At 43.2% G+C, this 62,462-nt stretch overlaps 1 protein-coding gene across 1 annotated transcript; it reads left to right on the top strand.

The window, feature by feature from the left end:
• Positions 1–1,883: 1,883 nt before the first annotated feature.
• Positions 1,884–34,330, top strand: camkva (CaM kinase-like vesicle-associated a). The gene is made up of 11 exons (XM_063216650.1): positions 1,884–1,928; positions 23,333–23,440; positions 25,647–25,778; positions 26,192–26,266; positions 27,773–27,911; positions 29,036–29,156; positions 29,513–29,588; positions 30,388–30,524; positions 31,352–31,430; positions 32,710–32,797; positions 33,986–34,330. The coding sequence occupies exons 2-11, from the start codon at positions 23,346–23,348 to the stop codon at positions 34,328–34,330; spliced, it is 1,287 nt and encodes a 428-aa protein (XP_063072720.1). The 5' UTR covers positions 1,884–1,928; positions 23,333–23,345.
• The last annotated feature ends 28,132 nt before the right edge of the window (positions 34,331–62,462 follow it).

The following is a 62,462-nucleotide window of genomic DNA, read 5'->3' as shown; positions in this document are numbered from 1 at the left end:
CCGGCAAGCGGTTTAACGCCCCTCTCTGCCGGTTTAGAAGGGCATACTTTAGTTTCAGGGGGCTTACTGCCGACAAATGCAGACACTTCACATCTCTCTCTCTCTCTCTCTCTCTCTCTCTCTCTCTGTCTCTCCCTTTCTGTTCTCCGCGCACACACACGCACACACACACACAAACACACACACACACACACACACATTCATTCTGCCAGCAATCCGCAGCAGGTCCACAGATACACAAATAGACTACTCTAAGCCCTTCATTACATTTCTTTAAGAGAAAGCACACACTGCCTGGGTTGATATAACATAGCTTAGAAAGACTCTATCAATTCTCACAAATCTGCTCAGACCAATCATATTAGCTTGTGCAGAGTCGCTAAACCGCCATCAGCCATGGTGCAAAGGTGGTGTGGTGCTAAGTTTACTGCTGTAATTGGTTGAAACCTTATCAGACTGGGTACAGAGGCAGCTTGAAAGACAAGTGTTTATGTTGGCCCTTGGATTTCTCTGTGGCCTATCTTTCACGTCCAGACCACACCATTCTATGTGCCCTGGCTTGGCAGGCTGCTTACATCTGCCCTCAAAAAATGGTTAAGAAATCAATAAATAGGAAGCCTATATTCCGGCCAAAAACCTTTTGATGTCTTTGATCATCATTCGTGAGCATCTAGCACTGCATGCTAAATGTTACGGGTGAAGGCAAAATGGCAACAGGGGACGTATAAATAAAAAATGATGGCGCATGGGTCGTCCCTGGGTAGCCACGAGAGGCATTGGCCAGCACAGTGCACTCACTCTCTGTCTCTGCCTCAGGCCAGCCTGACTTGGCTGCCATCAAGTCTGCAAAAACTCTGAGGATTCATGTGCATCATCCTGCTTTGCCTAGGACTTAAAGGTGCACTGTGTAGGATTGTGGACAGAGTAGGCATTGCAACTATGAGGCTCATTGAAGCTGAGCTGCCTATTACCAAATGTGATCTTTTCATGAATATTTACAAAGTAATAAACTAATATTTAGTAGTATGACCAGTACAGTACCTAAGCTAAGTATTGCAGCTAATAATGTCTATTTCTGGACATTCAAAATGGCGGACAATGGAGAAGATCCCCCTTTCCATGTAGGCCTATGAAAAGAGCTTTTTTTCTGATAGTGGTGGTAAGTATTCATGAAAAAGGTAACATTTGTGAATGGGCAGCATGAATTCTGGAAATAAACTACTAAAAATATTACACAGTGCACTTTTAAGATAAACAAACTTGGGCAACTGCAGCTGACTGCAGTCCATTTTGGAAACTGGTTAGGTGGTTATTACACGTTTGAATTCCGGAAATACTGTGGTTGCTGACACTTAAAAAAAATAAAAAAAATTAAACGCCAAACGGGAATCAGTTGATCCTTGGTGGTATCAGCTTTGGTCATTGAAATTAATGAATAGAATAGAAAGTGATGCAGCAGATCTTTCCTGATATTGTGATTTGGAATTGTTTATGAAGAGGGACTCCTATGGCATATCACTTCACAAAAGTCTCGTATGCCCTGGAGGACTGGAAATGATTCCCAAAAGAAAATCAGATTGGTAAAAAAAATAATGCCTGTACATAGTCCGCAATAGTATTACCCCGCTATATCTATAGAGTATAGATCCCACCTTTACCGCATGTTACGAGAGAGAGAGAGAGAGAGAGAGAGAGAGAGAGAGAGAGAGAGAGAGAGAGAGAGAGAGATCAGACCTCTTTTACGTTCCCCTGTTAGCGCGCTTTTTCCGTGAGGTAAAGAACGCGAGGAGAGTGGCTTACCGCGGACTATTCCTCAAACGGTGCTTTTGCCGTGGCAGTTTATTGGGACCGTTCACGAAGTTGCCTATCCCCACCTTTACGAGGGAAAATCCTGGATAACATCTCTTCGCTGTTGTATTTGTCAGTTGGTAAGTTCATTGCGTTGTTTTCGTGACATGTGGCAATGTAATATTGCGCGTAAAAACGTAGCTAAGATTCCCGGTGGTAATTTGATTGCAGGTGTCATGCAATGTGTGTTTTGTCCCGTTTACCTGTAGTGGTCTTTGATGAACCGAAGTTACCGGTGTTATATTGAAGCATAGTTCTTTTTAACCCAGCTTCTCCGCCGAGAGGTTATTACACAAAATATTGGGACAGAAAATAATATATTTCCTCACGTACCGTAGATATTTCATTCGGAAAGCCTGAGACTAAAGCAATCCTTTTACAGTAAAGCATACCGTATTTATCAGGATACCCATGCAGGTGGTGGGCCAAGTTATTCTCATCCCACCCTATGGCTTATGGTCAACATGACACTCGCGCTATACAGAGAAAAAGTTTATTTTGTGAAGAATTAAAGGATATTGATTTATCAGTCACCTCCCCTCCACAAATCCCCAGTTGATCTGCATTAAGCTATTGACCAAGAGCAATTGTTGAGCACGGGTACTCCAGCAGCAATCCAGTCTCATTCTGTGAAAGATAACATTTAATTGCCTGAAATTACTATTATAAACCATCTCCTTTGTCCATGCATGGTCTCTGCTTTGTGGTGGTGTTCCTTATGAGAGTTCCAAGAGGATAGTTCTTTTAACAGCAAACAGGGAACAGGTATGATTGCACTATTCATATTTTTGCTCACTATGTTATTGTTTTTTTTATTTATAAAAAAGAACATGTCATTTAGCTGTATGCATTGTTTTTATTTGAATTTTTGGTTAAACAAAGTGCTACAATCGGCTTGGTACAACAGCCACCATATGGCACCTTTGATGGTCACAAGCAAGTCAAACAAAGTTTACCTTGGTTTAGAACTTAATTTGGTGATTAAGAGTGGTTACATCAAAACATGCAGAAATAACAATATAGGCCTACTTTACAAACATTGTATAGCCATACAAAACCCCATGATTTTTACTCAAGACACCAAAGATACAGTTTCTAAAAACTCCTTTCTCGTCTCTGCGAAAGCACTGTGTGCCTGTGCTGGAGAAAAGTTAAGGACTAAATCATTTATTTAGCAGTTTTCTATTATCCATGTGGCATAAATTTGAGATTTGACTTCCTTCAAACGCTGTAGCTGAGATATTCATGCTCCTCCTCAGCTTAACCAAAAACGTCAATTCCTCTAAAGCAAATCCCTAGAGCATAAAAAAATCAAAAATTCTCTACTCAACACAACATGGTTCATACCGAAGTCAGGATCCTATATCCCCAGAGGTCCTCATTAATGGCACTGAATGCGCCATGCAATGCATGTTCCTCACCGTATAGCTTACCTATGTAGAGATAATCAAATGCTTGCTTGGGATATTTTGCTATAGATGCAGGGTGGGAGTTTTTTCAGGATTTATTTGCGATAATAATCCAGTGTGACACACCACAGTCAATTCCCTCAAGGCTCCTCTCTGACATGTCATGAGTAGTGTAGCATAGGGGTTGACTCCACTGAGGAAACTGATGGGGGCACAATAGTGAAGAATATCTCTAGCACACTGTGCTTCTAGACATATACGCTTGGTTCCTGTAATTTTAAGATGTATACCCCAAACTGGCACAGGGCTGCAGCATTTAATCCTTTTTTTCAGAATGCAAACTAGTTCACTGTGTTAAATGCGGGGGTAAGGATGGGGGGAAAAATGTGATACAAAAATAAAATGTGACAGCAGCACAGAACAAATGCAATGTGCACACGATACACGCGCACATGTGCACACGAAAGCACACGCACACACACACACGAGATGCACGATGAAGGGCCACTTTTGAAAGCAGCTGGCACCACTCCCCCGTCGACTGTCTAATCCAGCAACAGCAAATTTAAAGCGGAATATAAAATGAGGGCATTGATGAATATTTCACTTGTGCTTGATTCATACCGCCACAGTCAACAGTTTCATCTTGATACACTGATGCGCGGGGCTCAGCGAAAGGCACCACTGTGTGAACTGTGAGTCCCACTGAGCTGAGTTCTACTGTACGTGTGGACTGTGGACACAGGCTGCGCTCGCTGCGCAGATTTGGAGTGGGATTACACTCCGTGAGGGAAAGCCTAATGTGATGGCCTCCAGTGGTAGGATGTTCGCTGGTGTGTAGTGTCGTATGCGTGCCAAGAGGCCAATAAATCCAGCTGACGTCTTGTTGTTGTTTTTTTGGCTAGACAAGGATTACCATCTGCACGGCCTTGGGCAACACTTAGAGGCAACACTATACCGTCATAAAACAAACGGCAGTTTTAGGCTACTGTATGTGTAACCAAGGTGTTCACACACAGTTGGTCCCCTTGGGGTGAACTTGCCACCTCCTAGTCAACGCATCAGTTCGGAATGGGAGGCACAATAAGATACCACTGAGCTAAAGGGCCGGTCCGATAGCCCCACGCTACTGCACTGTACGAGGCTTCGGGAGGGAGGTTTACTAGCGTTCCACGCTACACTCTGCTAGTTAGCTTCCGTTACACTCACCCCCCTAAACCTCACTCCCATCCGGGTCACGGCACCAGTGTAACGGAGGTGTTTACGCAGAGTTCGTACCCCTCGGGGCCACGAACCTGCTACCAGTCAACGCATCAGTTCGGAATGGGAGGCACAGTGAGATACCGCTGAGCTAAAGGGCCGGTCCGATAGCTCAACGTACGAGGCTTTCGTGAGGTAGGTTTACTAACGTTCCACATCACACTCTGCTAGTTGACTTCCGTTACCGTTCCGTTATGACCCACCTAAACCCCACTCCCATCTGGGTCATGGCACCATTGTAACCGAGGTGTTCCCGGACAGTTTGTCCCCCCCGTGGCCGCAAACTTGCCACCTCCTAGTCAACGCATCAGTTCAGAATGGGAGGCACAGTACAACACCGCTGAGCTAAAGGGCCGGTCCGATAGCCCAGCATTACCGCACTGGCTTCGGGAGGGAGGTTTACAAACGTGCTACTAGCCTGGGGAAAAGCCGACTGTTGACTCCATCAAACAGTCTGCCAAAAGCTAAGAGGAATCCGTCTCCGTGGAGGGTGGGAGATGGTCTGACCCTACTCTGCCATTTAAATTCATTGAAGTTCTGAATTCAAATTCAAATTTTGCTTTATTAGCATGACTGCTAAAACATAGTGTTGCCAAAGCATACAAATTACAAGACCAAAGTGAGAATAGTGTTACCTTGACCAATCGGTAACAGACTCCGCGGCTGTGTTCTGCGTCACCACTCTCAACTGTTTGCTGATTGGCAGAACCGTGAGCAAACCGAGCAAGGAGGACTTTGCCAGACTATGTGCAGAGGCAAAATCTTTGGGTGGAAGTACATAGGATGGCATTGCCTGGCTAACATTCCACGCCACACTCTGCTAATTGGCTTCCGTTACATATGGCAAAAGGAGGAGGTCTGTTCATTTCAAGCCAACTACTGTATCGTACACATACTACAATGACACACAGACACCTTTGCAGTCCTTTTGGTGATGACCCCCTCTTAAACTTTTGTAGTTCATCATAAAGAGCATTCAAACTATGATGAAGGAACTCGTAACTGTTGCAAAGATTTAATTGGCGAAAAAAAGAAGCTGCATCAAAACATCACAGTGCGGGGACAGAGCTGAGCTGAGCTGTGCCTCCATAGAGTGCTACAGAGAAGACAGCAAGGACAACAAATGTTCATAAATAAGTCAGTGGGGTGAAATTATGTGACAGTTCTGTCCCCCTGTGTTGTGTCATATGCTGCATTTACAGTTGACCCCCCTCCCCCTACCTCCCTTTCTCCCTCTCCCTCTCGCATACTATCTGCATCGCAAAGAAGTCGCACTGTACTGTACCGATACGTGCATGTAGGACTCCGTAACCTAGGCAACAAACAACATCAGAGACAGATTGGTCAGATTATGTGTGTGTGTGTGTAGCCTATGTGTGAAAGAGATACATGGAGAGAGGGATAAAGAGAGAAAAGAGAGGGAGAAACGGAAGGGGGACGAAAATGAGATTGTGAGAGGGTATGAGATAAAAGAAGGGAGAGAAAAAAGATAGAGAATCACGAGATGAAGGGGGGTGGGGGTAGCCATCATAAAGTGACCAAATCCAGATAGAGGGGATGAGGAAAGTAGCAGATATTGATAACAATAAAGTGATATGGAGAGGGAGAGAGAGAGAGGGAGAGAGAGAGAGAGAGAGAGAGAGAGAGAGAGAGAGAGAGAGAGAGAAGTACTTACAACGAGAGAGAGAGAGGGAGGGAGAGAGGGAGAGATAGAGAGAGAGTGTGTGAGATAGCGAGGCTGTGGTAGAGGGGGAGAAGGCTCTCCAGTGTTCTGAGCGCACTTGTTCTAATTAGGTGTATTTGCGAGTGAGTGAGTGTAGCGAGCGAGCGAGTGCGTCCGCGGGTGAGGGGAGGACGAGGACACTCTCAGGTCCCTGGGGAATTGGCTACGGAATCTAACAGGTAGGAGCCATGCGCCGCGCACACTCACCTGTTCAAAGGCTTCTCCATGCACGATCCCATTCACAGAGCCACTGCATGGGCGAGAGAGAGAGAGAGAGAGAGAGAGAGAGAGAGAGAGAGAGAGAGAGAGAGAGAGAGAGAGAGAGAGAGAGAGAGAGAGAGAGATGGAGACAGTCAGAGAGGTGCATTTCCGTAATATAAAGGCAGTGGCATAACTGCAAAGAAAACAAAACTGAGTACACCTCAACTCAAAACATTCTGTTGTGCTCCAGGTTTTTTGTGTCTTTTTTCCCTGAATGCAGCCTATGTTTCTGCGATGCGCTGCTGTTTGTGAGTGTATGTGAGAGGGTTAATTTTGGAGTCTTTAGAGAAAATTGCTGGCTTGCTGTTAAGGCTTGAACTCAGCGCAGCGCAGCGCTGCAGACACAGTTAAGTACAGAGGCAGGGAAAACAATAGCGTGCCATTCATACTTATTTATTTACTCACTATAGTACAGGGCTGTCACAGGCTTTTTGTTTCATTCCTTTTGTGATGTTTCCCTCCAAAAAGCATTAACCATCAGCCACAACATCCAAAAACTTCCATATCCAGACTTTTTTTTTAAACTATTTTTATTATTATTTATACAATTTTCCAGATTCCCTTGAATTACACCATTAATACTGCCTTTCTACTTTCTACACTTTTTAATCCTTATTATGTATTGGATGTTGCAATCCAAACTAGAATAGAACACATTGTTTATGGTTATATGATAACATACAATGAACTACATATCTTTTGGTTTGCCTAAAAGACATACAGTATATCTGAGTTTTGCTAATAGCTTATATTTGTGCATCATTCACTTGCATTATACAATCCAGCAACTCACACTGAAACAGCCCAACTTTAACAGCGCACAGAGTAAATTTTGTACTGGCACAGTACTTCAGCAGGACCAAGAGAGTTGAATTCAACTCAAAGTGTCAAATTAATACTGCAAACTGAGTGAAAGTGAAAACTGAGGGAATGTGACAGAGATACACCACACCACAGAACGCAGTCAGGCTGTTACCGACAGCATCAGGCAGGCAGATATCCATTCAGGAGCATTTCCTGTCGGGATACAGAGCAGGCCTGTCACAACCAGGCGAGCAAACTAAGCAATTGCCAAGGGCCCCCAGCTGAAAGGGCCCTCCCTGGTAATGACTGGATATGTACTTATATTCCAATGATGACACCAATTGCAACTGTGAAGGAGGCATAACCTCCTTAAATTCAATGACTGAAAAATGCAATGATGCTGCTGTCACAATAGTTTGAAACAAACTCTTTGCCCTCTTTGTCTAGGGCCCCCAAATACCGTGGAACGGCCCTGGTGCTAAGCAAAGCGATGCCATCTGTTTTGCGTTGTTAGTGCTCCGTGGGCCGACCTCCGTGGTCTCTCCTCACACGCTGGTCTGTCACATGCTCCGCTGACTGACTACTAACTCAATCACTTTTGTGCACCTGCCACCCTAAACAGCCTCCTTTTACCACTGAGTGGAGGACAGAGAGGGCTAAAAGCTGTGATTTCCACTGGAGGAGAGGGAAATGTAGTGATGCCAACTGTTTTATTACCAATTCACTTTTCAAGTGAAAACGTATACAATTCTCTCAAGTCTATGTGCTTACTTCTTCGGTGGTAGTGATACTGTATTTGTAGAACCTGGATTGCAGGGATTTGTGGTTTAAATGAGACACAAGCTGTAAAGAAACAAAGAGTAGTCCCTATAGAATTTGATGTGCAGACACCCCTCAGAACTTGCTTATTAATGACAGAAAGTGTAACTGTCATCCAGCCGTCTGTCAGACATTGTTTGTGCGTACTCACCTTATTATCCACCGGTTACAGTAGGCTTTGCAGTGTTCTCCTCGGATTTCTGGTTGTGCAGTGGGTGTCATTGGCGACAAATGGTCAGAACAAGCAGACCGGAAATTCTGTGAGCGTTTGACAACATTGAAATGGGCTGGGCGGAATGAGGTGAATAGTACAGGGGTTCCCTTTCCAACCCTCTGTGAGTTTATGATATACGCTGAAGACGCTGAAGAAGGCTTAGGCCGAAACGTCTGTCTGTCTGCCATGCTAACCCAGTATTAAAACTGCAAGAAATTGACCCGGGAGTGCGGATTTTTTACCATACAGTTTATGATATACCACACTGCTCTGCAGTGGCGCTAGGCCTACTGTAGCCAGGCTACGCCCTCCTAATGACACAACACCTTCGGCGCTGTGACATTTGTCAGTAAAAGAGCTCGTTCAAGTACTTTCTGAGCTCCGCTGGGCTGGGTAACTCCACCCACCCAAGCAATCAACTTTGAGCAGTTCCAATGGCCCTGGGTAGATGCATGGTTTAAGCAGAGATATTCTATTGGGACTAAGAACATGTTTGGTTTAAACTTCGGTGCAGTCCTTTCTGGGATCGACCAGTTGCAAACCAAGGGAGGTGGGTTAACCATGCCGTTTGGAAAGGTTATTCGTTATCTTCTTGGTTAGACCAGAATCTCGGTACGAGATTTGAAAGTCGATGAAAATCAGGCTAGGCTTACTGTACGTATTGAACTGCTAAAGGGCAGTCTAGGAACATTAGTCTATAGTCTATAGAACACTATTGCTGTACAGTATGTCCTAATTCACCACAGTTTTGTTGGACATTGAGCAGTTTGGGCATTGGGATCCTTCTAGAATTGTGTATGGTTGTTGTCTGAGACTGAGAGTCTATAGAATTGATTCAGATTTTACATTTAGGTCTACTGCATCACTTTGCAGTTGTTACTGCCAAAGAACTTTGCACCTGTTCATTGTTTAGTTGTTGTCATGACAATGTACTGTATGTGGTTAGGCTAGGCTAGGTTCTTCATCAGTCTACGTCACCAGGATGCCATGCTTCGTTGTCTTCATTTCTTCTTTGCTTCTTGTGTCAAGAAAATCTTTCTGCTTATTCTTACAGGGGTTTCTAGTAAAATGTGTTGTGAGTGTAATGCAGTAACAGGTAAACCAGCAGGTCAAACTAATTTATTTTTTGTTGTTTTTTGTGTGGGTATAATGAGTTTTTCTCACTTTACTAACAACTGCCTCCTGAGGAAGGCAAAAGTTTGCACCACATTACTTCATATGTAGAAATCACAGAGGCCTTGAATTTGCAAATGATTGACGGTTTGAATTTCACATGCATGAATGCACGAGTGAAATCAATGAGCAGCCAGAACGTTCTGTAGAATGGATGAATGAATGTAAATGTAGCCGACTCATTTCTGAACAGCCTTGCCTGTCACCTACCAGAAGGTAGCCTACATTTTCAACACTTTAAGGGCTTAAACCCACTCTGTAAATTTTGCAGTGTTAATTCAACACATAGAGTCAAACATATTGACATCCAATTGTCTGCTTGACATGTTGAAAGTCGCAAAAGCTGATCACAGAATTGTGTTTTATTGATTCAGGTCAGAATTGGTAAAAGTCAGCCCATGTACATAGCCTATTTTGGAAACAAGTCGATTATTGTCCCTAGAAGAAATGACAGTTTCCGTTTTTTTTTTTCCAATTCTCTGTAATCAGTCCTTTATCGTTAACCTGGAGAGTAGGACACACCAATCTGGGCTTAGTGGTAGTTGGAGACGTAGTTTGTTCATCCTTTCAGGTTGTTCTTTCAACCTTTTCAGCCAAAGCATCATCGACATAAATTGTTACATTTTAAATAACAGGCCAGCATTTGTGACACTGAGAGGCCCAGAGGTGAATGAGAAGTCAGTCCCTTGCCATGAGCTGTTACCTGGCACCCCAGTGGGGGTTTGGCACAGCCAGGTACTACAATGACCCTCCCTGTTTGTCTGGGTTTTTCCACCTGTGGTGTGTGTGGGTCACCTGCAGGGAGCACCAAACACATCTAGCATTGGCCCAGGAGTTTAGTGAAAGTGAAAAGTGAAAGCCCATTGGGAAACTCCAACTCCCATTGTCATTGTGACACAGAACTCCACAGCACACAAGTGAACACTGCACACAACGAAATTGCATTTATGCCTCACCCGTGCAAGGGGGCAGCCCTCAGTGGCGCCCCATGGGGAGCAGTGCGGTGGGACGGTACCATGCTCAGGGTACCTCAGTCATGGAGGAGGATGGGGGAGAGCACTGGTTGATTACTCCCCCCACCAACCTGGCGGGTCGGGAGTCGAACCGGCAACCTCTGGGATGCAAGTCTGACGCCCTAACCGCTCACCCATGACTGCCCATTAAAGGTTGTTTAGGTTAGTTTAGGTTGCTATCTCTGATTATTACTCTTGTTTATAGTTCCAATGCAAAACACTGCAGTTGTCCTTCACATCAATGTCATTCATTAGACACTACAATACCTGACTTTAAAAAAAGGAAAGTGCACAATGGTGCTCATGGGAAATCACGTCAGTTTGGCAGCAACAGGCCTGTTTACATGTAGAACTGAAGTCAAATTTGCGGGCATAATGGAAAGCTTGAATATTCATGGACAGAGGACACAGCGGCCCTTTTATTCCTGCCATCTCACAACCGGATCTGTTCTCCAAACAAATGTTTGTTAGGACACACAAACATCCTATCTGCATATGTGAAGAGGAGCAGAATAGGACATCCAGGTAGTTAGCCTTCACTTGCACTCATTTCAAGGTGCTGTCGCTGTCAAGGTTGACGCTGATGGCATCAGACAAGGTCACTTGGGAAGATGGAGGCATTCCTCCCCTCAATCAGGGACACCGACAAGGGGTTACAAAGGGGTCAGTTGTCCCGGGTCCGGGGGATAAGGGGCCCAGAATTGAGTATTGGGTGGGTGGCCCTTTCAGATGAGTTTGTCCTGGGCCCAGCCAAAGCTGTCAGTGGCCCTGCCCTCAACATTAGCCAAAGACCCTCTGGAGAGTGATGTCAATGCGTAATGTGCAGCGGCCAGTGCTGCTCTGGCCCATATCCCTAACTAATTAAAAAGCTTGTTGTTCTCCACACTCTAGGTCATAGCCTACTGTACCTGGCACAGAAAGACGAGTTGGAAAATTTGATTTCCTGATTTACAACAGAAAGCAAGAATGCCCCTTTTGTTTCGGAAACTCACTCCACCCAAGAAACTGACCTTTCTGTTATGGCTGGGACGAATGTTGGGTGAATGGTGTGACTTTCAACATTAAAGGTGCACTGTGTAATATTTTTAGTAGTTTATTTCCAGAATTCGTGCTGCCCATTCAAAAATGTTACCTTTTCCACAAATACTTACCACCACCATCAAATAGTATTCATTATTTTACTTTGGTCCTACTGATAAATATTAGTTTATTATTTAATAAATATTGATGAAAAGATCAACTTTGATAGCACAGTTTCAATGAGCAGCATAGTTACAATACATACTCTGGCCACCATCCTATACAGTGCACCTTTAGTAGTTCCAAAGGCCCTGGGTAGAGGGCACCTAATATTGGTCCAACTGGTTGTGTACACCATGTAGTGCATGTATGCATTGATTTAAGAGCCGTTCTGGTGAGTTACTAAAACAAAAATTGTGAAAATAAATAAACTCTTGCTGGATTGCATCATTAGAAGGAAGGCTGCCCATCTCTGGTTGTCAATACCCAGCCACTTGGGTACAGATCTCTAAGAAAACAACATCTCCACACAGAAAGCCCCGGACTGCTTCCTTTTTCTTTTGAACATACCAGAGTGTTGTCCTGCAGCATTCATAAAAAATTAAGGCTCCTCTCTCGAGGTGGAAGAGCTTCAGCAAACTGAGTGACAGATGCACTGAGCTGCTCATCATCCATCAAAGGTGCAGCAACAGATTTTTTTAAGTCCTGTTGACAAATACGTCACCATTTTCTTGGCTTTTGCAGGCTAATTTACATAACCAGTCTGACAGACTTACGTAAGGCGAGCATGAAATTCAACATTTAAATCAACACCAGCAACCAAGATGAATGTGTATTTTGGTGCTGAACATGTAAGTCCACTAAGAAGTATTCATTATTCATTGCTGCCGGTATATGCGGATGTTTGCATTTGCATGATGAGGTACGGTCCATATACGCTATACACCATATGGCCGTATGGTCTTTGCCTGACAATCTGAAATTCAATGTTGGCTGTTTTCATCATGCAAAGTGGGTTTACTTTGGGAGTCTTCACAGTACATCTTTGCAGCGTTAACTCAACACGTTGAGAGGGAGTGACCATCACTAGGGTTGTGGTGGGTACTCTCATGTCACGCCAGCGTGCCTGGCTCTTGGGGGTCCAGGAAAAGTCCCTAGAAAAGTAGAGTATAAAAACGAAGTAGTATTAAAGTAGTGAAGTAGTGGTAAACCGTAGTATAAAACACTCAATAGAAAGTGTTACATTCTGCTCTTTAAGTGTTGAATCAAGACTCATTCAGTCAATTATTTTCTTTATATACTGTTTTACTTGATAGGACAGTTGGAGGTGGTGGCAGGAAGCGAGTGGGAGAGAGATGGGGATGTATTGGCAAACGACCCAGGCCGGAATCGAACTTGGGTCGCCGGCGTAGTAACACAGTGCCCAGCCATTAGAGCCACAGCTGAGCCTTAGAGGAGTCAATTCATGTTGATTTAGAGAAGATAGAGTTGAATCTGAAACTTTTTCAGCAGAGTGAAGTTGGTCCTGCTCTAATAAGTGTTGAGTAGAGTAGAGTAGAGTTATAGTAGAGTATAGTGTAGTGGAGTAGTAGAGTTACTCTTCCACTTCAACATGTACTGTGTTGTTGTGGTGGGCGCTTTCGGTTTGACTTCGGATTGTTTGGTCTGTTTGCTCTGCTCTCTGATGGCCTTGCTCTCGCAGGTTGCCTGAACTATTTAATGTCCAGCCAGATTGTTGAAACCCAAGCACAGCCTGTGGAGACAGAGAAGTGTGTGTGTGTGTGTGTGTGTGTGTGTGTGTGTGTGTGTGTGTGTGTGTGTGTGTGTGCGTGTGTGTGTGTGTGTGTGTGTGTGTGTGTGTGTGTGTGTGTGTGTGTTCAAGCGAGAGAGAGAGATTGTGTGCGTGCATGCGTGTGTGAGTGTGTGCAACAGTGTGTGTGTCTGTGTGTGTGGGCATGTTCATGTGTTTGCAAGAGATCAGTGCGACAGACTGCTCTTTGTCATGCATGTGAACATTCACACATTCAGATGAATTCAGGACGTGTGAAAAGCTTGAGTTCAGACTTGGCTGCAATTGCCATGGCAGAAATGTATTGCGAGGAGCGCGCATGTGTTATGTGTGTACTGAGTTACAGGAGCCCATGGGTGCATTGTGTATAGTTGTGTGTTCACGTTGGCTCTGTGTTGTTTCTGTGGAAGAACTGTTGAAATGTCAAAAACAGGAACCCTGCTGCTGGAACTCCATGTTTCATTGTAAAACACTCTACCCAGTACATGACCAGGGTACACAGTGGTACAAGTCCAGGAAAAGCTCAGGAGACAAAATCCAGTCTATGCTTGCTGCCCCATATAAGGAAATAGAAAAACATTAAATGCCCACTGTGTTGTTTTAATAGTTTGTCCATTTATGTTATACAGTGAGACCAGAGACAGATTTCATGCTTGCATGCCAATAAAGTCTATCCTCCTCCTCCTCCTCCTCCTCCTCCTCCTCCTTCTTCTTCTTCTTCTTCTTCTTCTTCTTCTTCTTCTTCTTCTTCTTCTTCTTCTTCTTCTTCTTCTTCTTCTTCTTCTTCTTCTTCTTCTTCTTCGAAATGCATGCTGCCCATTCACAAATTGGTTCTTTTTCGTGAATATGCACTAAGTGCTGGCTAGAGTATTTGAGGCGGAAGATTCAGAATGGCAGATTTACTGTATATGGAGTGCTTACACTTGCTCCACTTCCGCTAAATGTACACTTTTCATACATGAATAAGCCATGGTGAATACTTATAATTGGTGGTAAGGAATATTCCTGAAAAATATGAAATTTGTGAATGGACAGTGTGCATCCTGGAAATATACTATATTAAAAAAACCTACAGACTGGGTCTGTAAAGGATTCCTGATAGTGACCACCTGCACATTTCTGTCATAAGATAAGCAGGAATTACACTTATAAATCATACAAATGACATACTGTACAACTTCCTTTGTAGAATACACTGTTATGTGTGGTTTACTATAGTAGTTGCAAAATAAACGTGCATGGTTTATGTAACATGTGGTCACTTTCAGCTATAGTACAGGTAGAGTCTATAGCAGATATGTGTAAATAAAGTCGGAATAATACCAAAACATTGGAGTTTCAGAGCACTTCACCTCACCATGTTCTACAGCAAGATACAAGTACACTGCTACATGTCTTTTGCAATTTTTGCATCTTTTCAATGGCGTCTCCTCCACGTTTTCCTCCATGTCAATATGGCTGAATTCCTGGATGGCAGACATAGTGTATATGCTATCTACCACCACTGCATGTCATCATTCACAGTTTTTTGAGGATCTGCTTGCGTCATATAATCCTGTAGGTTTCTTGACCTTGTTCTTTATGTATACGGACATTGTTGCATATACTGCACATCTACAGTACCCCCCAGATACCCATCATCACCTTACTCAATTCCACTCCCCTGATTGGCTCCCCCTGACTGCCAATTGTAATCCACCCCTCGTATTGTTCCTCATAATCTCCTCTATGCTTTCCAAGGTGGACGGTAGCCAACAACCCTCTCAACTGGTTTTCATTTTTATTGCAAGGAAACGCCTCCAAAAAATGAATAGCGTTAAGAATATCCGGAATACAGTCGGGATGATGGTGGTGCACCCGTGCTGGAGATAGTGCAGTATAGGGGCCTGGCATGTTACCAGAGTTTTAATATGTACCGTATCCCTCCATGTGTGGTAGGACATGGTTAAAAATACCCTGAGCAAAGGCCTCCGTTTGTCTTTTATCCCATCAAAGCCATTCATCAGTCACTCTGTTGTTCGGCCCTCCACCACCAGCGTGTTGAATAATACATTCAACAATGCCTTTTGTTGTTGTCATACAAAATGACATCGTGTTGGGTTTCAATCCACAGTGTCATATTCACAGCGCCGTGACATGTTGTTCTTGAACTGTTATACAACTCTAGCCTACTGTTTGGGGGTCTGTCGTTGTGAATGTGAAAATGAGTTCAATTTCAACACATAGAGTAAAATCACACAGTCGAGAGAAAAAAAGTCAAATAAATCCTTTGTGGAAAACAAATCTGTGTGGTATATGAAAATGAGACTGTTATGAACCATTTGTTTATATGACTCCGTGATACTCTTTTACTCAATATCATTTGTCTGCTGTTGTATCCTGAGGGACTTAGGACTGGACAAATATGCTAAACAGATATTTATGTTGGAAATGATTGTCACTCTTGCAGTGTTGTAACCCCCCCCCCCCCTCTCTCTCTCAAAAGGATTAATACTCTCTCACACACACACACACACACACACACACACACACACACACACACACACACACACACACACACACACACACACACACACACACACACACACACACACACACACACACACACACACACACACAAAGACATTCTTGCGGTTATGTACGGTATCGTGTCGTGGATGTTATCTTGGTTTGGAGTATAGCTATCCTGTAGCGTGTAGAGTCTTACATACTCACCAAGGTGGCCGTCACTGCAACTCAGGCTCAACAATTGCATCGCAACAACACAATAGTAGCCAGAGCTAAAAATAGCCTCTCTCAAAAAAACACACTATGAATATTAACGCTTTGTGATGATGATGATTGAGCCTTAATTGGCCATACCGCAGAGCTAAACTGAAGCTGAATGTTTTTGTTATTCTGCACACCGAGGCCAGCCAGCGTGTGTGTGTGTGTGTGTGTGTGTGTGTGTGTGTGTGTGTGTGTGTGTGTGTGTGTGTGTGTGTGTGTGTGTGTGTGTGTGTGTGTGTGTGTGTGTGTGTGTGTGCACGCATGTCTGTGTGTGCAACAGTGTGTGTGTGTGTGTGTGAGTGTGTGCGTGTGCGTGTGTGTGTGCGGCGCGTGCGTCCGTGTGTGCAACAGTGTGTGTGTATGTGGTGGAGGGGTGGATAAGTAAGTTAATAAAACATAAGGGTCTCTGTAGCGCACACTTGAATGTGTCTGTAAAAAGCCCCCCACCCCTCACCCCCCCTGCATTTCCAGCGCAGCGTGGAGGAGATGAGCAGCGTAATGGGATTGGAGAACAAAGTGTCACTAGGGGCAACATCATCCAAAAAGCTGCAGTGAAATAACTTCATTTGCCTGAGTGTGTGAATGTGTGTGTTCTGTGTGTGTGTGTGTGTGTGTGTGTGTGTGTGTGTGTGTGTGTGTGTGTGTGTGTGTGTGTGTGTGTGTGTGTGTGTGTGTGTGTGTGTGTGTGTGTGTGTGTGTGTATTCTGTTCTGTGTGTGAGAGTGTATTTAAGAGTGCCTTTTTGTGTGTTTTCTGTGTGTGTTCTCTCTTTCTCTCTCTCTCTCTCTCTCTCTCTCTCTCTCTCTCTCTCTCTCTCTCTCTCTCTCTCTCTCTCTCTCTCTCTCTCTCTCTCTCTCTCTCTCTCTGTGTTTGTTCCAGGGTGTGTGTGTGTGTGTGTGTGTGTGTGGGGGGGTGGTGGCGTGTGTGTCTTTTTCTCATTCTTTGAATGTGCATGAGAGAGAAATAGAGTGAGGGGATCATTTTTGAATGCGGCGCAGTGTTGAAAATTCCATCAAAATACCATTTGTTTTCAGATTATGTTGTGCTCATCAAGGTATTCATCACTTCTGAAAGCCCATGTCGAAAGCTGACCAATTTTGTTTCGACTTTTCCCTGATGTTGATTTCAGACCTCCATTGGCTCTTATGAAAACAATGAGACTTCAAAACCATATGAACGGCCTTTGAGATTTAGAAAAAAAAACCACTGTGTATGACACACTACGCGTGCACAGAAAGGGATAAAACAAATCATGGTGCTAAGCAAATCTTACTGAACGAAAAATACCCTTTTTGAAAAAAAAAATCCCATAATGTAGTATGTTGACATGATCACCTAGAAATGCGTACATACCCCGATATAATTTATTCTCTTTAGCTTAAGGTACGCGGAAGCTCCACATGCCCCCCACATGCCCCCCACCCAGTCCTCGAGCACCGGATCCCCAAAATATATGTGCTCACCACAGTTCAGCAGTGACACAGTTCAGCATTGTGTAAGCCTGAGGGGTGTAGTACAGTATTTCTTTCTAATGAATACTACAGTATTCATGACTTGCAGAGAAAGATGATTGCATTGCTTTTGCTTTTCATTTTTCTCTACGGTGCTATGTTCAGAGGCAGTTGTGATGATGATACATGATCTGATTAGCAGGGTGATAAACCCCCCTCTCTATTTTTTTTTTATCATGCAGCAGCATTCTCCATCCTGTTGGAGAAAAATGTATCCAACATTTTTTTCCTCAAAAGTGATGAGCTTGCTAGCATGATGCTAATTTCCCCCCATTAGCACTAATGGCCCGAGAAGACCTGTGTGGTGCTGCTTTGGCCCTGGCTCCGAGGGCAGGGTAGGACATTACATCCCCCAGCTGTAAGTCATCATGGTCCAAAACACTTCCGACTGAAGGACAGTACGACCTTATTGACGACCGCATAAACAAACAAACTGACAGACAGGCAGCGGAGCAAACAAACCGAAAAGTAAATAATGCACCTGGTGTTCTGTACGAACTGAACCGCAATGCTTTGAGGCTGAGCGGAGGAGAGAGAGAGCGAGAGAGAGAGAGAGAGAGAGAGAGAGAGAGAGAGAGAGAGAGAGAGAGAGAGAGAGGTGGAGTGGAGAGAGCAACAGGGGAGAGAGGTGGGTGTGGACGGAAGGAGTAGACGGAGAGTAGAGGAAGAGTACAGAAGGAGGATGAAAGGAAGAGTAGAGAGAGAAGAGGAGATAAGGGGAGGGAGAGTATAGATAGAGTACAGTGTGTAGAGGGAGAGAGGACAAGTGGAGAGGAGAGGATGAGTGTAGAGCAAGAGGAGCGAGGAAGTGGAGAGGAGTATGCAGGTAGAGGAGGAGTACAGAGAGCAGACGAAAAGTAGACGAACAGGAACAGTAGAAAGAGAGAAGAGGAGGAGTAGACAGAGGAGTGGACAGAGGAGACAGGAAGAGAGAAGGGAGGAGAAAGGAGAAGAGTAGAGACTAGAGACAGATAGTAGAGGAATAGTAGTGAGAGATGAGAGGAAGAGAAGACAGAAGGGACAGGAAGAGAAAAGAGAGAAGAGTAGCGACAGAGAGAGACAGAGAGAGAGAGTAGTGTGCGGCATGACCACCAGACCCTCTCTGCAGTGCAAAAGCACGCCGCAAAAAAAGCAGGAATTGGATTTGAAATGTTTTGCTTTATGTTCATGAATAATGAATTGTGCCCATAGTTCAGGCCGATAGATGGGATATATAGAGGAGAAAGAGAGAGAGAGGACCACTGCTTAGGTCTTCCTCGGGTTCCTTCACCAATAATTACATCTGTGCTTCCCTCTGTTTGGCTACCCTGCTTTTTTCTCTGATGTGCAAATGTGTGCACCATTTCCCCCACAGTTGAGGTAAAGCTAGTATCAGAAATTCAGCACCTCTGTTCAGATTCACTGCAGCAGAAGCACCGGTTTAAAAAAAAAAAAAAAAAGACCTGACAATATTTTTTTCCTATGCAGTGAATGATGCACTTATTGTCAGATCTCACTCTGCTTGGCGGACATCCACGCATTAGCAGGCCTGTCACAAACAGACAGGCAAACTAGGCAATTGCCTCGGGCCCCCAGCTGAAAGGGGCACCCCTAATGACTGGTTATACGTATACTCGCGTTCAAACGACAGCAATGTCATCTTTGCAAGTGTGGCAGGACCTCCCTAAAATCAATGACTGAAAAGTGCAATTAATATCAGTCTCTCCCGAGGGGGGCCCTTGCCCAATAGTCTAAAACAGGGGTTCCCAACCTTTTCCAACTTGGGGCCCGGTTAAACATTTTCACACATTTTTGGGGCTCACCGCTGACCCAATAAACTATGCAACTCACTTACATAACCAACAGTAACAGACAAAATATTATCTTGATATTTTGAAAATGCTTTCAAGGCCCACTTGGAATACCTTCAGGGCCCACCAGTGGGCCCCGGCCCATAGTTTGAGAATCACTGGTCTAAAAATAAGAAAAGGGCCCCCAGCCCCTCTTTGCCTAAGTCCCTTAAATACCTGGAAATGGCCCTGTGCTTTTAGTGCAGGGAGGGGTGGAGGTGCGCTACTGCTGCAGTCTATTCCGATGGCCCATTTGTTCACATGGGAGACAAAAGAAAAGTTTTGACTGTAAAGTTCAGAGAGTTAGGCTATACTCGTGTGTTTGCTTTGTGAAATAAACACACATAAGTTATGGTGGCTTGTGTGTCTATACTGTATACTCAGTGTATTGTAGCATGGATGTCTCAAAGGCCAGCTGGGTGTATGGATCTTTCGCACAATAGTTTACACCAGCGGTGGATCTTGCTCTTGGCATTTTTACAAAAATACCTGTTTCCCCAACACTACAGGGAGGGCATCTATCTGACAGACACTCTTCTGGATACAAACACACACACACTCTCTCACACACACACACACACACACACACACACACACACACACACACACACACACACACACACACACACACACACACACACACACACACACACACACACACACACACACTCTCTCACACACAGAGATGTGCTACATTTAACTCCACGGTTAAGCTATATCCGCACCCACCCCCGGTAGCAGGGTGAGTCCGTCGCATGACGTCAAAAACTGGTAGGGAATAAAATAATAACGTCCTCGGACTAGAATTAATATCAGGGATTTTTTTCCACCCCAAACACACGATGGGATGACAACCTCCTGTTGTGGAAGATCCTCGCGGCTCCACAGATACATAATTCATGCTCGCTCGCCTGAACGCCCCCCCCCCCCCCCCCGCCTCCAGTGCAGAGCTCTAGGCCCTCGTCTGCTGTCCTATGGAGCAGTTCACACTTTCATCTGCCGGTGGACACCATCACCAAAGGTGTTCTCTCTCCTCTCTGTCTTTCCCTCCCTCCCTCTCATTTCATTTTTTCCTCCCATTCTTTTCTTCTCTCTCCTCCATGCCCTATCCCTCTCTCTCTCTCTGTCTCTGTCTCTCGTGTTGTAGATCCTCTCTCCTTTCTTCTCTCGCAAGGCGTCACATTTCTCTCTCCCTTTCTAATGCACAGAATATCACTGTCTCAACCCTTTTCTCTCTCTCTTTCTCTCTCTCTCTCTCTCTCTCTCTCTCTCTCTCTCTCTCTCTCTCTCTCTCTCTCTCTCTCTCTCTCTGCACCCATTGGCCATAATCAATAGTCAGCCCAGACGTGAGTACGATGGTGAGCAGAAGCGTGCGTGAGTCAGACTCAGCACAGCCGAATACATATCTGCTACTCTGCCTGGAATAAAGAGACTGTACAAATACTCCGAGTGAATAATGGAAATTGCTGATTGATTACAGCGCACAAGGTCTTTTACGGTCTTTTCAGGGAAGGACATCAGGCTAGGCCATTAGTTCAAACTACAGTACACGGCGCTAATTACACGTATTATTTCCACTGGGAAGGTTATAGCCTAACTGCGCTAGACGCACGTCAAAGATGAGGCAGGGTCTACTAGAAGTGCATCATAGGCACAGGGTTGGGGGGGGGGGGTGTTGGAGGGGGGTTGTTGTCATCTTCCAAATGGCTCCGCGTGCCTCATCCAACGATCCCAATTGAAAAGGATGACGCAGACATACAAAGTGCACTCCACAGTGATTTGCTGGCCAGACTTCTGGGTATCTGTTCATAAGCCATATGGATTGTTAAACTGGATGGCTCAAACAGTGATTACTGTGCGTTTGATTTGATTGACTTGATTAGATTTCTAGTCCAAAAGGGGTTATGGTTATGTCTGTCCAACTGTCTGTGAGTCTGTTTTGTGAGCAACAAAAATTGCAATATCATTGCGATATAAAAAAGCATATCATTCTGAGTTTACAGTGGTTCAGTGTTGTTCTTGCCCATAGCAGATCTGCTGGGTAAAAATGGGTTCATTGGCCCACTAAAAGAAAAATGATAATGAGAAATTTCAGTAATGAAATTCTAAAAAAAAAAATGAAAAGCAGTCCCTGAGTGGTTTCTATCTTATACATTTCTGTAATGACATTACAATCAATTATGGCTCCCTGGTGAACCATCTTATCTTCCTGCAGGTTTATGGATACCTTCATAGTATAGTAGCCTACGGCATACATCCACTTAAAGTGAATGGTTAGGGAGTCCACTATACTGTATTAAGGGTCTATGCCTTCTATGGACGCTCACACACATTTTTTTCCCTTTCATAACACCTGCGTACCAGCAAACAAAACACCTTTCACGAATCTTATCAAAATATTGCTGTCTTCTCTGCACGTTACGTAGGCTATTAGTACATTATGAACCGAGCGATTTGAACACTTGAACATCTTGATTGTGTGACATGCTTTTTTTCTCTGCATGGCAGCAAACCTGACCTGCCCTAGTGTTCTGCAGCCTTGTGGAGCAGTGTCAGGGCAAGGACACGGGGGGGTTCTCTGCCATTTGGCTTCCTTGTCTGAATAAGTCACATCCACTTCGCTCTCTCTCTCTGGAGCAGCAATAGATTTATTGTGTAGAAGGTGTAATGGATTGGGCCCTAAGTGCAGTGCAGCCTTGTACATTCCAGCAAGAGTCCTAGCATTGCGCGCAACACTCACCCCCCCCACCTCGCAAGGTCACGACTCCAATAAAATCCTTACCCTTGTAAAGACGCCACTCAAATTTACTGGACATTGTTGCTAGCTTCATCGTTGCTGACACATAAACTCATAAATTCAAAACTGAAAGCGCAAGGTGTGTGTGTGTGCGTGTGTCCGTGTGTGTGTGTGCGTGTGTGCGTGTGTGTGTGTGTGTGTGTGTGAGATGGACGGTGGGGGGCTGTAAAAGCGTCATGGCGGTGCTGGGTGTAAATGTGATTGAGAGTGTAAATTAGATGAGGGTGTAAATGTAAATTAGAAATGTAATGATTGTCCCGCTGTCAGTGCTGAATACTGCAATTCTGTGATTATCGTAAAGGCAGATGAAAATGTATGAAAATTCTGAAATGCAAAACAAATGGAACATGTATGGAAGATGTATGGTTAGCGCTTGGCAATGTTACACAGCATTTTATGTTTGGTTTTACAGTACATCTTTGGTGCTACAAGATCAGGTAACATTTCTGTAGCAGCAGTGTGTGGCGCGGCCAACTGCGTAAGACAAATCCCGACATATTCCAAGTTAGAAAGGTTAGTAGATGGATAGACAGATATCGTGAAGATAAGTGGTTTTAGTGTAAATGAGTAAATAACATGTCATTCGTCCCAATGAGAGCAGTCGTTTTGCAGTCGTAGCACTCATACAAGTACACAAGGACACTCAATAACATTACACACCCAAGTCTAAAAAATTGAAAAAAGAAAAGAAGATACTAAATAAAATACACTACATGTTGGGAGGGGGGGTATCTCTGTTTGCTAGACGAGTTTAGTAGCTGAACAGCAGAAGGCAGTATAAAGGAATGTTTGTACTCCTGCCTGAATTCCCAACTGAGGCTGTGTGTGTGCATGCATGTGTGTGTGTCTGACTGTGCTATGGTACTGTACAGTATGTGAATATATGAAGTCTCCACAGAGGCTGTGTGTATATAGTACTGCACTGGTTGTGAATATTAATCCCCACTGAGGCTGTGTATGTCTGTGTTGAATGAACACTGTATTTTTTTCACTATTTATTAGTAACGTAGTGTTGATTAAACATTTTTCAGACTATTCTCTAAGTGTTAAATTAACACTGTATTCCCCCATTTGTATTATGTTATGCGTTGCAGGGCAGGAGCAGCCATGCCGTTTGGCTGTTTGACCCCGGCAGAGAAGAAGGATTACAACAATCCCTCAGAGGTGACCGACAAATATGACCTGGGCCAGGTCGTCAAGTCGTGAGTATGCTGCACCACACCACAGCTTATGATGTACTGTACTGCACCCTGTTGTTCCCATTCAAAACTTATATAGCTTTGCTTTTTGATTAATATGCTGTATATGTTGTGCCGTGAGTCAGCTGTACTGTTGGTCAAAGTATAAGTTAAAGAGAACACTTTTCAACTCTGTTTTAAATCATGTAGAACGTTTGACAGACATTCTCTGGGATTTATTAATGGAGTTCATTTGGCCAATCCCGTCTTGTACATTCCATGCACCATTAATTTAAAGGGAAACTCGGGGTAACACAAAGACAGCCCGAGGCTTATTTTCCATTGTGCTCCTTGAATTTGGGCAGTAAACCAAATTGGAATGACTTGAGCATCAACAAGAGGAAAAAGATATTGTGTTGATTGTGTAGCTGTACTAACTATACTTAGGATGTGCATACATATTTGGGGATTTTTTCTTGTTGCAGTTATTTTTATGATATAAGACGTTCATAGAGATGGGACTTCAATCCCATGTCATTATGCATTAATTCATTTTTTCTGTACGTCATGAAGGTCAGGGGTTTAAGTTAACAACATGACATAAGTCTGGCCAGGGGGTAACTGGGCTGGCAAACATGGCAATGTTGACGTTACAGCGAATCCATGTTGAGTTACAATGTCTTGCTGCTGTGCTGTGCTGTTAATGCATCAAGACATGGCGCCTGCTGTGAATATGCCATAACCAGAATGGCAATGACCATGTCGTCATGTATTACTAAAGGCTCTGTGTAATGTAGTCATGTAGAAGTATGAGAGTGAAGTCTTTTGAATAGTTATTGCAGCATCCCTCTTGTGAAAGAGTACACTCACCGGCCGCTCCATTACTGTAGGAACACCTCTCTAATGCTGGGTTGGTTTGCCTTCAGAACTGCCTGAACTGCCTACAGCAAAACTTGGGTAGGCTGTGGCATTCCAACAAAGATAAATTGGCGCTAATTGGCCCAAATTTTGCTAAGAGAATGTCCTTATGGCATTATATCCCCAGCCTGAAATGTTAGTGTAAAGCAGTTGACGCCAAATTCGGACCATTCTACCTGAGTGTTGCAGTAGATATCAAGACTCATCAGACCAGGCAACATTTTTCCGATCTTCTAGTGCCGTTTATGGTGAGCCTGTGTAAATTGCTGCCTCATTTTCGTGTTCTTAGCTGACAGGAGTGGCACCAAATGTGGTTTTCTGTAGCTATAGCCCATTTGCCTCAAGATTTGATGTGTTGTGTAATCAGGGATTCTCTTATGCATACCTCGGTTGTATTGAGTGTTTTTTTTACTTAATGTTGCCTTTGTATAAACTCAAACCAGTATGGCTATTCTCCTCTGACCTCTGCCATCAGTAAGCCTTTGTAAACCCTAGAGATGGTTGTGCGTGAATATCTCAGTAGATCAGACATTTCTGACATTCTCAAATCAGGCCCTTCGACACCCACAGTCATGTCATGTTAAAAGCAATTTAAATAACCTTTCTTCCACATTATAATGCATGGTTTGAACTCTATCAGATCATCTCGGCCATGTCTACATGCAAAAATGCATCGAGTTTCCACCATGTGATTGGCTGATCAGAAATTTGCCTCAATGAACAGTTGTAACAGGTGTTCCTAATGTAGTGGCCGGTGAGTGTATATGTAATATGTACATTCTGAGCAGGCCTGCTGGTATTCTGGCATACAGGGCATTTCTCAGTGGGCAGACCGTCTATGGGCCGATGCTTTTTTCCAGACTGGCCCACAAATTTAGGTGCCGTTTCCACATAGCTGGATATTTTTATATGTGGATATTTTTTTCTCCTGGTTGCATTGGTTTTGCATTGGTTTTGGCCTTCCGTTTCCACATAGCAGATATTTAAAATCCAGGTATAAAAAGCAGGAGAAAATAATATTCTGCTAAGGGGGCTGAAACCCATTTGTTACAATGGAGGATTTATTTTTATCCACATGTTGCGTTTACACCTAACCAGGAGAAAAAAATACCCTGCTAAAAAAATATCCAGCTATGTGGAAACAGCACCTTAGAGTGGTTGCCACACAAAAAGCCCTTTTTTGATCCCAGGTCAGTCCTGATGATGCGTCCATGGTGGCCCAAAACAGACAAAGACGGGTTTGTGTTGTGATAACGCAGAGGGTAACAAGTACAACTTGTGCGTCTGTGTGTTTGTGGATCTTCTGTTGCAGGGAGGAGTTCTGTGAGATATTCAGGGCGAAGGACAAGAACACTTTGAAAATGTACACCTGTAAAAAGTTCCTGAAGAAAGACGGGAGGAAAGTGCGAAAAGCAGCCAAAAACGAGATTGTCATCTTGAAGATGTAGGTTTGGGGCGCCCCTCGCCTTACCGTATTTACATCCCTAGATCTGCTTAATGCACATGCCAAGTTTACTTTCAACACCATTAGTCTCTGTGTAGGATTGTTATCACTCAAATCTCTTAAAATGCTTTGAAAACAAGTAATCTCATTATGACGCATCTGTTTTGGTTTTGTTCCTTTTTCTCTCCCTCTTACGATTCTTCCTCCTATTAAACCCACAAACACGCACGCACACACACACACACACACACACGCACACGCACACGCACACGCTCACGCACACACACACGCGCACACACACACACACACACACACACACACACACACACACACACACACACACACACACACACACACACACACACACACACACACACACACACACACACACACACACACACACACACACGCAGGGTGAAGCATCCAAACATCCTGCAGCTGGTTGATGTCTATGAGACAAGAAAGGAGTACTTCCTCTTCATGGAGCTGTGAGTGCAATTGAAGCAATAGGCTTCTTTTCTTCTTCTTCTTCTTCTTCTTCTTCTTCTTCTTCTTCTTCTTCTTCTTCTTCTTCTTCCACTCTCTCTCTCTCTCTCTCTCTCTCTCTCTCTCTCTCTCTCTCTCTCTCTCTCTCTCTCTCTCTCTCTCTCTCTCTCTCTCTCTCTCTCTCTCTCAGAGTGTTTTTCTTTCCCCAGCTTCTGAAAAGCCACAATAGAAAGGAAGTGAGTCACAGCCTCTCTCCCCCCTCCATATATTCAGAATGTGAATAATGCTCTGCTGAAGATCAAATGTATATGTGTGCTTGTGTCACCAGGGAGGGAGGCACATAGCCAAGCTAATTTTCACAATGTTTCTAATGGCAGACAGTACTCTAGGTAGGGTAGGTAGGCTTTCTCTCTCTTTCAATCTCTCTCTCTCTCTCTCTCTCTCTCTCTCTCTCTCTCTCTCTCTCTCTCTCTCTCTCTCTCTCTCCCTCTCGCTGGCTGGCTGTCTCTGTGAAACATCAGCCACGTTTTATGATGCTCAGATGAAATGCTCTAATATTGCGGGGATGCTTGCCAAACATTCATTTAACCGACCAAGGCCAGAGAGCCATCAGTCTGAAGGTCTCGTATTCAGCAGCAGCAGCAGCAGCAGCAGTAGCAGTACAGTGCAGACCGGGCGCAATAAAAACCTCCACTAGCAGGGGAGACGGGAATGAGAGACGCTGCCATCGTTTGTCCTGTTAAAAGGCTCATTTATGCGCCGTGTTATGAAAGGGTGCAGATGTACTGTACCGGCAGCAGCGCTTTGCCATTGGCTTCCTGTTTTTTTTTCTTTTTAACCAAATGTCTCATAGGGGTGAAATGGAGCAGATCCACATTGATAAATTGTATGCTGTCTTTTGGGGTAGGCTACATCAAGGCAGCCGTGTCTGAAGCAATGTAGGCAAGACATCAGGGCATGCAGAAATATATCAGCTGTGCTGGTGGTAACGCATAAATTACTTTTTATGCATTAAGGAAGCATCATTTTGGACTCGGGATATTTTCATGTCTAGACCAGAGGACAAATCACTGCAGAGAAACCAGCAAAATTGTTCAGTGACAATCCTACACCACCACCTTCTGAAAGAGGACGAGTTAAAACTTCAGTCCAATCTAAGTACTGTGTTTCATTCCCATCTCTCAAACCTCTCTATGGTATGTTATGGTCTATGGCAGTGGTACCCCCTTGTACATTTCAATGTGATTCGCACACCCCCTAAGCAAATGTTTTGGCGTGCTGATGGCCACTCAAATATGGCTTCACTGCATGCTCCACAGTTTGGGAAACCCTGGTCTATGGTATTCTCCCCTCATTTCCGTGCCAATTTCTTACTACATCCCCACCATTTTAAAATCAACATTTTCCCTGTAGCCACAACAAAAACAAAAAACAATCTGTATTTTGCTCCTCAGATGTTGCCAGATTCAGTATGGCTTACCATGGCTCGTGTTGTTTCCACCATGCAGGGCGTCAGGGCGGGAGGTGTTTGACTGGATCCTGGACCAGGGCTACTACTCGGAGAAGGACACCAGCAAAGTGATGCGACAGGTCCTGGAGGCCGTGGCCTACCTGCACTCCCTAAACATCGTCCATCGGAACCTCAAGGTACGTATAAAGGCAGATTACTGCACGGGCCAACCGGGCCCAAGGCCCAGGGGCCCAGGGGCCCAAGAGACAAGGGCCCAAGCCTCCAAAGCTAAACAAAAAAAAACCACTTCATTATTGGTCTACATTTTTGTTCTCATTTTGTGTTAAAATTGCACTTTAAACTACTGTATGCCATGGAGGGGGGGGGGGGGGCTTTCTTGCTGTCTAGGCCAGGGGGGGCCCATGAAGTCATAATCCATCCCTGGGTACATACAACACACATCACGCTAACGTCCACTGATAAACGTCCGTCCACAACATCATTGGCTCCCATCAGTTTCTTTAAATTTTATTTTTCAAGGGTTGAACCATAAACACAAACCATGATCTGTTAGTCAGGAACCACGGTTTTCATGGTTACCCAAAAAAAACATGGATAAGCCATAGTAATACTATGGTTGGTACAGAGTACTTAGAGAATCCATGGTTTCTGCAGTAAAACACTGGTTACTACAGTAAAACCATGGTCGATTTTCAAAAGAGAAATGGCACACAACCTCTCTTAGTCCAGCACAAAGACTTGAATTTGATGTGTTTTTCATTCGATTGCACCTAAATGGATTAAAGTCAACATTTTTCAATAGAATGCAGGAAAGTGTTAAACAAACCAAACACGGGTAGATATAATAATATTGCTCACTAAACAAATGCATTAACTTCAGCAAATATACACTGTCGTGCAGTGTTTTTAGACTTTCCTGTGTGTGTCACAGTACTGTGTATACCATTTTGCCCTCTACTGGCATCTGGTGGGAAGTACAGAGCACTGCATGCAGAAAATGATGCCCCAGTGAAGCGGCAGCACTAAGTGATGATTCATCTACAGCCACAACAAGCATGATTTATTCCCTGGGGGTGCTCTTATTTACCATTTGCATTGTTTTCTTGTAGTGTTTACTCTTAACATCTACAATGCAGCAATAGTATACTCGATGTAGTGTCTCATGGTGGGCTGATTTTGGGTGTTATATCCTTTGCAGCCGAGGAGGGGATTTATCAGTTAACGCTTTTAATTCAGTGGCATTCATAATGTTACTCATCTGTTTCACTCATTCATGTTTTGTTTTCTTCCTCTCGCACAGTTGGAGAATTTAGTCTACTACAATCGTCTGAAGAATTCCAAAATAGTCATTAGCGACTTCCATCTTGCCAAGCTGGAGAATGGCCCCATCAAAGAACCCTGTGGCACTCCTGAATATCTTGGTGAGGGGGGGGAGAGAGAGAGAGAGAGAGAGAGAGAGAGAGTGTGTGTGTGTGTGTGTGTGTGTGTGTGTGTGTGTGTGTGTGTGTGTGTGTGTGTGTGTGTGTGGGAGAGAGAGAGAGAGAGAGAGAGAGAGACAGAGAGAGAGAGAGAGAGAGAGAGAGAGAGAGAGAGAGAGAGAGAGAGAGAGAGAGAGAGAGAGAGAGAAAGTGTATGAGAGAAAGAGCAAGTGGGAACATAGAAGGACAGACAGACAGATAGAACCTGTGTGGGTGCAGTAAAAATTGAAAATGGTAGGCAAAAGCACTGTGGTGGTCAGACTGTGATCCTTGTCATCTCCTCTCCCGTCTCCCATCAGCTCCTGAGGTGGTTGGAAGGCAGAGGTACGGCCGACCAGTGGACTGCTGGGCCATCGGCGTGGTCATGTACATACTGTGAGTAACACAAGGCTCTCTCACTGCTCACATTTGTGGCTGACTATTTGGATTTTTACCAGACTTGAATTGGGTGATTATTTCCATTTATTGTACAGTACAGTATACTTATTATACCATTGTGGAGGCCTATCGTTGTTGTCATGCAGTCCTTTTGCTACAACAATGTAAATGTATGAGCTTGTCCTATCTCATCTTATGTTATTTGGACTTTATCTGTGGTGCTAAAATTTCACTGCCATCGTCCTCCTCATTCTCATCATCTTCTTCTTCTTCATCACCATCTTCATCACCACCACCATGCCATCATCATCATCATCAGCAGCAGCAGCAGCATCATCATCAGCATCATCATCATCACCATCTTGATCACCACCACCATGCCATCATCATCATCATCATCAGCAGCAGCAGCAGCAGCAGCAGCAGCAGCAGCAGCATCATCATCAGCATCATCTTCATCACCATCTTCATCACCACCACCATGTCATCACCACCACCACTACCATCATCATCATCATCATCATCATCATCTGTACATTGCAGTAAATGATGTAAGTAATTATACGTAGGTCTTTGTGCAGATGTTTTGAATGATGAGTACCCGTAGCCATTGGTGGCCACGGAATTAAACTATAAAGTTTTTTTTTTTTAAAGCACAGTCTGTCCAATCTTAAGTAGTGTACTATAATATTGTATTATACATTAATGACTAATCATTATTCCTATGTTGTTATGTTGTAGCGTTTTGAGCAATTGTGTGTTGCTTTTATAGAATTTTCTATCTGTTCCATCTTAGGTTGTCAGGAAACCCTCCGTTTTACGAAGATGCTGATGAGGACGACTACGACAATCATGATAAGAACCTTTTCCGCAAGATCCTGGAAGGAATTTACGAGTTCGATGCTCCATACTGGGACGAGATCTCTGACTCAGGTACAGTAAGCCTCAGGGTTTTTTAAAGAGGAAGCACGCTCAACTTCATATAAGTTAAATTCAATAAAGTGTGCAACTAGATTAATGCATTTGGTGGAGAAAAGCCTCATTTTGGAATATCAATCTCGTAGTGATTTATTGGGTATGGGTAGGGGTGAGCGATATGTGCCACATCACCATTATTTAACATAAAATCTCGATTTCGATTTTTTTTTTATCACAATCTTCTATTGACAAAATAAAAACAACAATAAACAAAAACGGGCATTTTATATATTTGCAATTTTTAATTTGCAATTAATAAAATGTGAGATACTCTCATAAAGTGCCCAATTGGAATACAGTAATCTAAAGAATAAAGGTGAAGACAACAACACTAAGTAAGTAGACATCACTCTGATACTAATAATAAAGATCCTCACTGCAAGACGATCTATACGATTTTTTCCTACTTTGGCCGATTCTAGACGATCTTGTACTCAATTTCACGATTCATGATTTAATATCGTCATATCGTCCACCCCGAGGTATGTGTACGGGCCAATGGCCTGAGCCATCTTCATCGTCATGGAGAATGTAGGCAGGGGCCGTTTTAGGCATATGAAAGGTAGCAACACAGTACAGCCTTGGTGCATGGCACACACAGTACACCGTCTACTCAGCATGACCTCTGGATGAACCTCCACCTACACTTGAGCACATGCAGCACTGGCCTAGTGAGATGATTGATGAAGTGCGGTGTGTTTGATTAAAGATGGCCCCTGGATGAGTTTTGGTCCCAGTGCTAATGACTCACTGATTTATGGCAACGTTTTCTTGTTCAACAGCTAAAAACCTCGTGGCGTGCCTAATGGAGGTGGACGTGGACCAAAGACTGACTGCGCAGGAGGCTATTAACCACGAGTGGTACTGAAAACGCTTTTGGCTCTGCTGCAAACAAAATACTGCAGAGAAATATGGCTGCAAAGGTCTCCAGTAGACCTCTGTAACCACAGCTCACTGAACATACAGGTCCTTCTCAAATAATTAGCATATTGTGTTAAAGTTCATTTTTTCCCCATAATGTAATGATAAAAAAAAATACTTTCATATGTTTTACATTCATTGCATACCAACTGAAATATTTCAGGTCTTGTTTTGTTTTAATATTGACGATTTTGGCATACAACTCATGAAAACCCAAAATTTCCATCTCAATAAATTAGCATATCATGAAAAGGTTGTCTAAACAAGCCATTAACCTAATCATCTGAATTAACCAATTAACTCTAAACACTGGTAAAAGTTTCCTGAGGCTTTAAAAAGTCTCAGCCTTGTTAATTACTCAAAACCACAGTCATGGGATAGACTGCTGACCTGACTTTGTTTAACATTGAAGTCAATGGCAGTGGCATTGCATGAGGGTTATGAAAGCCCAGATATCATTGATGCTTAGCTGTCAGCTGTTTTTTATTCTTTGATCTGGTGACCCACACTTCCCTCTTCATTATACTCCATAGATTTCCATACCAAGTTTTTCTATTTTTAAGAAAAATCAATTCTAACTTGCCAGACAGAACATTCCATTGACTTTCAATGGGGTTTCATGTCTGGCAAATTAGAATTGGTTTTTCTTAAAAATAGAAAAACTTGGTAAGGAAATCTATGGCGTATAATGAAGAGGGAAGTGTGGGTCACCAGATCAAAGAACAAAAAAACAGCTGACAGCTAAGCATCAATGATATCTGGGCTTTCATAACCCTCATGCAATGCCACTGCCATTGACTTCAATGTTAAACAAAGTCAGGTCAGCAGTCTAACCCATGACTGTGGTTTTGAGTAATGAACAAGGCTGAGACTTTTTAAAGCCTCAGGAAACTTTTACCAGTGTTTAGAGTTAATTGGTTAATTCAGATTATTAGGTTAATGGCTTGTTTAGACAACCTTTTCATGATATGCTAATTTATTGAGATGGAAATTTTGGGTTTTCATGAGTTGTATGCCAAAATCGTCAATATTAAAACAAAACAAGACCTGAAATATTTCAGTTGGTATGCAATGAATGTAAAACATATGAAAGTAATTTTTTTTATCATTATATTATGGGGAAAAAATGAACTTTAACACAATATGCTAATTATTTGAGAAGGACCTGTATATAGGGGCCTGAATCTAATTGTTTTCACCTTTTTAACCCCCCCTCAAGGATATCCGGGAACGGGGCCTCAGATAAGAACATAAAAGATGGAGTTTGCGCTCAGATCGAAAAGAACTTTTACAAAGCAAAGTGGAAGGTAGGTTCATGACATTTTGAATGCCGTCACTTAATGCAACAATATTAAAATACATGGCCTCCACCTTTAAAGGACCATGGCCAGTGTGAAACTGAGAAATCTTCCTTTTCTAAGTTATTAGAGACAGTTTTCAGGCTTGAGAAGGACACAGGAGTGAATGGGCTGTCACTGAGATGTTTTTGTTTTTTCCTGACAAAGAAACATTCCCAGACAATGGCCGTAAAAAATATATGCCTTGCGCGTCTGGATTAATTAAAATTCTGCTGGGGACAAACAGGTCTCCCATTAATCCATGACTTCATTTCGGGATTATTCTCCATGCAAGACATGTGAATTCCATGGGCTACTGCACGTGCTAATCCATAATTGGCAGAACATGTTTGTCCCACTGGAGTGAAATCCATACCAGTGATTCAGGCAGGGATTAAGGAAAGCAGAGATGAAACAACAGCAAAAAAAACATCTAATCAAAATATTTAAATGATGTCACACCAGCTTTTAAGCTCAGAGCTGTCATTATGTTGGCGGAATAGTAGTGCTTGTGTGTGGTGATTGTGACTTGTCAAAATCGATTTCGCGGCGTGAACATTCTCATTTTGTTCCCATTCAGTGAAGCCTGAAGTGGTGGCTCCTCAGCATCCCATAGACACTAGACAGACAATAAATAAAACAAGCAATGAAATGACTCTAAAACGGTCTGACGTTCTGGTAAGCTGTGGGCTTCTTGTGTGTGTCTAGAAGTTCCACTGAGGGTACACTCTCGAAAGTACTCTCTCTCTGATCAGCAATCATGTACTCATACATGTTGACATTTTGTCAGCCGGCAGATGTTTGTAATTAAAAGTAGCGTGGGGAGGAAGGGATGACGTGCGTTTGAGCAGGACTTGCAGCACTGCACAGGGAATACACTGCCTCATGCTGTCTTTAGCAGATGTCAGAATTTGGCTGGGTGGATCAGAGAACACCAGCTATGCTACACACACACTTATGCACAAACTCACATGAACATACACCCACACGCGCCATGCGTGCACGTGTGCGCACACACGCACACACAAGCATGCACACACACACACACACACACACACGCACACACGCTCACTGTTATCTTATATGCCGTTTTGTGTATTTTACGCACCTCTCTCTCACTCTCTCACTCTCTCTCTCTCCCTCTCTCTCCATCCACAGAAAGCCGTCCGGGTGACCACCATGATGAAGAGGTTGCGTGCCCCCGACCAGAGTGACTCGGGAGCCTCCAGCCCAGCGACGGGCACCTCCGCTGGCCCCGTCACACCCAGCAACACCCCCCAGCCTCCCGCGGCCACCACCCCTGCGGCTACCACCCCTGCACCCCTCACCCCTGAGGCCCCCCCTCCTGCCACCACAGAGGACCCCGCCCCTGCCCCTGCCCCTGCCCCTGAAGCTGAACCTGCCCCTGCCATCACCCCGGAACAAACCACCGTCACCGTGGAGACCAGCAACGATCCCCCCTCAGCACCGAGCAGCACCGACAACACTCTAACTGAGCCCTGAGAATGATAGCTTGCAGAACAAAGAGAAATGAGAAAAGAAACAGGGTGACCCCACCGTGCACACACACATAACACATCAAACACATCATGCACACACAGGCACACACACACACACTGAACACTTATACACGTTCACACAGGCGCGCGTACACACACACACACACACACAAATGCATGCAGACCCTACTACACAACACACACACACACACACACACACACAGTGTGTTTGAGCCACATATTGAACACACATTCTTTTTCACCTCACTGATCCTGGTCTCGGTTGTTTGTGTTTTAGCAGAGAGTGTACAGCGCCTAGAGGAAGCCTGTACCCCCGTTGCACAATAAGCACCTTTTGTTATCTTGCTGTCCTCAACTAGAGAACATTCGGTGGTTTTGCTTCTTTTCTGTAAAAGTTTCAGCTTTGCTGTAACCAGATGCTCTTGAATATCATTTCATTTGGAAGTTCTGTTGTTTCAACTGAGAAAAAAAGTCCTTGTGAAAATGAATGCGTTCAAATAAATATCAAAAGGGAGAATGAAAATGGGAAATGAGTACCGGTATGCACGGTAAAATTTGCAGTGATAATTCAACACTTTTCAATTCAGTGTTAAAAAAAATCAACTCTTTTAGTGTTTACGTAACACTTAGAGAGTTTAATTTGACACTATAGCTGGGTCTCATATGGTGCACTTGTGCACTTCAGTGCTCATGTTTCAGTATGTATGGTGTATTAGTTATGCGCTGAGACATAGTGCCCTAAGTGCACAAGTGCGCCATTTGAGATCCCGAATTTGTTAGACTCTAACAGTTAGAGCATATTTGGCTTCAAATTGTTAATGTAACACTCAAAGAGTTGGAATTTAACTCTAAAATCGAGACCATGTGTGCTCACAATAGTGTTGAATTAACACTGCAACATTTACTGTGTAGTGTAGTTATGTTTTAAATTCGATGCACAATAATGATAGAACACTGGATGGAGTCTAGCTTCTCATAAGTTTGCTACAAGCTCATTGCAGAGCGCAACATCCACACAAAAGCAATGTAATTGGTTCTTATTACTGTCTTTGAAGATAGATGTTTATTTTTTATAAAGTCTTTACACGTAATAAGTGTTCGCATTTCGGTCCGTAATGTGTAGGGATTCTCCTGGTCAAATGTGGAGTTCCCAGTGTGGCCTATGTACTAAACGGTTCCATCTGTCAGGAAATCTCTTGAGCGCATTTATAAATAGTGCATGAATTACGGTAAATTCAAAGCAAAATATATCCCACATTTTCCCCTTAGGTTACCCATTAATCAAGGTGGTTATTAGTAAAAATTAAAAATCAAAGAGCGGCTAGTATCAGTTTTGCCGATTATAACAGTTAGTCCTATGACTTTTGTGAATGTATCACGCCTTTTAAACTAATTTCATTACAGTCTTGCATAGGCTCCCTATTTTCTAACTTAACAGTTTTAATACGCATTGATGTTCTTCTGTTTTGAGATGAACAATGAGATTGGATTCTTAGACTACCAAAAAAAATGTTATATCCTACCACATCTATCTCACTTCTTAGCACAGAAGAAAAAAAACATATATTTGCTTGCATATGCCTAACTACATACTACCAATCATGTAATAATGCCTAATTATCATTATCTGACTATTATAGATGTTTGTTTTTATCAAGGAACTAATTTGCAGTCAGACTTTTTTTGCAGTGAGTTCCAGTAGCCTTCTTTCTCTCCCTCTAAACCCTGTGTCTGTGCAGTGTAGTCGTGGGTACATACGCATAGAGTATATGTCCTGTGTCTCACCGCAAACGCTTGCCGAGTGATAAGTAGACGAAACCCCAGTGGCACAAGTGCACAGAGTGTTTCTACACCACACTGCTGTTCACTAGCTGGCTGAGTCACAAACTCCATCCCAATACAGAGTGAGGTGGGCATGTCTCAGAGAGCAGCACCCACCTAGCCTCTTTAGCCGGTAGGCACACTCTCTGCATGGGTGGCAAGAGCTGAGAAAGATAACTGTGCGTGTAGTGTATATTGTATAATAACAATGTATCATGGAATTTCTTTGAGTGTAGCATAAATCTAGCAAAGTAGTTGGACTTTTTTTCTTGTTCTCCTGCTGCCTTCTGATAATCCTAAAGTTAGCTGTTTTCGTTCATAACTGTAGGCTTGCCTGTACAAACGCCACTTGCATATTTTTTTGTCTGAGTTTGTGTAGTTCAACTGTAGTAGTTCTTCCTTATTCGCTTCTTGCCAACGAACGGACAACTGCACTTCAAAACACTAAATGCCCTGACTTAAGTGCTTAACACACAGCAAAGTGCTGACTTAAGTGCTTAACACACAGCAAAGCGCAAGAAGAATCGACAGATTTGTGGCTGCCCAGCCCATGGCCCAGCTCTGATATACATAATGCATGTGTCTTCTGTTTAAATGTTTTTGTTGCATTAAATATGTACCGAGGAAAATACTCAAGCTATATTGTATTTCTCTCACATTGTCTCTACCAGGTTGAATTGATTTGATGTACATTTTTGACGATGATGTATCTAATTTATCCGTCTTGAAAAGTATTTGTTTTTCTGTCAGTATATGATACTGTGTGCCAAACAACAATGCTCTTTTTATTAGTGTGTTTACAATCGACTCTTCTTTTTGTAATTCTTTCGATGTGCAGTATCAAAAAAGCAATACTGTAACATTTCTTGGAGTTTCCACCTCATAAGTTGACATTGTCTGTGATAACAGTAAAGGTTGTGCGGAATAATCAGCATAGTACTGAGTCTTTACATTAAGAAACAAAAAAATAACAGTGGCAAGCTTTCACACAATCAGACACCTGTAATATGTGATCAATGTAGCACACAAGTTTTCCAGTTTCATGCACTTGTGTGTGTAAGTAGGCCTACTGTGGGTGTGTCTGGCCGAAGTGGGTTACCAACAGTCCCCTAATTTTACTGTATCGTACATAAGTGTTAACAAATGAACAAAGCAATGATTCTTTTCACTGATCAAAAGCCTTCATCTCTGCCTTTAGTTTATGTACTTTGTGTAGCTCCAATACACATCTTTTGTTTGATGACTCCATCAGCTATTTCCTGATTGAAATACAAAAAATAATAAAGTATATGTACAGATTATTGCATTGTCGTTGTTTCATTGTCATTGCCATGGTTGTTGAGTCTACATCTAGGCCTATATGTTTGCAGGCTAAGGGATAAGCGTGTGAAATATGCACAGACGTCTTCTACATTTTGTGAAAAGCATCATGCATTAAAGCAGTGGCCATAGCATCTTAGTGCAGATATTCGCTTTTGAGGAAAACACATATGGCCTACCTCATAACAACATTATTGCATTACAGAGTGTGTTCAGTGACAGATTAAGACTTATTCATTACAACCCTGTAAGCTCGGCATGAAGGGGTCAAAAAGGCTACAAGACAGTTCAGAGTCAAAAAGGCGCACTAAATACTGTAAAATAAATAAATAACATGCATTTATCACTGAGTGAATAGTTACTGTATTGAAGTGTTGTAAGTGACCACAAGTTTGGGCCAATATTCTAGCTGATTTGTGACCATATATGCCCAGATCTAAGCAGTATCAACATATTAAGGTTTGTTTAAGGCTCTGTAATACCTCCCCTCAATGTGAGACCACTACTTTAGTTCCAGTAGCAAAGTGGCCGATATGTCGTCTGTCATTAAAAACCTGCACCATCACCTTTAATTGGTGGTAGTGTAATATGTAAAGTGATTTTAAAGTTTAAAAAAAAAACACCACTTTCTTGCTGGTAGTACACATTTAAACTATTATCCAATGTATTTGGTACCACAAAACCTAATATTATATGAAGTGATATTTTGTTCTTTCCCCAATAAAGCAGTACATCATGTTGGGGACTGGGGACCCAAGATTCTATAGTCTCTCTGCTGAATGTAAGTCCCAAATGAGATATCAACAAGTTACGTTGAAAAAATAAAGATAAATACACGGACTATCTTGAGCGCTTTAAGTACCTATTAATCATCAGTGGTGGTTAACCTGCACAACCACCTTTAAAGGAACAGTCCACCTCATTTCAAGAAAAAGTCCCAGTAAAATATGAAACTACATGGGATTTTTTTCGTCCATGTGTTTGCATTGCCTAGTTTAACAATATAGCCAAATTAAGCGTAGCAATGCAAGTCTATGGGAGCAAACAAACATCAAATGTACTTATTAACTACTTAAAAATGAATGTGAAATTCATCAGAGGGAAAAACGGCTATTAAATTCCCATCCCCTGATCACTTGTGGCTTGATGCCAATGCTCCCATTTACTTTGTAATTCCGCTAAGCTATGCTAATAATTGTGATACCAATAAATCTAAGTACTGAAAACACTGAATATGCACATTCATTAATAATGCTTAGAAATACTGCAAAAATGGAAAAATCAAACAATAGTGAACTATCCCTTGTTCCTCAATGGCAAACTTCCGTTTGACCAAAGAATCGTCTAGTAGAGTAAGATATGTTAAAACCCGCCCGGCCATCCAACGCAAAGGAGTGTGCTCAAAATTCTGTCTCCTAAGGGGGCGTTGTCCCTCCTTCTTCTCTTTCCGTGGTGTTTGCACAAGATGTGCGCTACCGCCATCTACAGCACTAAGGGGACTCCATTTATTCTCAACCTCAAGACTGCAAAGGTCTCCCAATCGAAGGTCTTCTAAAGGGGCGTTCACCCCACGTAAAGTGGATACCGGAAAAGAACCCACCTGATTTATCTCTCTCATACAATTCTCTGTTTGAACTATGTACCATCCACAGCAGCGTTCACCCATCTAAACTTTACAGCTATTTGTTTCAGGGATTACTTTTAAAAAATTGCTAATCTAATTTACACGCTGGAATATTTTGAAATGAGTTCTGATTTTGAGGTGTTCATTTGGCATCTGAACACGCAAAAAAGCTGAGAATTTCTGATTTTGTTTTTGTATGTTCAAGCCATCGGTAACAAAATCCTGTAGTAGGGGATCTTACCGTCCAAAAGGGGCTAATCGTTAATCGTAGGGAGTTTTCCATCATTGCAGAAGGGGTACACTAAATTTCGATGTCATTAAAGGCCATTTTTATGGGGTAAATCCGAGATGGCTGCCCGAAATGAGCCAATAGTAGTAAAATGCTGTACTGCCTGGACATAATGGTGTTATGGGGAGAAGAGCCCTTGAACTGGGCCACACATAACTCTCACAATGTTAGCATGCTAGCATTAGCAGGTTCAGACACTCAGTCTGCTCTTCTAACAATAATTTTAATCCCATTTACACACGACACGCACACACGAACATGTACATACAGAACACAAACGCACGCACGCAGACACACACACACACACACGCACACTTCCCACATTCAATAAAGCTACTCTACTCTACACACAGATGCAGACAGACAGATGTACACACGCACGCACGCACGCACGCACGCACACACACACACACACACGCACGCACGCACGCACGCACGCACGCACGCACACACACACACACACACACACACACACACACACACACACACACACACACACACACACACACAAGGAAGACATATTGTCTCATCTGGTCATTCTTAATCAGTGCCAGAATGCGACCATGAGGAAGCAGACACCAGAGTGTGTCTTCATATAGCAGATGCTCTAAAGAATGGTTCAAAGTTGATACAGGCTATGTGGTGATTGTTTTTGGGGTGTTTGGACAGCTTCTTGCTCAGTATCCAGACGTCAATATTTGGATTGCTTTTGGTATGGGTAAGAACTATAAGGAGTTCCATGAATAGCATTTCCAAGGCCCTTGGGAAAGACAGCTGACAAAAGCGTGAAATTTTGAATGATGCTTCCTTAGGACCCCCTCAATGATTTAAGCCTAGGAGCCCAACTGAAATATTCAATTTTCATATCAATCAAGTCAATAATACATGTACATATCAAGTGTCAGTGACAGCTTGGATGATTTACCTCTATACGGCCATTACAAAATAAAATGTATGCTGATTAATGTTCAGATATGTATATCTCAGTCCTAAGTGTACAATGGAGTATTTGTGGGTGTGGTCCTTTGTTTAAAACATGTCTGTCTGCCTTCCCTCTCTCACATACTAAAATAGTCTTTAAACAACAGCATGTGGAAATTTTGGCTTTGGAGGACTACTGTCAAAGTGGCCTAAAAGTCATCAAGATTATACCGTACTCTACTGTATTGCACTGTACTGAACTGTACTGTACTGTAACGTGATATACCGTACTGTACTCTACTGCACCGTACAGTATGCTACTGTACTGCACTGTACTTTATTTTACTATACTGCACCGTATTGTATGCTACTGTACTGTACTGTACTCTACTGTACTATACTGTACTTAACTAGACTGCACCGTACTGTATGCTACTGTACTGTACTGTACTATACTGTACTGTACTTTACTATACTGCATCGTACTGTATGCTACAGTACTGTACTGTACTGTACCGTGCTGTATGCTTCTGTACTGTACTGTACTATACTCTACTGTACTTTATTATACTGCACCGTTCTCTATGTTACTGTACTGTACTGCACTACACTGTACTGTACAGTACAGAACTGAAACATGTAAAGCATTCTAAGGACCTGTACAATATGATGCAAAAAGGTGTAGTGGGAATTAGTTATGTTACTGTTACCACTCAAAATCTTGAAGGTTAAAAAAAGTCTTGTGGCATTTTGTTTGGGGGAGTGGGGTATGGTAGACTCTCCTTCCTCCCAGACTATGGGGCACCTAAGTCTCCACCCCTTCCGGGCGGCTTATGGGGCTGGCAACGCAAAAACTTTTGACTGGGCTGTAATGGACTGATCAAAGCTATTTTCCGACCCACCTCGCATTTCCCCGTCGATCACACATATGCTGTGCCTCAGAATTAATAACAACCAATGGTGTGCTTGTTGACTTCACTTGGCAAGCGATTTTTGAGTTGTGTGTGTGCAAAAATATGTAATTATTTGGACTACACAACAGACGTCGCATGTCCGACGTGCAGCCACTTAAGCCACGGTGCAGCGGTAGGGTTGGCTGTGCCTCGGTTCACGTCAGATATGCGAGGCGCACGTGTAGTCTCCAACACAGTTTTGCACAAAAGCTAAAATAACGTTTCTTGCGTGCCGAAAATGAGTGGTCTTACGACGCAAATCCAAACCTTTCAAATTCACTGTCATCATATGTGAAATCCGGAGCACATGCCAAACGGGATGAGGATTTAGCTTGACTCGCTCCATTAACTCGCATTCAAATTTTTGAGAGCTCCAGCCCCATAGATCGGAAGTAGAAAGGCGTGACTTAGGTGCCCCATAGAGCTCGAAAGTCCCACCCCTTAGTTCCGCGTTTCACGGGACCTAAGCTGACCATCTAACAACATGGTAGAGAGTAAATATCTTCTGATCTCAGTCATGATATGCGCTGGGCTACAAATATGCTGTTTAAAAGGCTAGATAAAGATTATTCATGCAGAAGTATCAATGTTTTGTTCCGAGGCCGTCGGCATGAAAAATGTGAAGAAACACAGCTTTCTAAAAAGTTTGGGGGTTCGTACGAAAAATTAAGCAAAAATATCAGAAACAACATATATGGACCTCGTGGCACAACTCGAAGGGGATCGAAATATCATTTTAATACCGCCATTGGATTACATGCTACGATTCACGGCTAAAAACGCCGTTGAGGTCCCATGAAATCGGGGGAAGTGACGTCACTTTCGAGCTCTATTTGTGTGCCTCCCTTGCATATCAAGAAAATGAGTACAGGTCATGATTTACTTTCATAGTATATACCATATGAGAATTGTTTTATATAGATATTTATCCTATGGGTAAGGGTGACAAAGACCTATGGTACATGTTGTCCATCAGCTGACAGTTTTGATAGCAATTTAAGTACTCAATGATTACTGAGCTAACTAATACAACTTTTGACACAAGTACTAGGTGAGGACTTGTCTGCAAATAAAAAAAACTTTACCTCGGTCTTCTTACTCAACATGTACTTAGAAATAATTTCCATTTAATTTGAACTGAAGCCATACTGTAGCCTACATGTATATTGAGTAATCTGTAATGCCATTCTTAAGATGACTGAAATGCTCTCACAATATGCACAATGCCTTGTAAAAATGTAGAATTAGGTGATCTTATGGGGTTCTTCATATATATGGAACGGTCCTGTCCTTTCCCCTCTCTCATACAAATAAAATATATCTGTTATGGAAATTAGAGGATGGAGAACCTGCTACCTAGGACATCTTGCACTGACACTATCCCATTCAGATGCTGCTGAGTGAGCATTAGCAGCAGTCTATTCTCACCATAGTTTTAGTGTGGGCAATGCTCATTTTAATTCAGACCAAGAATCTTCTCAAATTGTTCACAATTTTACATTTGCTGTCAAGCATGTAAGCACAGACTCAGCCATACTTTCACACTATTTACATTTTTGTAGTTTCATCAATCTGGTCAAGCAGGATAACACTACCCTTTCATCTCTGCTGAGTTCGGGACTATATTAACATTGTCAGTTAAGTATAATGTCATGTAGGCCATAACAATGTAATGCATTACCAACATGACATTCTATATGAGATGGTAGACAATTTTTTTTCGAGGGGCACCCCTTCTAGGATGTCTTCAAATCACTCAAGGAACATGTGTACCGAATTATATGCTTCTATCCAGCGCGTAACGTTTTCTCGGCTTGGAGCCCCTACTACTGGTGAATTGTATTACATAGACAGACACAGCCAGACAGATATAAACTTTATTTACCCCCAAGGGGAAATTTATGTTCCAGGTTGCTCTGTATACATGTAGATACAATTTTTTTTTTTTAAAAGAGTGATCACTATGCAGAAGAATAAAATGAAATGCATGCAGATATTTCCAGATATTTTTGTTGATTTATTTAACATTTCACACATAAGTCAAGCCTGTAAGGTAAAAAAAAATAAATAATTGATTTGAACTGAATCAAAATGAATCGGATCCTGGAGCATTGCTAAGGATCAAAAATAATCAAATCATTGGCCTAAAAAGAAATCGAATCGATATCGAATCGCCATGAAGGGTGTGATTTATACCTGTAATATAAGCACATACACAAAAGCAAAGAAAAACACCACACATGCCATACACACTCACTCACTCACCCTTCCAAACCACTCACTCTCTCTCACACACACACACACACACACACACACACACACACACACACACACACACACACACACACACACACACACACACACCACTTGTGCTAACCCACACCAGAGGTAAGAACGGGTAAAAAAATCCAAGCCCGAACCGACATGGGCCCATGGGAATTGGGCCGGGCCCGGCCCGAGGCCGACTAATTATTGGATGTGTAGGCCCGAGCCCGAGGGAAGCCCGAAATTTCAAATTTTATTTATAAGGAGGGGTGATCTATGATAACAAATCAAAGCCCTTAAATTAAAGCCATTAAAGTATTTTGTTACGAAATCTAAGTTAAATAGACTGTATAAACATGCAGGCCATCTTTTATATTTCTGTGTATGCTGCACTGCAGTGCACAGAGGTTACATTAAGCGATAATCCATCATTGACGCTTTTTTTAAGAGTTGGCGGAAAATTTTAAGGGCGTCCGTCATTTTGACCGGCTGATCATTGGGCCATAAGCCACAGCAGCAGTACGACCTTAAAAATCTAGCGCGGCACTTTCACAGAGAGAGACAGCGAGACAAAGAAGAACAACGACGCGAGCAGCAGAACAGGAATGAAGGAGTTCTTGAATTGCCATTGCAAGAGTTTATTAGGCTACAGTATGTGTCGGGTTGATGAGGCGACCTCTGTTTTTTGCAGACCACGCGTCTCTCGTGGCCAAAACACGGCCGAAATGCCTCAGCGCACTGTGATGGGAGGGAGAGGCGAGGGAAAGCGCGTGCATTCTAGCAGCAGGCACTGCACTGCTGGATTATCAACTGACGTGGAATATTATTAACGCACAGCCTACATAGCCTATTTATTTATTTTAAAAAAATAGAGAAGCCGAACCCGACCCTACCCGAACGTAATGAGTGACATTTCGGGTTCGGGCTCGGGCCTGGGCCAAAAATCATAGGTCTAACCCACACCCTCTCTCAAACACACACACACACACCACACTCAGTAAGTCATCCACCCATACATCTACCAATCACACACACCATCACCCTTGAAAAACACTTTCTTGCACACTCCCTCACACTAGCCTACTTCCTTTCGAAAACACTCACACACACTCAGTACATCGTCCATTCGCTGATACATGTATTCATACATCCACACACATCGTCCATCCACTGATACATCCATCCACACACCCACATACACAAAAGCAAACACCACACATGCTATAACACACTCCCTCACCCTTCCAAACCACTCTCACCCACACACCACTTGCACCAGCCCACACCCTCTCTCAAACACACTCAATACGTCGTCCATACACCGATACACACACCCCCACACACACCCCCACACCCCCACACACACACACGCACGCACGCACGCACGCACGACTTGGGAGAGATAACCAAGGTGTTATTCACATTTCATCATACATCCACATTTTGGATTGTAGAAAACAAAAATAATGAAAAACACAATTGTTGAGATTATACCAATGATCAAATGTAATGAATTTTTTTTTTTTTTTTGTTTTTTTTTATTACCTTTATCTTACCAGGGAAATAAAATCACATTGAGAATAAAATTCTCTTTTACAAGTGAGCCCTGGCCAAGGCGGCAGCACACATAACAGTTACATTACAGACAGGACACATACAAAACAGAACAAATCAATATGGATAAAAAGATACAATTACACAATAAAAACCATAAAATAATAAACATAAAACAATGAGATGGGAAAGAAGATAAAACGCATGTCCAAGTATTTACTATTGTAGCTCACTCCCCATCATGAGTGTAGATTCTGAGTGCCCTCCCTCCTCCATTGACAATAACCACCATTTCAATGCATTCCAGTGGCATTGTCCCTTGCTGGTGCAGGAATGTCTTTTACCGACTTTGGTGGCCACTCACCCTCTGGAAGCTAAAAGAACTGCAGACAGGACTGTCACACGGAACTTTCATTCAGGTCATCAGGACTGGCCCCTTGGGTGATGTATGCTATGTTCACAGCACCTGGAATCCACCACCAACCTCTGATGGCAACGCTGCTCTAGATCTCACCAACTCTGTTTGCGTAAAAGGTTTGGCATCCATAACGTTCACGCTGTATGGCCCCCAAGATGGTCTGGCTGTTGACTAGGTAATGCCACTTCTTGACCTCGATCTTGCAGTGCTTTTCAAAGTAGTTCCACCACCTATCTCAGAGTTGACAGTGTTGACATCAGTTTGTGTATAAGGCTGCCAGCCTGAAAGCATGAAACAGAGTAGATCCTTCAAGAATTCTCCATGAAGCCCTGGATCTAATCGGATCAAAGTGGGAGGAGTGAGCCGAGAAGTAAGAGGACTGACACCATGATCCTGGCAAACCAACTCAACGACGAGGATATCAAAGCCCTGGGCCTCGGCTAAACCATCGCCGGTGACAGGTTGCATGTCAAGGTTTCGATCAACCTCTCCAAGAAGAAAAAATGTGCCTAGGCCAGGACTTGCGTAAAGACAGACTGAGAGAACAAACACCAGAACTACTCACCAGAAGAGAGCTGTTGAGCCAAGCCCCTTGCCTCTTAGAAGGACCCGCACTCAAGATGGTTACCCATAAGACCAAGGCGGTCATAGAGGCAAGTGTCATGTATTGCGCAGCAGTCTCATGTATTGCGCAGCAGACATCTGGGATGCCGCCTTGGCTCAGCTCAGCATACTCTTCAAGGAGCTTTATGGCATTGTCTCTGAGCTCGCTGAACAAGTCTCACACCGCCAGACCCAACTACAAGCACCATATGCATGCTCACTGCCATCAGAGAAGGTGATTGCACACGGTCTGGGCTGTACCTGCGGTGGAGCTGCAGCCATGGTATCATTGTGAGGCTAGTTGAGGCCAAGGCCAAGCTGAATCCTCTTGACCACAAAGGTGACTCCAAGAAGGCAAAGATGTGTGGAGCAACTACTTCCAAAAGCACTGCCAAATGGAGGTCAAGAAGTGGCATCACCTCGTTAACAGCCAGACCATCTTGGGTGCCATACAGCGTGAAAGTTATGGATGCCAAACCTTCTAAGCAAACAGAGTTGGTGAGATCTAGAGCAGCGTTAACATCAGAGATTGGTGGTGGATTCCAGGTGCTGTGAACATAGGAGACATCACCCGAGGAGCCAGTCCTGATGACCTAAATGACAGTCGTCTGGCAGTCTGGTGCACAGTTCCTTTAGCTTCCTGCGGGTGAATGGCCAACAAAATCAGTAAAGGACGTTGTTGCACAAGCAAGAGTCAATGTCACTAGACTGCAGAAAAACACATGTTGTTAGTGCTGTATTATTGTGTAAACACAAGGTTGTGTTTTCATACAATTATGGTTGTGTTTTTTGCGTCTTTTTGATACACTGTAGCATTGTGTCTATGGTACTAAATAATACACGATGGCATATGTTGTGCCCATCCCTGTGATGTAATCTTGATTGGCAGAAAACACATGTTAAAATATCACTATCTTACTGACGTGCTTATGATAAATTTCTCTGAATTGCAATGTCCTGTAGGGGTGGAGTCAATTCAAAATCAAATTCAAGTTCAACTCCACTTCCTGAATTGAATTAAATTCAGAAATTCTGAATTTTGCACAAGCCTGGTATGCACGTGTGTGTACTTAACTATGTCCATGATGATGGTGGTGGTAGTGGGCTTGATGTTAAGTCTTTGATTGTTGGGGTTGCTGGTTGTTAGTGACGGGCTGAGAGAGAGGTTGTAGGAGGAGAACTAGGTTTCTGGGAGCAGTAGAGCTGGGTTGCTGGAAGTAAGGGGGCTACTATAATAAGCCTGGCTGGTCCCTGCTTCCCCTGGCAGGGCGGCAGGCTTATAGGGCCTGGGTCTTGAGCTCGATGGCATTCCTGCAGGTGTTCTACTGGTTCACCTCTGGGGGCCAACTGCCTTTCAGGGTGGCTAGCCTCTCGGCCAGGCCGTGCATAGCACCACCGATCATGGGACCCACCCCGTTCACCTGCAGGAGGGAAGAACAGACACCATATTATAGTTACATGTGAGTAGTGTTGCACTGATCAATCAGCTGCCGATAATGATCGGCCGACATTGGCTCAAAATAGCGTGATATTTGATCTGCATGTTTTTGTCGATACATATCAGGCTATTTTTAGCCAATGTACTGAGCAGATTGATCAGTGCATCACTAGGTTTTAATTTTGTTCAAACATTTTTTAACAAGAAATAGACTGGCCCAGAGTACCATCATGTAAAGGCGTACAGCATATGTTGGTCCCGGCAGTGCATTCCTTGGTGGGGGTGCGATGCCTTTGCAAGTTAAGTCATAGTTCTCAACGGCGCAGAAAAGCCTTTTTTGTCACAAGGTTTGCGCAGTTTCCGCGGCGTGTTTCTGTTGCAGCTGCAAATTTCTGTTGCTAAATATGTCAATGCTCTGCTGTGCCTCAACCAAAACCATGGCTAACCCTCAGGCTCGTTCCTAGGGTTTTGGGGGTCCTGAGGGAAGGGGATTGTTGGGGACCCTAGGGCATTTTAGTGGCCGGGGGGTGGGGGATCCTCCACCAGAAAATCGTGTATTTCCTACATGTGATTTTGTGCATTTAAATCAATTAGGCGTCCGGCTTGATGCTGCGCCGGACAAGGCAACCACAGCGCCAGAATTTCAGTTTCGGGAGGGCTAGACCATTTTTGGGTGGCACTTACGTCATTGTTACATAGGCTACCATTACAACATAATGTCACCAAATCCATATAAACCTAATGAAACGACTGATTGCTACAGTGCAGGGCCGGATTAACGCAGAGGCTGTATATGGCTGCAGCCTAGGGGCCCCCACCTTTCAGGGGACCCCCGATTTGCTAAGTAAAAAAAAGCAGAATTTGACAAAGATGCTATATTGAAAAATGAATCTGACATGTTGAGTATAGTTGGTAGACATGTTATCCTTAATTATCAACTCAATTTAGACATTGTCCATGTAAATCTGTCAAGATTTCCCTTCTGGGGGGCCCCACAGCAACCTGTATCTTAGGGGCCCCAGGCCATCTTAATCCGGCCCTGGTACAGTGTTGTATTAGATGTGCACACTGGCTTTTTTATTCTCATAATTGGTGCATTGTGAAGATTCTCTGATGCACTTAAGAGTTGGGATAGGCTTACGGCCGCGGTGTTCCAATAAGGAGCGCTTTATCAAACGCCTTTTACTGAAAATATATACGATGCAAGCATGTAATTTCCATAGGCCGTATAGCCTGCACTAGGCCCAGGCTTTCATAACTCCACATTTCCCATCACAGAGGATAGAGCAGCTCTGGTTTGTTGCAATGCATAGTTGTTCCAACCCAAGTTGCAGGTTGCAGTTGCAGTCGCAAGCCCATGTGAAACAAAAGGCTACAAATAACCATTGAGGATTAACCAATCTATTTTTCAAGCACCAGGCAACCCTTCCTTCTTTTTTTTTTAAAGATTTTTGTTTTGTCTTTTTTGACTTTTTATTTGATAGGACAGTGTGGGAGTCGGACAGGAAGCGAATTGGGAGAGAGAGGGCAATTTGCGAATTGGGAGGGGTCGGCAAAGGACCCGGGCCGGGAATCGAACCCGGGTCAGACGCATGGTAGGCAAGCGTCCTACCGGTTGGCCATGGCAGGGACGGCAACCCTTCCTTCATCTTGAAAATATGCACTCCACTATTGCTCTGACATGTCTGCATTGAAATACCATTTACAGACATATTCCACACTCTCCATCAAGAAAATTATATGCAAAGCATGAGCATGGGCACACTTTAAAGCTTACAGATTTGTTTTAAGAATGTAGTTACATCTCAGTCCATCTACATAGCACAAGAAATCCTTCCTTTAGCGCAAATATAAATACACATTTAAATTGAGATTCTCAGAAGCAAATTCTCTTCCTCTGTGCTGCTCTTGCACCAGCACATACTTTGAATCTGCCTGTGTGTGTTCCGTGTGTCGAGTCAGTTGCCATAGCATTGGAGACGCCAGAATGCATGAGAGGGCTGCGAGCCTTTGACAGCCAAGTGTGATGAGTCAGTGGCTAGCTCGCTAGTTAACTCATTGGCTGCCAGCCATTTTCATAAAAGAGTAACCCAGAGTGCCAGAGATTTTTCAGCATTTTGGGTGTTTTTTGGAGGCTCACAGAAAATTGAGTTCTGTGTCTATGTCAACACCATACCTATCAAAACACAGATTAGACGCTCATCTGTCATCAGAAAAAAACGGTGTCTCTCTACCCCTTTCCGTTCTTTCATAATCATCTGTTGAAAATAAGTGGAATTCGCCAAAATGCTGCTTTCTAGCCAAAAAGCTGAGAAAACGCCATTTGAAGTTGACCTATAATTGCAAGTGTTTTTGCTCATAATGACACCGTCCTAACAACTCCAAACCTATCAGATGCTATTACAGAGTCTCCTGTCATCTGTAGCCAGAACAAAAGATCGTTTGTATGGTCTTTTCAACCTAATAATGTACTGAAATATAACGGGGTGGGCTTGAAAACAAGAGTGTTTTGGTTTGTTGCTGGCGCGCACAATGGATCATGACAGCAGGTGCATGTAACTCATGTGAAATTCTAAACTCACAGAAATACTGTCTCATAGTCCCTCTGTTTAGCCTGTAGTCCTCTCCTTGAGGAACAAATCACAACTGATTTGTTTCCTCCTGTAGGCCTACCGTGTGAACTGGGAGGCAGGCAGGCAGCACAACTTAGCTTACTGTTGCTTCTTTGGCAGAGCGGACAATTTGCAGATTGATGACTACTACATGTTTCTGCTATAGTGATCTTGTCATATATTGTTCAATGAATTTTCTTTTGATAAAGTACTGATCACATATCCAACATTTCACAAGCCGATTGGAGTGGGGAAGGCTAGCTGGTCTGAGGCTAAGTGCAATGCTTTCTCATGTGAGCTGAATGTATCTGACCAGACACAAAGGCTAGCCTACTGTTCCAAGAATATGCAACCCCCCTGTCTTTTTGATGATACAGTAAGCTGATCATACTATACAAATCCATAACTGCAACTGTAGAATGAGTAAAAATAGTTGACTTACCAAGGCTCCTTTATTTAGGCTTAGTTGTAAGTTGTTAGCGATTTCGTGCTAGCTAGCTAGCGTAGCAAACAATAGCCAAACATTCCCAACTGAGGTGACCACTAGTCCCGTGCATTTTCCTGTTAGATGATCTTTTGTATGCATCATCCTGATGTTGTGTAGGCTGATCACATTATCCAAAATGAAACAGTTGCCACACAGATCATCTCTGGTTGAACATGGTGTATTTTGGGCAAGCTAGTTACAATGCCTACTAGCTAGATGGCAACAGGGGGGTGTATTTTGGTCATGAGAGGAAGTTTTTTTTTTGTCAGGCTCGGACACTAAAATCAGTAGAATACCTGTGTTAAAATCAGAGGGCAAGAAAGTAGACTACTGTCACAGGTGCTTTACTTTCAAAAATGATTTTGCTATGCTACTTTTGAGATTATAATAGTAAAAAGGGATGTTTTTGTCTTGACATTTCCTCTTGATGTGAGCTAATGCCCTGCCCTGACTGTTCCTAAGGACACTTCTGCCACCTACAGGAATAGTTAGAACATGACTAGAGGCGTGAAATTAATACACAACATAGGTCAGACCGTCCTCAAGGCGTGGCTGTAAAAAAACGCAATTATCGGCGAACGACGTCGAAGGCAGGGGGCGTCACTATTCGAAATGACGTCATTCGACGGCTAAGGCAGCCAATGAGTTAAGTGGAAACAGGCTTCCAACGATGTACTCAATATATCTAGCCGCCATAGCCCCTGCCCCACTAAAGGGTGTTATTGTTATTGTGTGATGGTACGTTTATGTACAGGGGTGGAGCCAGTGTTTCCCATACATTGAGGAAACTATGGCGGCCCGTTTAAATTTGGCTGCCATAGTTTCCGAAAATGTTAAAAAAAAAATTAAAAATTAACTTTTTTTTTTTTTTTTTTTTTACGATTTCCGTTTTTTTTAAAACGATTTGAATCACGATTTTCTTCGCATTTTCCTCCTGGAGTAAATACATCCTATACAGAAAACCACAAGTGCTTGAAAGACAGAGGGATCAAAAGTCTAGTCAAGTTGTTGTAGTTAAAGGATAGTTCCGGCGTAAAATGAAAGTTTCACCATCGCTTTCCCATGCCACATAATGTATCTAATGATGAGCCATTCTGGGCAATGCCGCGCCGTTATGGAGTTAGCTAATTTTAAGCTTTTTGGCGAAAAACGCAGCCAATGCATCACGGCGGGGCCAATTATAGGCCTATTATTTTCTGATGTTTCCCCGCTATAAACAACTTCAAAAACGCTACACACTTCATCACAAAGGTCTCGTCAATCAAACTGAGGCACAGAGAAGACCATCGGACCACACAGTCTTTCACTGGCCAGTGTTTTCAGAGGTGTCTCACTGTTGCAACTCTCTGACCCGGATGCAGGCTACTCAATCAGGTGGCTAGGTAGGCTAAACATGGTCCGCGGTTCTTACACCGGCTGCGACCGTAAAATGAAAAGCTGGAACCCCGACCGTTTTCACCGACTGCCACTGTCTAAACCAGCCATATTACGGGAATGGCTAATAGCATCAGAAGTGGACGAAACTGACATAAACACCAATACCCTTTTTGTCTATGCGTTAACAAATGCACAGTACTCTTACATTTTTATCTCTGCTCCTATTATTTTTAGATGCGTCCCACGCATCTCTATAAGAGGCTTTGGTGTCCGTCCGTCCGTCCGTCCGTCCGCCCGCCCTCCCGTGATGCGTTTCTGAATTGTGATTCCCTCTTGTGATTCCCTCTTGTGTCCACAAGGTGGCAGTCGCTCAGTGGAGTGGCGGAGCTCAGTTTTGGCCTGGAGCTCATGCGTGCAAACCAAAACGTCTACCATAATGGTTAGCAAACCGGCTACGCAGCTGATTGATTGCATTATCTGACACAACTGCAGAAGCACAGAAGTCTGTATGCATATTCCATCCATGTGTGCCATGTGTGCTAGCCGAGTTCCTAAACATTCACACAAAGACGTCTTCAGATAAGGAGTAACTGTCAAGCGCCACACTCAACAAACTCTTCATGGTCAATAACACCAAGCGGAGCACAAAAAATAGGAAGGCATGAGACATTTGCAGATAGCGTTTCCTATGTTCAGTGTTCAGCGTCACCACTCAAAAGAAACAACACCCTTTGAAGAAAACAACAGCCCGAACACCGGCAATCCCCTGTATTTTTTGACAATGCTGTGAGAAGTGCAGGCAAGAGAGCAACTCGCGCTTTGAGCGTGGGTGGAGGAGATTACTTCGATACTTCGATTAACGCGAGCACAGGGAGAGTGATTAGTTTATGGAACTTACGGTTTGTCTGTTACGGTCCACGAAGACAATATCCACGTGAAAACGCAAACGCCTGCAAACCACTGTTTTGACAGAAAGACAGTTCACCTGTCGCCTACTCTGTTTTCTTCCCAAAGCGGCATTTAAAAGTATTCCATGAAATCCAACATCAACGTCACTTCAAATAGGTGACAGCATCATGCACACACATGAAATAACACTTCAGTGAGGGGGACACATCACTGCTCTCATATTAAAGTGAAAAGAGAATTTCACATTTTAGTTTATTTAATGTAGGCCTATGCAAAATTGCAAATAGCCTATTCATTGAAATCTGTCCAGAAAGGGTTGTAATGTTTGCCTGTTTTTTATGTTTGTAATTATTTTTAAAAAAAATAAAAAATCGTGATTAAAAAAATAAATAAATAGAGATTTTATGTTAAAAAAAAATGTGATATGGGATGGACCGATGGCCCCCCTAGCTAAATTCGCCTTAGGTCCCCAAATTGCTAAATGTAGTGTAAGGGATTATTTTGAAAAGACAGTAACATGTAATCAGCAATGCATTACAGTTTTTCAGTAACTTGCCCAACACTGTTGAAATCCTATGGTACTTTTTCAAATCCAGGCTTATACAGTACATGGTAGGCTTATTGATAAATTGCCTTGACAGGTTATGAGGAGGCCAAGGGGGCGTTTGGGCAAAAAAGGTTCAGAACGGGCATAGACGGACGCATCTGTTGTCCGCCTGTCGGACTTGTTTTCATTACATAGACCCCTGCATGAGGGATGAATGAAACTGTGTTGTAAACAGAAATGATTCACTGTACTGCATTTTTTGAAAAAAAATATAAATGACAATGTACTACTATACCAAGGGTAAAATGTTATGTAGCCTTATTTCTCAAAATATAAATGGCTGAAATGTAGTAATGCTGCCCCCATAGTTTCCAAAATATCTGTGGGAAACACTGGGTGGAGCACAAAGTTCTCCATGTTCAATCAGCTCTAATGGACCACCCTTTATATATTAACAGCCTTATGTAAAACAAAATCTGACTCCATGTGGGCCCGCCTTGCACCTGGCGGGCCCTGCTGCCTCAACCAAAGGTTCTCCCCCTTTTTTGACACCCTGTTTATATATATGAGAAATGTGAGCATGCGTGTGACTGTGTGACACTCACTTCGATGAGGTGTGCCATGGTGACAGGAGCCGATGGCCATGGGAGCGGAGCCCATGCGTCCATTCCTCCTCTAATGCATCACGGAGAGCATGCAGATGACCAGGGCCTTTGTGGACATGCCCATGCTAATGCCAGGCTGGAGCTATATACACACACACGGACAAGACAAGGCCATGACATGAGATTCAATTTAGATCTTAAATAGATTAAATACAAAATAGATCTTCATATTCATCCGACACCATTGTCTCACTCAGAGTACACTATTTAAAGGGACACTGTGTGAGATTTTTAGCTGTTTATTTCCAGAATTCATGCTGTCCATTCACTTAGCCTGAGTATCATCCTCCGTAGTGACCGCGCTGGCTCAATACTTTCGCTTGCTGACCACGGACCATCCGTGGTCAGCAAGCGAAAGTATTGAGCCAGCGCGGTCACTACGGAGGATGATACTCAGGCTACCATTCACTAATGTTACCTTTTTCATGAATACTTAACACCAACGTCAAATTCTAAGTATTCATTTTGACTGCAAAAATTTGCACTTCTCATACATGAAAAGGGGGGTCTTCTCCACGGTCCACCATTTTGAATATCCAGAAATAGCCATTTTTAGCTGCAAAAATGACTCTACTTGGACCATACTAGAAAATATTTGTTAATTACTTAGTAAACTTTCATGTAAAGATCAAATTTGGCAATAGGCGGCCCAGTTTCAATGACCAGCATAGTTGCAGTACCTTTTTTGACCATTTCCTGCAGTGTCCCTTTAAGGCTATTCTCTTAGGTTAAAACAGAAATGTTACACTGGCTTTTTACTCAACGGTTTTACTCACACCAAACATCAAGCCCAGTGGCTGTCAAAGACGTGTGCAGGCCCATCGCAAGCCACGACACTTCCCATTTGATCTTGCGTGGCATGACCCAGGAAGATTGCACCGATCAGGCGAGCTGGTTTCTGCTGACTTGTTGCTCTACTAGGAGGAGGACGAGGAGGTGACACACAACCCGGTGCAGTGTGGTACCTTGCGGGTCGCAGGACTTTTTGATTTGCTTTAGAATCTTCAATTGATCATATCCCAGACAATGCCTTTGAGGTCTGCATTCACACTGACCCGTCTTGTAGGCTTGAATTGCCCCCACAAGGCATTTTGGTTGCAGAACCACACTATGTCCAACAGCAACATTTCATCTTGCAGTGTGCCACTTGCTGCGGAAGAACAGGTTTGGGACTGTAAGTTGGCTCCAGGACCTCCAGAAGTGACTGACTTGTGTTCGCATTTCTTGCAATCTTTTGAAGGGGTAGGTGTTGTAGTCAACCATTTAGAAATCTCCAGAGTGGCTCAGCCAAGCAGCAGTGTGTTCGGGGTGATCACGGCAGAAGTGAATCTCTGCTAAGCAAGGATGAAGCGATCTTGTCAGGGTGCTTGCCAGTTCGACATGGATGGCTCAGCTTGACATGCAGCAGAATGCTAAGCCCCTTGATATGGTCCGAACAGGTAGATGGACGTCAACTGGAATGATGCATCTGGACTCCACTCTTTAGGTAAATCACCCATGGTTTTGGCCCTTTCCTTCTCACAGATGATACAATCGTCAACGACTTTGGGCCAGGATTCTTCGTCTGATCACCCAGGCTCTCTTATCTGCAGCAGCGTTCCTGCCACTCATGCCCCTCACTGTGTGCTTCTTGCGCTTGGAGACCCAGGCTTGGTATGGTAGCAGGGGAACAGCTTTATGGTCTCTGAAGGCCTGTATCCGCCCTCCATACGAGAGTAACAGTTGCTTGGTCTCTGTATACAACATGGCTGTCAATGGTTGCATTTGCGAAGATGGAAGATGATGCCTTCTTGCGCCGGGCCCAGGAACACTCTTTCCCTTTCACTGACAGTGATGTGCTGGATGAAGGTACTGCCTCCTACTTAGCTTCATCTCTGCTTCATCCCTCTTGACATTCGGAAACCCTTTAGCCACTCTCTAAGTCCATGCAACTGTCCCGACCAGCCGCCTTGGACTGACAAAATGCCTTTCGTCCAATAGCTCTTGGACTGCTGTTACTGTTGGTGGTGGAGTTCTCGACGTGGACTGTGCATTGTCCTGGACTGCAATTGGGTGTTGCGTCTTCAGCTGACTTAGGGTGAGTACTGCAGGGAATGCTTTCTTCAGCATTCTAGTGACATTGCTTCTTGCTTGTGCAGCAACATCTTTTACTGATGTTGTTGGCCACTCACCCTCAGGAAGCTAAAGGAACTGCAGACCGGGACTGCCACCCGTAACTTTCAGTGAGGTCATCAGCACTGGCCCCTAGGGTTGAGCACAGAAATTCTGTTCCTTAATAGTACCGACCAGAATGCTAAGGTTCTTCTGGGTACTGAAACATGCTTTGTCTTTTTGTTCCACATTTCAGTACCCAGATGTTCATCACGTCAGTTAACTTCTGGTATCTTGGTAGTCAGTTATGATTTTAAAAAATGTATGCCATCTCCAACTGTAATTATAAAATAGGAACCTAAAAAGGTACTGTTCAGGAACCAGTACCGAAATTAAGGTATTGGAATCGGAGCTGAAAAATACTCAGCCCTAAATTGCCACTCGGGTCATGCCTGCCATGTTCACAGCACCTGGATGTTCATATATTTAGGCACATTTTTACATTCAAGTACATGTTCGGAAATCCCAGACTTCGCTCAGAAATGTCGGAACGAACGCTTTACGCACAGATCTATGCTTACGAACGCATGATAAAACTGCCCCTAGGAATCCACCACAATTTCTGATATCAGTGCTGCTCTGGATCTCTCCAACTCTATTTGCGTAGAAGGCTGCCAGCCAACCTCCATGCAAGCATCTCAAAAAGGAAAGAAAAGTCATCGAAGAGGATGCCCATGTCAATGACGTATTGACTTCCCACAACAACCTCGACCACCTGAAACTCCTCACATGCAAGATTGAGCAGATCCTTCAAGAAGGAGTGTTCTCCATGAAGCCCTGGATCTACTCGGATCAAAGTGGGATTAGTGAGTTGAGGTGAGACGACCGCAATGATCTGCCAAACCAATTCGACAAAGAGGAGAAAGCCCTGAACCTCGGCTACACCATTGACGATGACAAGTCAAGCAAGAGGAATAATGCAAGAAGAAAAAATGTGCCTCAGCCAGGGCTTGGTGAAAGACAGAGTGAGAGAACAAACACCAGAACTACTCACCAGAAGAGAGCTGTTAAACCAAGCCTCTTGCCTCTATGCCCCCCTTGGTCTTATGGCCCCAACAAAACAGAGGGGAACCATCTTGAGTGCAGGGCCTTCCAAGAGGCAAAAGATATGTATTGCGCAGCAGACACCTGGGATGCTGCCTTGGCTCAGCTTAGCATACTCTTCAAGGAGCTTTATGGCATTGTCTCTGAGCTCGCTGAACAAGTCTCACACCGCCAGACCCAACTGAAAGACCATGTGCAATCACCTTCTCTGATGGCAGTGAGCATGCACATGGTTCTGTGCTGAACCTGCGGTGGAGATTCAGCTATAGTGTCATTGTGAGGCTAGTTGAGGCGACCCCTCTTGACCACAAAAGGTGAACCTGTGAAGGCGAAGGTGTGCGGAGCAGTCCTTGTAGCACGGCTGAATAACTACCTCCAAAAGCACTGCCGAATCAAGGTCAAGAAGTGGCATCACCTCAACAACAGCAAGACCATCTTGAGTGCCATACAATGTGAAAGTTATGGATGCCAAACCTTCTACACAAAAATAGTTGGAGAGACCCAGAGCAGCACAAACACCAGAGATTGGTGGTGCATTATTAGGGGCAGATTCATCATGCGTTCTTAAGCACAGATCTGTGCGTAAAGCATTAGTGCCGTCATTTCTGAGCAAAGTCTGGGATTCACGAACATGTACTTGAATGTAGAAATGTGCCAAAATATATGAACATCTCAGATTATGCATGCGTGTGGAAGAAGCACGAAACTGTAAATAATATTGGCCGCACAGTATATACGGTAGTTTCATTTGTTTTGTAATGGAGTGTGTCTGTATGTTATCCAACAGTGTTTACGTCAGTGTGCGTTTCCTTATTTTGAAGCACTATGCTCTTCCTGCTGCGGAAAAGTTTATCTCCTCTGCGTTTCCCGCCAATGCTTCATACGACACATCAATCTGCATTTTTCCAAACAATGGTGAAATTAGTGTGGCACTTAAAGGGATTTTAACAACATATATGGTTAGTTTGAGGCGTTTCGGGCAGCAAATTACCCAAGTGCGTGCATGGACAGTGATTTGGAACGTGTAGGATTTATAATTGCAGAGATGTGTGTAGGAACAGTCAACACACGTTTGACAAATACAGATTTTTCTGGACTGACTTGAGAATAATATTCTAAAATTCGCTCATAGGACAGAATTTAGAAGGGATTCTAGAAACTGATGATAAATAAGCACCCAGGTGCGGTGAACATGGCAGAAATCACCCGAGGGGCCAGTCCTAATGACCTAAATGAAAGTTACGAGTGACAGTCCGGTGCACAGTTCCTTTAGCTTCCTGAGGGTGATAGGCCAACAACATCAGTAGAAGACATTCCTGCACAAGCAAGAGACAATGTCACTGGCATGCAAAAGAAAACATTCACTGCAGTACTCACCCAGTCAGCTGAAGGCACATCACCCATATGCAGTCCAGGACAACGCACAGTCAAAGTCCAGAACACCACCACCAGCAGCAGCAGTCGTCCAAGAGCTATTGGACAAAAGGTGCTTCAGCAGTCCAAGACAGCTGGTCGGGACAGTTGCATAGACATGGAAAACGGCTAAAAAGTTCCGGAGTGTATGTTTATACAGAGATGAGAAGAGAAGACGCAAAAGTGGTGTCTCGTCTTCGTTTTGTCATTTGCGTTTTTTGTCAGGTGACTTCAAGGTTTATCTTCCAGGCCCCAAGGTGATTTTTTTTTCTTGCTGTTGGGTTGTGGTGCGAGTGGAGTCTTTGCATCGTCACTGACAGTAGGAGGTTGTGCTCTGGTCAGTTGGCTCACTGATCAGCAGTTTCCAATGGTGCATCGTTTTTTTCTCTAGGGTGGTTTTTCACTGTAGCGTTTTTTCACCGGTCAAGTGTGTAAGCACTGGTTTTCCCATTATTGAAAGAGAAGGACTGTACTCAGACACAGGATTCCCCTTGTCTTGTTTTTTTTTATAGATTTCAGTGGCGCTGATGTTTTGAAGTAGTAGTAAGAAATGGAGTAGGGTAGAACAGTAGACCAGAGAGAGTGAAAAACCTTTAAACATATAAAAACAAAAAATAATTAATAGTTAATAGTAATAATTAAAAGTGCATTTTTGAGGGATTATTTACATATGACATATAAATGCATGTTTTCCACTAAGTTCAAGTTAAATGGGCAACAAATGTTGCAAGTATGTTTTAACCACTTTGTAACCATATTTCAACCATTCTTGAAGTGATGCATGTTTTAAACTTTATGCATTAACCAGGTCGAAATGCTACCGAACAAGCATTCAATCAGATCAACAAGTTGTTAAACATAAATAAACTGAAAACACTGACAATCATCAATTTACTTTTAATTACTTTTGATGTATAGTACTTCAAAGGGGTACGAGGTAGGAAGACGTCATTTGCGTGGCGCCCTTGGTATGCCTATCTCAAAAACTACACTGTAATGAAAAAATGCTGTTCAAATTAACTCGCTGTGAGACTGTTTTTCATCATGGAATGCCAGCAGTTGATAGAAATCTGAATATGGTATGTAAAGCGATATTTCAAATAAAAAGTGTCTCCCACGACACTCGTTCGGTCCGACGCTGTGAAAAGTTGCTTGTGGGGTTTTCTGACAGCGGACCGTGGAAGCGGCCGCGAGAGCAATCGTTCACTTACTAATGACTCGCACAAGCATCGGCTGACTCGGGACCATGATTAATTAAACTTTTAATCCTACCTGGAGCTCCTTTAAGAGAAGATATTTAGGCCCTACTACATGTTAATTACAAAGCAAACTAAAATGAAACTAAACTGACGTGATGAAAATGAGTTACACACGATGGGCCCTTCTCAAAACCTAGGACAGTGCACTTCCAAATGTATCAGCCTAATTAGTCACACCCAGTGATTGGATATTCCGTAGAGTTCACCAAAGAGTATCCAATCACTGGGCGTGACTAATTAGGCTGATACACTTGGAAGTGCACTGTCCTAGGTTTTGAGAAGGGCCCATAAGCAACTAACAAACATTGAAACCATTTACAAAGTGTCTGGCTGTACAGTACTGATTACAGCACTTAAAACCATCATTGCTTACGAGAGACAAGCAATTCACATGTCCACTGTATTGTGAGCACAGCGCTGCGTTTGCAGAGAGCTTACCGGTAGCTTCCTTTAGTCCTTATGTCCCATCTGCTGTGAAGAATTTCTTAGATAGACCTGGTGGAAAAGTAAAGAAAAAGACAAAGAAAAGTCTTGAGACAAGTCTTGGAGTCCATGCTTAACATATGCCTACTGCCTTTGTCGTCATATGGTTATTCACTCATACAATTACTATATTTTGGGTGTATACTTGAACATTTTATCCTTGCAAAATGCTTTGTCTAATTTTTTCATGATTCCATGTTTTTTCATGCATCCCTCCAACGTTGGATAACAAAACGTATGTCTTAAATTAAGCTAATAGACAAACATTACCCTTTTTGAGGTGCCAGACAAAAAAATGCTGGATGTCACGATCCCGCAGATATAAGTTTGAGGATGTTGGTTGGTCACAATAAAGTCGTGGCTACCTCCAATGTCATTACTCTTGTGGCCATCTCCACCTTGCTATTGTGGAATAAAAACAAGTATGTATGTATGAATAAAAACAAGGATGAATGCATGAATCCCACAATGACAAAACCACTAAAATGATATTGAAGTATCTACTCACCTGAACAAGCTGCATATCGATTATATTGTTGTTTTCCAGGTTCATCAGCGAGTAGTTGCCATATTTAGCTCTGTGACCTGCAACACATAAGCAATGTAGTACTTTTGAAAGACTATTACAGCTTTCCACTGGTGGAACAACGTGTATAATGGGGCTATATACATTGCGAGTCAATAAGTAGGCTTACCTGGACTGCCTGCCCACATATGTCTACCAAGTTTGACTTTTCGCTGGCTGGATTGTTTTCCACCGTCTTTCCTGAAACTGATGCCCTTTGTGGATCACTGCTGGCTTCAGATACGTCTGTGCATGTCTTCTGAATGCTTTATATCCAATGGACCTGAGGCTTTGAATACCTACAAGTGAAATGATAATTCATTACCACATTTTTCAACAATTCTGGTCTTTGGATCACAATATGACAGACATGAACAAGATTAAGTATGATATACGTGTCATTTGTGCCATACAAAATACATAGAAATGTGATCGTGAGTGCAAAGTGTGATTCGATACCTTGTTCAACTGGAAGAATGATGTGCTGGTGAAGTGCAGCTGAGAGTTGTAGGTTAGTGACTGGACAGGTCGCCATCACCAGCTGAGTCCTTTCCCGGTAATAGTCACATTTGGCACATTTCTGGTGTAGAGTAGAGTAGAGTAGAGTAACTTTACTAATCCCCAGGGGGAAATTCAGGTATCCAGTAGCTTACAGAAATACACAAATAAACGAATGCCCACATGGACATTTCAAGACACAAATAACACAGGAATAGTCAGGGAGGGAGAAAATAAAAATAGTAAAGATAAAGAATGTGAAAAAGTAATATGTACAAAAGTATCGTCAAGAGAGTGCCTTGTATGTGTGGTGTGACTTCATTTTTTAAGGGGTCAATTTTCAAAGATTTCCCAAACCCATTTTTCACATCTGTGTGGCTAAATCGTGTGGTGTCTCTAAGAAAGAAGAATGTGACAAGTTGTGTTTTTAGTTTACATAGAGATGTCGGTTGCAGCGTTTCCCCATCCCATTGAGTTTCCCATTGCAGCGTTTGTCATTAATCAAGGTGGTAGGGGTTAACTGGTATCAGAGACATGTAACCATCAGTGTAAAGCCAAAGCGGTTTCATATGACATATACAGCGGTTTTATATGGACTATGATACAGTTAGGGCCAGAAATATTTGGACAGCAACACAATTATCACCCTTTTCCACCCTATACCCCACCACAATGGATTTGAAATAAAAACAAACAAGCTGTGCATTAACTGTAGACTCTTAGCGTGAATGTGAGGGTGTTAACATCCATGTCGCATTAACAGGAATGAAATAGCAACGTTTTTTGTGTGTGTTGCCCACTTTTCCAGGGATCAAAAGTAATTGGACAGTAGGCTTCTCAGCTATTCTCCAGTCAGATGTGTGTTATTCCCTTACTACACCACCACCAAGATGTCAATA

Source organism: Engraulis encrasicolus, chromosome 14 (genome assembly GCF_034702125.1).
Source record: "Engraulis encrasicolus isolate BLACKSEA-1 chromosome 14, IST_EnEncr_1.0, whole genome shotgun sequence".
Classification (NCBI taxonomy): domain Eukaryota; kingdom Metazoa; phylum Chordata; class Actinopteri; order Clupeiformes; family Engraulidae; genus Engraulis; species Engraulis encrasicolus.
This window is presented reverse-complemented; position numbering and strand designations above follow the sequence as displayed.

What these genes read in the sequence shown, in the direction of transcription:
- camkva (XM_063216650.1), top strand. Translation starts at nt 23,346, where the DNA reads ATGCCGTTTGGCTGTTTGACCCCGGCAGAGAAGAAGGATTACAACAAT. An exon ending in CTGGGCCAGGTCGTCAAGTC is followed by an intron (nt 23,441 to 25,646) that starts GTGAGTATGCTG and finishes CTTCTGTTGCAG; the next exon opens with GGAGGAGTTCTGTGAGATAT. An exon ending in TTTACAAAGCAAAGTGGAAG is followed by an intron (nt 32,798 to 33,985) that starts GTAGGTTCATGA and finishes CTCCATCCACAG; the next exon opens with AAAGCCGTCCGGGTGACCAC.